Genomic DNA, 72,089 nt, shown 5'->3' on the forward strand with positions numbered 1-72,089 from the left:
TGATTGAATTCAAATGGATTTACCCTACAGCATCAGATAAGCTGCATGGTCTGCAATTGAACATTTTCCTTGTACAACACCATTGTATATACAGTACCAGTCAAACGTTTGGACACACCTACTCATTCCAGGGTTTTTCTTAATTTTTTTATATTTTCTACATTTGTAGAATAATAGTGAAGACATCAAAACTATGAAATAACACACATGGAATCCTGTAGTAACCAAAAAGGTGTTAAACAAATCAAAATATATTTGAGATTCTTCAAAGTAGCCACCCTTTGCCTTAATGACAGCTTTTCACACTCTTGGTATTCTCTCAACCAGCTTCATGAGATGCATTTCAATTAACAGGTGTGTCTTATTAAAAGTTATTTTGTGGCATTTATTTCCTTCTTAATGTGTTTGAGCCAATCAGTTATCTTGTGACAAGGTTGGAGCATGGAGTAGGAGGTGTCATGGTGTGTGGGTGTTTGCTGGTGACACTGTCAGTGATTTATTTAGAATTCAAGGCACACTTAACCAGCATGGCTACCACAACATTCTGCAGCAATACGCCATCCCACCTGGTTTGCGCTTAGTCCCACTATCATTTGTTTTTCAACAGGACAATAACCCAACACACTTCCAGGCTGTGTAAGTGCTATTTCACCAAGAAGGAGAGTGATGGAGTACTCCATCAGATATCCTGGCCTCCACAATCACCTAACCTCAACCCAATTGAGATGGTTTGGGATGAGTTGGACCGCAGAGTGAAGGAAAAGCAGCCAACAAGTGCTCAGCATATGTGGGAACTTCAAGACTGTTGGAAAAGCATTCCAGGTGAAGCTCGTTGAGAGAATTCCAAGACTGTGCAAAGCTGTCATCAAGGCGAAGGGTGGCTACTTTGAAGAATCTAAAATATATTTTGATTTGTTTAACACTTTTTTAGTTACTATATGATTTCATATGTGTTATTTCATAGTCTTGATGTCTTCACTATTAACCTACAGTATAGAAAATAGCAAAAAATTAAGAAAAACCCTTGAATGAGTAGGTGTGTCCAAACATTTGACTGGTACTGTAGAAATGGATCGATTTTCGATCTGCAAACCAAAACACTATCCTGTTGTCAAGTACATTTTATGTTAGCACCCCGACAGTCCTTCTAACCTAGTATCTCTATATTATTTACAGTACAAAATATGTATTCCGCAACACTCTTTTTAAGTCACAACATTTTGTACACATTATAAGAAGATGAGCCCCAAAAACGTTCTGGTTGTAAGAGTACATACGGTAATATTACTTATTATTCCACTTTGTACACATGATAATGGGTTTCATGTATGGTCCCAAAATTCCCAGAAATCCTGGTTGGAGGATTTTTATTTATTTATTTTTTACCTTTATTTAACTAGGCAAGTCAGTTAAGAACAAATTCTTATTTCCAATGACGGCCTAGTGGGTTAACTGCCTTGTTCAGGGGCAGAATGACAGATTTTTACCTTGTCAGCTCGGGGATTCGATCTGGCAACCTTTCAGTTACTAGTACAACACTCTAACCACTAGGCTACCTGCCGCCCTGGATTCTGGATTTCCTGTTTATGGGAATCTTCCAACTGGGATTTCTGAAAACCTGGGGAATTTTAGGAAAGTTTCTGGAATTTTGCAAGCCTAGTTCCATGTTACATATGACAAAGGGTTAAATGTTAACAGTCTGTGGTGGAGAAACATTATTCATGTTTCAGAATTTTCCTGTCACCTTCACTTTTTTTGAGCTGTATCCTATTTATTGTTGTATGGTCAGTAAACATAGCACTGGTAAACACTTATTTGTACACAATAATGTATCACAGTGAAGCCATCAGATATCTAAATTATCTTAACTTTTTTTTTATTGATGAGAGGTTGGTCAGTGAGCATTGGACTATTGAGTCGGTAATGTCAGTAATGTAATCATATTCACCATTATTGAAATCTAAAATTCTGGGGCTTCACTACCTGCTGTTTCCAAACTTCAAACGATCTCAGACATAATAGGAGTGGATCTAAAAAAAGAACTAATCAAAACTCTTAAAGACTGCTAATGAGAAAGATGACTTTCTGTGAGTGAGTGAACTCTGCCTCCCATGATGTGTGACTTCCATCTAGACTGCTATAGGAGCATCAGTATGGTTACAGTGTTAAACTGACCAAGACGCACCTCCAACAACACATAAAACCTCACATAATTCTGCCCAAAAACAATGACAATTTCTCTCAACCAGTGGCATATGGGATTTTTAGGTGAGTGCTGATGCTGCCCTGTGATAAGCAGTGCCCACTTTGTCGAAGGCAGGGGCGCAATATATTTCGTTAGTCCACTCCCAGTGCGCCTCTCCAGGGTGCTGTTGGAGAGACGCATCGCTGCGGTGTTCCACCAACATACTGTAAAAACAGTACCTAACATAAATCATGTAGCAGATTTTGTGTATCTGACATTCAGAACTGACATTCAGAACTTAAATAGCCAAATTGATTAGTCACAGGAATAAGGTAGGCCTACCACATGGATGGGCATTCATAAAATTCCATTGTGGGCTGACACTGTAAGCTACACCCCAGTAAGCACAAACAGACACTGAAGTCTTTGGTTCAGATTTGGTTTATCCTGAACCAGCCTTGATTTGGCCAAAACGTAGACCTCAATGTTTGGTTCAGATTTGGTCCAGTCTGGACTGGCCTTGATTTGGTACAAAAATAGACGTCTACTTTCATTCAGAACTGAAAATTAACCTGATATCAACCTCCAGAAAATACATATTTTAAACGTTAATTCAGAACCGAAAATGAACCTGATATCAACCTCCAGAAAATACATATTTTAAACGTCCGGAAAATACATATTTTCACCTTTCATTCAGAACCTAAAATGAACCTAACTTCAACGTCTGGAAAATACCTATTTTAGATGTCTTTTCAATGAAATGTTTCTTACTGGGACTATTCGAGATTTGCAGGGTATAGGAGGGCCAATTTTTATTTTGCCTCACCTAGGGCTGAAAAACAGCCAGGACCGGTCCTGTGCTTCTCCATATCCCATGATTTAAAAACCCATAAAGGGCTAAATTATTTTCAGCTGATACACATGTTCAAAGTCTCCAACTCAAGGAACTTCAGAGCACACCTAGAAGTGTATTCAAAAAGCTTCTCAGAGTAGGAGTGCTGATCTAGGATCAGGTCCCCCTTGACCATATAATCTTATTCATTATGATCTAAAAGGCTAAACTGATTCTAGATCAGCACTCCTACTCTGAGAAGCTTTATGAATACACGTCTAGGTGTGCTCTGAAGTTCCTTGAGTTGGAGACTTTGAACATGTGTATCAGCTGAAAATAATTTAGCCCTTTATGGGTTTTTAAATCATGGGATATGGAGAAGCACAGGACCGGTTCCGGCTGTTTTTCAGCCCTAAGCGAGCCCTTACTGCCTTCTATCTGGGAAACAATCAACTAGCGCTATCAAATCGATAGACAGGGATAATAATACAAGGTTAAGGGGTAGAATATATGACAAACTTAAGGTGGATATCCAGACTACAATCCTGAGTTATAAGGCTTGCATAGATGTGCTATAGATGAGGTGAGACCCCATTGTTTTGCATCTAGTTACAATTTCCAGTGGCAAGTTGCAACTAGCGTTATAAAGGTAATAGGTATAAGGAAGAAACACATCAAGAGAAAGAAACAATATTACACCTGCAAGAGATATAACAGTATATGGTTAATGCTATTTTTGTTATTGCTCATAAGATGATTACAATATACACAGGCAGTTAGGAAAGCTAAGGCTAGCTTTTTCAAACAGAAATTTGCATCCTGTAGAACAAACTCCAAAAAGTTCTGGGACACTGTAAAGTCCATGGAGAATAAGAGCACCTCCTCCCAGCTGCCCACTGCACTGAGGCTAGGAAACACTGTCACTACCGATAAATTCACAATAATTGAGAATTTCAATAAGCCTTTCTCTACGGCTGGCCATGCTTTCCACATGGCTACCCCTACCCCGGTCAACAGCCCTGCGCTCCCCACAGCAACTCGCCCAAACCTCCCCCACTTCTCCTTCACCCATATCCAGATAGCCGATGTTCTGAAAGAGCTGCAAAATCTGGACCCCTACAAATCAGCAGGGCTAGACAATCTGGACCCTCTCTTTCTAAAATTATTGCAACCTCTATTACTAGCCTGTTCAACCTCTCTTTCGTTTTGTCTGAGATTTCCATAGATTGGAAAGCTGCCGCGGTCATCCCCCTCTTTAAAGGGGGAGACTCTCTAGACCCAAACTGCTACAGACCTATATCTATTCTACCCTGCCTTTCTAAGGTCTTCGAAAGCCATGTTAACAGATTACCGACCATTTCGAATCTCACCGTACCTTCTCCGCTATGCAATCTGGTTTCAGAGCTGATCATGGGTGTACCTCAGCCACGCTCAAGGTCCTAAACGATATCATAACCGCCATCGATAAGAGACATCACTGTGCAGCCGTATTCATCGACCTGGCTAAGGTTTTCGACTCTGTCAATCACAACATTCTTATTGGCAGACTCAACAGACTTGGTTTCTCAAATGATTGCCTCGCTTGGTTCACCAACTACTTCTCCGATAGAGTTCAGTATGTCAAATCGGAGGGCATGTTGTCCGGACCTCTGGCCGTCTCTATGGGGGTGCCACAGGGTTCAATTCTCAGGCCGACTCTCTTCTCTGTAAACATCAATGATGTCGCTCTCGCTGCTGGTGATTCTTTGATCCACCTCTACGCAGATGACACCATTCTGTATACCTCTGGCCCTTCGTTGGACACTGTATTAACTAACCTCCAGATGAGCTTCAATGCCATACAACTCTCCTTCCGTGGCCTCCAACTGCTCTTAAATGCAAGTAAAACTAAATGCATGCTCTTCAACCGATCGCAGCCCGCACCTGCCCGCCCGTCCAGCATCACTACGCTGGACGGTTCTGACTTAGAATATGTGGACAACTACAAATACCTAGGTGTCTGGTTAGACTGTAAACTCTCCTTCCAGACTCACATTAAACATCTCCAATCCAAAATGAAATCTAGAATCGGCTTCCTATTTCGCAACAAAGCATCCTTCACTCATGCTGCCAAACATACCCTAGTAAAACTGACCATCCTACCAATCCTCGACTTCGGCGATGTCATTTACAAAATAGCCTCCAACACTCTACTCAACAAATTGGATGCAGTCTATCACAGTGTCATCCGTTTTGTCACCAAAGCCCCATATACTACCCACCACTGCGACCTGTGTGCTCTCGTTGGCGGGCCCTCGCTTCATACTCGTCACCAAACCCACTGGCTCCAGGTCATCTACAAGTCTCTGCTAGATAAAGCCCCACCTTATCTCAGGTCACTGGTCACCATAGCAGCACCCACCCGTAGCACACGCTCCAGCAGGTATATCTCAATGGTCACCCCCAAAGCCAATTCTTCCTTTGGCTGCCTCTCCTTCCAGTTCTCTGCTACCATTGACTGGAACAAACTGCAAAGATCTCTGAAGCTGGAGACTCTTACCTACCTCACTAGCTTTAAGCACCAGCTGTCAGAGCATCTCACAGATCACTGCACCTGTACATAGCTCATCTGTAATTAGCCCATCCAATCTACCTCATCCCCAAACTGTATTTATTTATTTATCTTGCTCCTTTGCACCCCAGTATCTAAACTTGCACATTCATCTTCTGCACATCCTACCGTTCCAGTGTTTAATTGCTATATTGTAATTAATTTGCCACCATAGCCTATTTATTGCCTTACCTCTCTTATCCTACCTCATTTGCACATGCTGTATATAGATTATTCTACTGTATTATTGATTGTATGTTTGTTTATTCCATGTGTAATTCTGTGTTGTTGTATGTGTCGATCTGCTTTGCTTTATCTTGGCCAGGTCGCAGTTGCAAATGAGAACTTGTTCTCAACTATCCTACCTGGTTAAATAAAGGTTAAATAAAATAAATAAATAAATGAATTACCAGATTTCACAAAATATGTCTAATTTTGTAGGTAAAGCTAATTAGCTGGAACTGGAATTGCTAGGGGGCTGTCCCACGTGGGAGAAAATGTAGGGTAAATAGCGCTGCACAGCTTCCAGTAAACAGTCGCTTTCAAAATAGGGATTATTTTGGCAAAGAGGTAAGCCAGTAATTCTGCCTGTAGATTATGCATGTTTGAACTACACATTGACACATTCAGTCCGAAGCGGGAGTTTAAAAAAAGACTTACTAGTCACCAAAGTTCTGGAGCATGTCTTTAAGTGATCAGTCCAGTCAATCCAATCACATAACAACACCAGCAGATAATGCTTGTCATTTCTGAGGTAAGAAATGAAATTGTCAGTAGGAGACCAAGAAGTGAGAATCTACCCTTGATGTATTGATCTAATAACGATTTATGAATTGTAAGCGTGACGCCCTGGGCATAGATTACTGAGCTCTGCCGGCACACCCCCCTGAATTCACCAGGGTTATGCCAAGGTTGACTGACTGGCTATCAGCTTAGCTCTTATCCTGGGCCTTATTGACTCCAGCTTCTTAGGTAAGCTTTATGTTGATCACAGCAACAAAACCCTTTGACTGCTACCTTCAAAACCATAATATTATATTGATGTTTTAGGGGACTGGGGGCAGTGGGTTTGTTGGATTTTCCAGTTTATGAGCTGAGCACCCTTTCTGTGTAGTTTATATATTGGTTCTGTACACGTTTATTGAACTTTTTTACAAATATTATTTACATGTCTTGCAAAAGGTCATGCAAATGTGGTTTATGCCTGGGCTTTCCTTGAAAAAAATTATAGTGGAAATTAGATATTCGTACATAGAAAATGAGATCAGTTGTGATTATGCTTATTCTCAGATCTTCAAAAATCCTCATGGTATATTATTAGAGCTGACATTATCCGTGTTTGAACACAGGCCATAATCTATTTTAGATCTCTGTGATGGCTGATAGGCATCAGCATGTGGTCCAGCTTGTTAGCCTGCTTTTTCTAACAATAGACAAAGCACATCTTGAATAATTGGTGCCAGCCTCACTTAGATGTCCTGTCTCATCAGAAGCCACTGAAAACTAGAAGTAAAATACAGTATACAGTATATTGCTATCAACAGTGAATGTTGAGTTGATCTGTTACTAAGTTTATTTCTGGTTGGTTGGTTGGTTTGTTGGATGTATGAATGGGTAGGAGAGATACAGTACCAGTCAAAAGTTTGGACACACCTACTCATTCAAGGGTTTTTCTTTATTTGTACTATTTTCTACATTGTAGAGTAATAGTGAAGACATCAAAACTATGAAATAACACATATGGAGTCACGTAGTAACCAAAAGTGTTAAACAAATCAAAATATATTTTATATTTGAGATTCTTCAAAGTAGCCACCCTTTGCCTTAATGACAGCTTTGCACACTCTTGGCATTCTCTCAACCAACATCATGAGGAATGCTTTTCCAACAATCTTGAAGGAGTTCCCACATATACTGAGCACTTGTTGGCTGCTTTTCCTTCACTCTGCGGTCTAACTCATCCCAAACCATCTCAATTCTTCTCTTACACAGCCTGGAGGTGTGTTTTGGGTCATTGTCCTGTTGAAAAACAAACGATAGTCCCACTAAGCGCAAACCAGATGGGATGGTGTATGGCCGCACCCCGACACGTCACAGCTCCTCCTCCATACTTCACGGTGGGAACCACACATGTGGAGATCATCCATTCACCTACTTTGCATCTCACAAAGACACGGCGGTTGGAACCAAAAATCTAAAATTTGGATTTATCAGACCAAAGGACAGATTTCCACCGGTCTAATGTCCATTGCTCGTGTTTCTTGGCCCAAGCAAGTCTCTTCTTATTATTTATATTTTTTTATTGAACCTTTATTGAACTTATTGTTGTCCTTTTAGTAGTGGTTTCTTTGCAGCAATTCAACCATGAAGGCCTGATTCACACAGTCTCCTCGGAACAGTTGATGTTGAGATGTGTCTGTTACTTGAACTCTGTGAAACATTTATTTGGGTTGCAATCTGAGGTGTAGCTAACTCTAATGAACTTATCCTCTACAGCAGAGGTAACTCTGGGTCTTCCTTTCCTGTGGCGGTCCTCATGAGAACCAGTTTCATCATAATGCTTGATGGTTTTTGCAACTGCACTTGAAGAAACTTAAAGTTCTTGCCATTTTCCAGATTGACTGGCCTTCATGTCTTAAAGTAATGATGGACTGTCGTTACTCTTTGCTTATTTGAGCTGTTCTTGCCATAATATGGATTTGGGGTGGTATATCTTCTGTATACCACCGCAACCATGTCACAACACAACTGGCTCAAACACATTAAGAAGGAAAGAAATTCCTCAAATTAACTTTTAACAAGGCACACCTGTTAATTGAAATGCATTCCAGGTGACTACCTCATGAAGCTGGTTGGGAGAAATCCAAGAGTGTGCAAAGCTGTCATCAAGGCAAAGGGTGGCTACTCAAACATAATATATATTTTGATTTGTTTAACACTTTTTTGGTTACCACATGATTCCGTATGTGTTATTTCATAGGTCTGATCTATTCACTATTCTAATAAAAGAAAGAAAGAAAAGCACTTGAATGAGTAGGTGTGTTCAAACTTTTGACTGGTACTGTATGTTGTTTAGGTGTTTTTTTAAGCCAAATTTAAGGTTTAAAGGACCCACAGTCAGGCACTTAAATCCCTAAACAAATAAGAGGTAGTTTGAAGCAAATTATTGTATGCATAATAAAAATTATTTTGAGAAAGAATAGTAATTGAAAATAGGGGACATGCTGAGGTTATTATTGACAGCTGATGTATTATTTAATCAGAAATATATTAAAATTAAGTGAAGAGTGACACAGTAATATTAAGAGTAAGGAACATGATGTGATGAAAGACTTCTCTCATGGATTCAGTTTGAAGTCCTTGTGTCCTTTAGTCCTTCTGTACTAAATTATTAATGGCTCTGACTATGTTGCTATATTTAGAGGGTCAGGAAGTGGGAATATCATTGCATCCTGTGATATTTTACTCCTGTTGCTAATTAAGTGAATGTTGTATCTACTGTATCTCCCATCATCATCATGAAAGAGCATTAATTCCAGAAAAACTTGTTGACCTCGAAACAAACAAATACACCATTCCATAGCCCCAAATGCGTTTAGATTTTAATGTTTGAATTGAGAACCATGAGCTCGAGGGAAAATGAATTATAGACTGTCTGAATTTACTTTGATACATGCAGCAACATTTTTAAAATGGCCAGAAATGCATTTACGGGGGAGGAAAGGTCTGATTGTTTTCAACTTTTCCTGCTTTCAATAATTTGTGTGGTGTGATGGTTTTCCTTGCCATCTCCAAATTGCTCTCTAAGGCTTGAATAAATATTGTTTATGTTCCTTAAGTTCACGCCCCACTTATGAGTCAACTCCAATGGAGGCCTCTACTGTTGAGCTGTGTCGGGATTTTCAGTCACAAGATATCCCTTCTAAGCCTCTCACAAAATAACCAATTTCATCAATTTAATCCAACATCACAAACAGATGTTCTCATTAAAGTTGCACAAAATGCACTATGATTTAAGTTGGAGTTTTTTCTTAGTCCAAATGTCTGTTAGTGTACCTTGCTTACACATATTCTCTATTTATAGGTAATGTGGAAGCTAGCATGAACTGATATGAACAGAGCATTGTGATTGGTCCAGAATGGTGGTGCTGTGCAACATCATTCTCAGAACACTAAGTCCATTTGTCTCAGACTGACTATGCTTGTGAATGTCGTTTTTTCAAACAATCTTTGAGATAGTTACATTGTCTATTACTTACTACGATGAACATATCATTGGAGGACATCATTTGAGATGGGCTGGGCTACAAGGGAAGGTATTGGAAAGGTGGAGTGAGCATCCAAAAGGTGCATTTAATCCAGTACTGTGTGGAGTTTGTCTTTGACAAACTGTGTTGAAAGAGGTCTGGAAGGGGTCCGGAATGCCTGTGGTGTGTCGTTCTGTGGTCTAATTGGGGGGGAAAATAGATCCATATAAGCCTTCCCTGGAAGGGAAAAGAAGATCTACTATTCAGTCATCAACCTCCAGCAGAAAGGACAGTGACATTACATTCCTTGTTCAGGTCTAGACTAGGTGGGAGTTAGGGTGGTCTCCACGCAGGATCCGTTCATGTGCAGCGAATGGTTCAGGCAGCCCTCGTTGCGGTGCACAATGAGCACGGGGAAGTAGAGTGCGTCCTGGTAGTCCGGTGGGTTCTCCTCACTAGTTGGCTGGTCCGACGATGTCAGGCAGCGCGTGCTCTCTGTGGGGCACGACGTCTCATTGAGGCTGCCGCTGCTCCGCCACAAGCAGCTGCGCCGCGAACCGTAGAGCCGCGACAATGAGAAACGGCTGGCGCTGAAGGGGATGTGTGGGCTAGTCCCGTTGCAGATGTTCAGAGCACTGCGCGAGAAGATGGATGAGCTGCTGATGGTGCGGGGGCAGCGCTCGCAGTTCTGCTGGTAGCTGCCATAGCTGCCGCACACCGAGTAGGTGTTGGCATTGCTGTCGCCACCTGAGGAGAGCTGAGCAAGGTCCATGAGAACAGCCTCAGAATAGCTGGGCACCAGCTGCTGGTTGGAGCGGATGTGCCACTCCAGCTCGGTGCAATCGATGGTGTTGACCCTAGGGATGTGGTGGCAGTATGGTCGCTCCTCGGACGGTGTGACAGGGACATAGTCGAAGCCGAACAGCTTCTCCACATGGTAGTGGAGGTAGGCTGTGCGGTACTCGGTCAGTACACGCAGCGGCCAGGAGAAGGTGAAGGCAGCGGCTGCCCAGAACACGTAGTTGGACACGTACCAGGGCAGGTGGTCCAGGTCCGAAAAGGCAATCATATACTCCTTAAAGTCTACATTCTTCAGGTGCATGCCCTCGCGGGCCTCCATGTAGTCGTCCAGGCCCTCGTTCTCGGTGAAGAAGCGGGCCCGCTGGGTTAGGTAGGAGTTCTCCGACTCCACATTGGCAAAGCTAAAGCACTTGGTGAACCTCAGCTTGGTGACGGGGAAGCTGTCCAGGCCCTGCAGCTGCTTGGAGATGTCCTTCACGCCGCAGTTGCCGTAGTTAAACTCCGCCTCGGCCACGTGCGTGTTGACACGCTGATGATACACTTGCGTGGTGGTGTAGGCATCGCCGTTACGGTAGCGCGTCACTTGCCGTGTGCGCCGCACGTAATGATAGCTGATGGCCTTCCACCAGATGCAGGGTGTGGCCTGCTGCATGCGCCCGATGCGCTCACCCACACTCTCCAAGTCCACCTTGTACAGCAGTGCGTTGTGGGTGCGGCAGTGCCAGCACTCCACCAGGTAGACCACGTATAGCATGACCATGAAGGCCACAGGAATGTAGATGTATCCGTTGGAGCAAGGGCTTTCGTGATACATCATTGACTTGACCTTGTAGGCACTGTCGAAGGAAAGCCGCGTCACCTTGGTCACGTGGCACCAGGTCATGGCCCCCACGCAGCCGTACATGAGTAGGGACAGGAGCAGGCATTTCCAGTGGCTATCCCTGCACAGGGACTTACTGAGGGACTGCTTCAGGGGCCACTGCTGCACAGGGGGAAAAGGAGAGAGAAAATACCAATGAGTCTGGGAAAACATACCTGTAAGCATTGTTGTGCTAACCATTATACATACAGTGAGAAAATACATATCAAATGCACAATGAGAATGATGAATTGATGGATATTTGAAGCAATAGCAGAAACAGTAAACTTTAAAGAATTTGAGCCAAAAACAACTACTCTTTGCAACACATGAAATATTCAGCTTTCTAAGTGCTTTGACATATCTTATGCATGAGCAAAGAGCTGCTTGCTCATGTCTTTGCTTGTTATGATCAAACAGCTCAGACTTTATCTGAACTTTCACATGATCAACCTCCCCACGAGAATCTTTTTGTTTCCATTTCTTTTTTAAATTTATACTATTCAATTTTTCATATTTTTTCCAACACTAGGTACAAACATACACATGCAAACATTGATTTACAGATGCACACAAACAACGACTACATCTCATCAGCCTGGATCCGCATGCTCACACTCCCTTCCCTAGTGCCTGCATTATTGTTTGCCACATGGCCTTAAATTGTACAGATTTGTTTTTCTCAGTCGCCTATGTATACATTTTTTTCAAGATGAGTGATGAGAAGAGAATCAGCCCATTGGGTATCTCACTATACCCCCATATGCCATGTCTTGAAATTTGCAGACAGATTAAAAGTACATTTACATTGTAATACTTATGACAGCCAACTTTATAGCTCTGCCCATTACTTTTGGACTTCATAGCATTCCTAGAAAGCATGGATTATTGAGTCTGTCACGTTCCTGACCTGTTTTCTCTTGTTTTGTATTTATTTAGTATGGTCAGGGCGTGATTTGAATGGGTTGTCTATGTGTTGTTTTCTATGTTGGGGTTTTGTGCGTTCGGCCTGGTATGATTCTCAATCAGAGGCAGCTGTCAATCGTTGTCCCTGATTGAGAATCATACTTAGGCAGCCGGGGTTCACGTGTGTGTTTGTGGGTGTTTGTATGTCGTGTCAGTGTTCGTGCCACACGGGACTGTTTTCGGTTTGGTCACGTTTGTTGTTTTTGTAAATGTTCAGTTTTCGTTCATTAAATAATGACCACTTTCCACTCTGCGTCTTGGTCCGATCCCTACACCTCCTCTTCTGACGAAGTGGAGGAAATCTGCCGTTACAGAGTCATTGTTAGTTTTACACTTAAGATATGACTCTGCCATTGTGCTGTAGAATTTTTATTTTGTCTCTTGTATAATAAATTCATTCTATACAATAGTTTATACTGGATTAAGTTTACATTTTCGTTAACTGTAATTTCATTAGTAATGCTCCAACATTCCCTCAATCTTGTGCCAACATCAGTTATTTTTAAGTCTTGGTTCCAATAGTTTATATTTTTTCTAATTAATTGGTTATGCTCTCTGTAAGATTTTGTATGTCTTACCTATCATGTGAACATCTCTTTCTGACTCAAATAAGATTCCCTCAAGGTTGCTCTGATGTCCAAAAGATTTAAAATAAAAAAAATTGTGATATGTAACTTTTAAGTTGCATCGATTTGAAAATATCTACATTGGTCAGACCAAAATAGATTTTTTATTCTATCATGGAAATAAATGTATTTCCTGTTACCAAGTCATTTACGGTATCTATGCCTTTAGTTTTCCATGTGGACCAATTTATTGGTGAATTCTGAAAAGCTATCCAAGGATTGTTCCGTAGGGGTTGTGTTTTTAGGGAGTGATATTTGTTCTTGTAGAATAAGTGTATTTTTCTTCCATATTGTTATAGTGTTCTTAACTATGAAGTTGTTAACGTTCTTAGCTTTATCCTTTGAAAATAAAAAGATTCTGGGGATGAGCATGAGCATCTTCAACATGTACCGATTGTTCCCCTTTAGTGCATTTAACTATATGTCACAAGTAAAAGCCTTGGGTAGTGAGCTGATACAATTCCAAGTCTGGAAGGTTAAAAACTCCCTCACACTTAGGAAGATGTAAAACTTTCTTTTTTATTCTATGACCGGGTATACTTTTTTAAAGAATATCTTCGGTGGGGTAATTGGTATTACCAAAAATAAATACATTCCATTACATTCTGAAGAGGCTTATACTTACCTGTAAGATTTATGGGAAGAGTGTACCATTTAATTAAATCTGCTTTCATATGTGACTCGTTTCAGGAAACTGGGGTAGGAGAGCCATTTGAACGTAAACATTTTTTAAATCAAAATGCGTATTTTTTGGGGCAGAAATGCCTTCTGGAACATATGAACTTTCATGTCCCTTAATTACAAACTTGTATGCTATCTGGAAATATGAATAAAAATAGTTAAATTATGAGCCTAGTTAGTTTAGCTACGGAAAAAGTGAGGAACATTCCCGCTAGCCATGATTGGCTGAGATAATGGGGGGCTGGACATGCCGAGAGATGAGTTCGGATTAGTCTTGCAGGTTGCACGCGTCTGTCTATAACATGAGCTGGTCAGTATATGTAGGTAATCCTTTCTAACGCTGCCTTTTTTAAAGGTATCACATAGTAGAACTGCAAAACTGTTGCTCTCCACTTTCTGGAGGACCGAGATTTGAAATCAGTGGAATACCGGATGGAATTAGAGAATGATAACTAAGGAGATGGAGATAATTCTGGCATTTGATTGCAAATGTGTAGAGGAAGTCAAAAAGAGAACACACAGAAGGCTGTTGTATAAAACACCTGTCTCCGGATTACTTCAAATTTAGGGCAACCATGGCATCCGTGACAGAGAGGGAGAAGCGTCCACCCATGCATACAGATGTCTAAGCTACATTTTCAGATATTACACGTTTCTAATTTTGTCAAAAAGTTGTTTTCATTTCAAGTTAAAGCATACTAGCTAGCTAACGTTATGTGTATGATCTGTGTAGTAATATTATTCGTATCTCAGAGCCATTTGCATTGCTAGCTATAGCCTAAAGTTAGCCAGCTAGCTACCATTGAACCTGGTTGGTTAGCTACCTGAAGATTCATGCATGGTAGTAATGTTAAGAGTTGAGATTATGGTTCATTGTTTAGCTAGCTAGCTACATGACTAAACAAAAGACTCCACTACTATGCAAGTAACCATTTCAATAGAATGTTCATGATGTCACTGCAACAACTGTCGATAGACATAGATGGTAAATTCGCTCTGGCAATTTACTCCGATTTCAGAGCACTCTCATCTGAGTGTGCCAGAGTGCAGAATAACTGACAAATTTACAAACGCTCAACACCCGTTGAATATGGCCGGTGTCAGTAAACGTCAACAAAAAAGCGTAATTAAATTGTTGCCAGCAGCACAGTTACAGTCACCAACGCTCTAGATAACATAAAAACAGCCTAACCAGCTCTGCCAGGGTGAGTAAAATGGTCAGAGTGAGCTGTTCTCTCATTTGTCTCTGGAAGTAGCTAGCCAACGTTAGCCAGTTAGTTTGTGTTCTTCACTGCTGTTGTTAGGTCAGAACGCTTGGAACAACCTTACTTCTCGGCCAGAGTGTCCAGTGTGCGCTCTGAACGCTCCGAGAGCGAAATGCTCTGAATTTATGAATGCACTCTGAGCACAGTCCAGATTGAATTTACGAACACACCCATAGTTTAAACCAGCCTTTAGTCTAGAAATCTTTGGTTTGTTAGTACGTGGCCTCACATGTGAATCCTTAAAGAGATGGGTGGGGCTAACGTTTAAGAGGGTGTGATCGATGCTGAATGGGTGTAGACAAAGAAGAGCTCTCCAGTAAGGTTTACCAAAACATTCAAGGGCCATTTTTCTCAAAAGTGAGGTTACAAGTTTATCAACTTTCAAAGCAGAATTACTTTCTCATTGTTCCTCAGCTGTAGTGTATGATATACAATTTTCTAGCTCTGAGTCTCTACTTTTATCCAATGTAAAAAAAATATATATATATTCAAATTTTGCTACATAAGACCGAATTGAGCCGGTCGGTCACATATTGTTAAGTAAGTTATATATTTGTTTGTTGTCACCTAAGTTTTTTATATTTTTTGTGGTACACTTAAAGGATTGCTGTAGATTGTGAGTTATTCTATTTCTTTTTCCTATGACTATTATTTTGTTTTTTTCCAGATTAGTTTTATATCCTGATATTTTTGAGTATTCTGAAAATATACCAAGGGGGCATTTAGTTTTCAATATTGGTCAGGTATATCAGGAGTTCATCTGCAAATATGTTTAGTTCATATTCATGTTTACAAACACTGATACCCGATATGTTTGTTCCATGTCTAATTCTTTCTGCAAGAGGTTCAAGTGCCAGTGCAAACAGGAGGGGGGAGAGGGTACATCCCTGTCTTGTGCCACTTTCTAAAGCAATTTCATCAGATAATATATAATTTGTGTATATTTTTGCTTTAGGACATTTTCTATAATATTTGTATTAAATGAATTATTTCAGCAGGAAAATTGAAAGCTTCCAAAGTTTTTAATAGAAAAGGCCATTCAAGACCGCCAAAAGTCTTTTGGCATCAACATCCATTATTGATAAACCTATATCTTGTTTTTTTGCATATTATATTAAATTGAAATATATTCTTGTATTTGTTTGTAAGTGTCTATTTTTAATAAACCCTGTTTGATTGATATGTATAAATTCTGGTAAGACTTTTGACAGTCTATTGCTTATAAGATTTGTGACCGACTGCCATGATCCGGTCTTATGTTGCAAAATTTGAAATTGTGCTTTTTACATTGGATAAAAGCAGAGACTCAGAGCTACAAAATGGTATATCATACACTGCATTTGAGGAACAATGGGAAAGTAATTCTGCTTTGAAAGTTGATAAACTTGTAACCTCACTTTTGAGAAAATGGTCTTTGAATATTTTGCTACTACTACTGGAGAGCTCTTCTTTGTCTACACACATTTAGAATCGTTCACACCCTCTTAACCTTTAGCTCCACCAATCTCTTTAAGGGTTGATCCGAGTGTTCTGACCAAACAATAGCAGTCAAGCACCCAAGCTAACAATTGTCGCAGTGTGTCACGCCCTGGCCATAGAGATTTTTATTCTCTATTTTGGTTAGGCCAGGGTGTGACTAGAGTGGGCATTCTAGTTTCTTTATTTCTATGTTTTCTATTTCTTTGTTTTTGGCCGAGTGTGGTTCCCAATCAGAGGCAGCTGTCTATCGTTGTCTCTGATTGGGAATCATACCTAGGCAGTCCCTTTTCCCTCTTTCATTTGTGGGTAGTTATTTTCTGTTTAGTGTCTGCACCTGACAGAACTGTTCGCTTTTTTGTTTTGTTACTTTGTTCGAGTGTTTTTGATATTAAATAAAATCATGAACACTTACCACGCTGCGCTTTGGTCCACTCTTTCTGACGACGAGCGTTACAGAACTACCCACCAAAAAAGGACCAAGCAGCGTGTTCAAGAGGAGCAGGGATCCTGGGCCCAGGAGAAAAGAGAGTGGAGGAAATCCTGGACCTGGGAGGAGGTTATGGCAGGGGACAAGACCCTGCCATGGAAATAGATGGAAACAGCGAAGGAAGGAACGGCGACGATACGAGGGGACACGGCTAGCATGGAAACCCGAGAGGCAGCTCCAAAAAAGTTGAACTTGGACAATTTTGAAATGAGAATCTCATGGTTAACAGTATCAAAAGCCTTCCTTAGGTCCAGAAACACAGCCCCAACAACGCCCCCATTGTCCATCTTGGACTTCACATTTTCCAGAAGAAAGCAGTTGGCCGTTTCTGTAGAGTGTTTCGCTCTGAAGCCAAACTGCATGGAGTGTAATGTGAAGGGGCTGTTGTTGAGGTGGGCAATCAGTTGTTCTGCTACACACTTTTCAACAACCTTTGATACCACAGGTAGTATACTAATGGGCCTGTAGTTACTCACGTCAGCAGGGTTGCACGATTTAAAGATGGCCTTTATTATGGCCGACTTCCATACCCTTGGAAACACCCAGAGACCAATAGATGTGTTGGTGACCTTAGTAATGGGGCCAATGAGTGACTCTTTGTATTTTTTAAGAAAGGTAGAGTCCAGCCCAAACACATCTTTGGCTTTAGAGTTCTTTAGTGAGCTAATCACCTTGTTCACCTTTGACTCAGAAACCTCCCTTATGATGAAGACAGGTTGAATGTCATTTACTAGCACTGATCCCAAGAAACCAGTGGAGGGGTTCTGTGTCCGTACCCTGACAGAGTCAATAAAGTAGGAATTGAAGGCTATTGCTATTTCGACTGCATCCTGTGTTAGATTGTTATTCACCATGATTTCTAGTATTTTTGTAGTGTTACTATGGTCTTTCCCTTTTTTAGATTCTCCCAGATCAATTTAGAATTTCCCTTTGCTTCACCAATTATGTTAATAAAAAAGTTTGCTTTGGCCTGTCTGATTTCTTTCATCACCTTATTTCTCAACATGGTAAACCTACGTCTGTCATGCTCTAATTTGGATCTTAGGGCTATTTTTAGAGCATAATCTCGTTCTTTCATCAATTTCCAGATTTCTCAATTTAGCCAAGGAAGAGTGCTCTTTGGCCAGGTTTGGATTTGATTTTCTTTAGGAAACCATTTATTGTAGTCTGGATTGTGGATAGAAAAACCTGACTATCAGCTTCCACGTCTGTATAGGACAAGAGATCATTCCAGTTAATTCCCTTAATTGTGTTTTCAAAATAGTTTAATTCACTCTTAGGTATTCTTAGTTGATTTGGCTTTCTAACAGTAGAGAGGTTAAACCTGCTCTAAGACAGCTTTCTGGCCATAAGTGTCAGATTATGATCAGATAGCCCAGTAACCATATTGAATGATTTAGTCACTCTCTCTGGTTTATTACTGAACACTGAATCAATCTGTGTTTTAGAGCAACAAGTCACCCTGGTTGGCCCTTTAACTAGCTGTGTAAGGTCAAAGGAATTAGTGATCCATTTGATGGTTTTCCTACAAGTTTAATGTCTGCACCTGACAGAACTGTTCACTTTTTCATTTTGTTACTTTGTTTGAGTGTTTTTGATATTAAATGAAATCATGAACACTTACCACGCTGTGCTTTGGTCCACTCCTTCTGACGACGAGCGTTACACATTCTATTAAAATTGACACTTGCATAGTAGAGTCTTTTGTTAAGACATGTAGCTAGCTAGCTAGCTAAACAATGAACCATAATCACAACTCATGATGTTACTACCTTGCATGAATCTGCAGGTAGCTAACCAACCAGGTTCAATGTTAGCTAGCTAACATTAGGCTATGACTAGCCAAGCGAATGGCTCTGAGATACAAATATTAAGATCATACACATAACATTAGCTAGCGAGCCAGCCAGCTAACATTAGCTAGCTAGCTAACAGTACACTTTAACTTGAAATGAAAACGACTGTCAAAATTAGAAACGTGTAATAATTGAAAATGTAGCTAGCTGGGCTAGCTAGCTAGCTACATTTTCAATTATTACACGTTTCTAATTTTGACAGTCGTTTTCATTTCAAGTTAAAGTGTACTGTTAGCTAGCTAGCTACCTGCAGATTCATTCAGGGTAGTAACGTCATGAGTTTGATTTATGGTTTAGCTGGGCTAGCTAGCTAAACCATAAATCCAACTCATGACGTTACTACCCTGAATGAATCTGCAGGTAGCTAACCAACCAGGTTCAATGTTAGCTAGCTAACATTAGGCTATAACTAGCCAAGCTAATGGCTCTGAGATATGAATAAGATCAAACACGTAACATTAGCTAGCCAGCCAGCTAGCATTAGTTAGTTAGCTAACAGTACACTTTAACTTGAGTGGCATGTCTAGCCCACTCATTATCTCAGCCAATCATGGCTAGCAGGAAGGTTGCTGACTTTTTCTGTGGCTAAACCAACTACGCTTGTAATTTAACTATTTTATTCGTATTTTCAGATGGCATACAAGTTTGTTATTAAGGTACATGAAAGTTCACATGTTCCAGAAGGTATTTTTGCCAAAAAACAACACATTTTAATTTAAAAAACAAGATATTATGGCTCTCGTGTGAAGTAGTGACCCACATATACACCTAGTTTATCACATTTGTTATTATTTTATTGTCCCAGTCCATTAAACTTATGGGTCTATAATCAGTAGGGAACTCCAGATTTTCCTGCTTTTAATATAACTGAAATAACTGTTTGATACATGGAACTAGGAAGTACTGAATACTGAATTGAGTGCCATGTTTGTTTTCATGTGTAAATAGGGGCGCTATTTTGTGTAAATAGGGGCGCTCATTTTGTCCGAAAATGCTAAATAGAATTATATGGGAAAGCCTTCCATTCCTGGTGCTTTTATCCACGTGAATGTTTTAACAGTATATACTATTTATTTTTGGGTGATCTCTGTTTTTAGCAGAGATAATCACTTCAGGGTTGTTGAGTCTAAGAAGTCTATAGGATCTGTCCAACTGTTGTTTAATTCTGATTTATATACATTTTCAGAGACGCTTTCTAAAATGTAATTAATCACGTTATTTCCAATTTATGCATTTGTATGTTTATCTTTTTAAATTATAACTGGTATTCTTTTTGCTTGAGCTGTGAGATATTTACCAGGTCTATTTGCCATTAAGTAATATGCTTTATTTGACTTTATCATGTAATTGTTGGCTCTCTTCGAAAGTAAAAGATCGTATTCCTGCTTAATTTCACGTTTTATTTTCTTCTCTACGCCATCATCCAAGATGGCGTAGCAGTGCAGACATGTTTTGTTCGTCCTCTCTTGTACTTTTGTATTTTTTCGTCTTTTTTGTATATATTTCAATTTTATTTTCAATCTCTTCTCCATTTTTGTTAAATTATACCTTCCGGTAACCTGCCTCACCCAATGTGATACGGAACCGCTATTATTTTATTTTTTTTAGACCTTATAGCAAGAACCACATAGCCATCAGAAGCTAACCAGCTAATTAGCTACAAGCTATTTAGTAATTGTTAGTCACTGCTAGCGACCTTTACCTTCTGCACAGGTACCAGCCCTTTTTATATATATATATATATATATTTTGCCTGGAAAATACTCGCCAGCCTACCAGTAACGGACTGTCTCTCCACTACAACGTCGGATTCCTGCCGTAATCCCTGGACCATTACTCCTGATCTTCACAGCTAGCTAGCACCCACCGAGTTACCCAGTACCGAAGCTATCCCTGAGGCCCACCTCCCAGCCTACTCAGTTGTTCACCCGGACTCCACCCAAACACGGCTAGAACACACTACTCCACCGGATCCTTGCCGTAAGCTCTGGACCTTGGCACCGGATCACCGCTGCTACCGAGTGGCTATAGTGGCTAACACCCCTGTCCCGAAGCTAGCACCAGTTAGCCGTGAGCTAGGCGCATCTCCCAGCTAGAAAACTAAATTACTACAAATACAACTTTACTACAACTATTCGCCATCTGGCTTGAATCCTTAGTCGACACGGCGCCGCGCCCCGCCGCACCACCACGACTGGTCTGCCGACTGGTCTGCCGACGAGTAGGAGCAGACGCTTCTACTAGCCCCGAGCTACTAACTTTACTACTAAAATTAAACGCTGTGTCGCCCGCGTGCTAGCGTAGTAGCGACTACTCCGCGGCTTCCCTGTTCCTTCTATTGCTGCCCCCTGGACCCTATGATCACTTGGCTACATAGCTGATGCCTGCTGGACTGTCCATTAATCACAGTACTCCATTCTGTTTATTTATTTTTGTTTATCTGTCGCCGAGCCGCGAACTCAGGCCCTGTGTGTAGTTAACCGACCATCTCTGCCCATTCATAGCCATTTTACCTGTTGTTGTTTTAGCTGATTAGCTGTTGTTGTCTTACCCGTTGTTGTCTTAGCTAGCTCTCCAAATCAACACCTGTGATTACTTTATGCCTCGCTGTATGTCTCTCTCATATGTCAATATGCCTGTTGTTTAGGTTAGTTATCATTGTTTTAGTTTACAATGGAGCCCCTAGTTCCACTCATTATACCTTTGATACCTCCTTTGTCCCACCTCCCACACATGCGGTGACCTCACCCATTATAACCAGCTTATCCAGAGATACAACCTCTCTTATCATCACTCAGTGCCTGGGCTTACCTCCGCTGTACCCGCACCCCACCATACCCCTGGCTGCACATTATGCCCTGAATCTATTCTACCACGCCCAGAAATCTGCTTCTTTTATTCTTTGTCCCCAACGCTCTAGGCGACCAGTTTTGATAGCCTTTAGCCGTACCCTCATCCTATTCCTCCTCTGTTCCTCGGGTGATGTGGAGGTAAACCCAGGCCCTGCGTGTCCTCAGGCACCCTCATTTGTTGACTTCTGTGATCAAAAAAGCCTTGGTTTCATGCATGTCAACATCAGAAGCCTCCTCCCTAAGTTTGTTTTACTCACTGCTTTAGCACACTCCGCCAACCCTGATTTCCTTGCCGTGTCTGAATCCTGGCTTAGGAAGGCCACCAACAATTCTGAGATTTCCATACCCAACTACAACATTTTCCGCCAAGATAGAACTGCCAAAGGGGGAGGAGTTGCAATATACTGCAGAGATAGCCTGCAAAGGTCTGTCATGCTTTCCAGGTCTATACCCAAACAGTTTGAACTTCTAATTTTAAAAATTAACCTCTCCAGAAATAAGTCTCTCACTGTTGCTATCGACCCTCCTCCGCTCCCAGCTGTGCCCTGGACACCATTTGTGAATTGATCGCCCCCCATCTAGCTTCAGAGTTCGTTCTGTTAGGTGACCTAAACTGGGATATGCTTAACACCCCGGCAGTCCTACAATCTAAGCTATATGCCCTCAATCTCACACAAATCATCAAAGAACCCACCAGGTACAACCCTAAATCCGTAAATATGGGCACCCTCATAGACATTATCCTGACCAACTTGCCCTCCAAATACACCTCCGCTGTTTTCAATCAGGATCTCAGCGATCACTGCCTCATTGCCTGTTTCCGCTATGGGTCCGCGGTCAAACGACCACCCCTCATCACTGTCAAACGCTCCCTAAAACACTTCTGCGAGCAGGCCTTTCTAATCGACCTGGCCCGGGTATCCTGGAAGGATATTGACCTCATCCCGTCAGTCGAGGATGCCTGGTCATTCTTTAAAAGTAATTTCCTCACCATCTTAGATAAGCATGCTCCGTTCAAAAAATGCAGAACTAAGAACAGCTTTAGCCCTTGGTTCACTCCAGACCTGACTGCCCTTGACCAGCACATTAACATCCTGTGGCGGACTGCAATAGCATCGAATAGTCCCCGCGATATGCAACTGTTCAGGGAAGTCAGGAACCAATACACACAGTCAGTCAGGAAAGCAAAGGATAGCTTTTTCAAGCAGAAATTCGCATCCTGTAGCTCTAACTCCAAAAGGTTTTGGGACACTGTAAAGTCCATGGAGAACAAGATCACCTCCTCCCAGCTGCCCAATGCACTGAGGCTAGGTAACACGGTCACCACTGATAAATCCATGATAATCGAACATTTCAATAAGCATTTCTCAACGGCTGGCCATGCCTTCCTCCTGGCTACTCCAACCCCGGCCAACAGCTACGCCCCCTCCGCAGCTACTCGCCCAAACCTCCCCAGCTTCTCCTTCACCCAAATCCAGATAGCAGATGTTCTGAAAGAGCTGCAAAACCTGGACCCGTACAAATCAGCTGGGCTAGACAATCTGGACCCTCTCTTTCTAAAACTATCCGCCGCCATTGTTGCAACCCCTATTACCAGCCTGTTCAACCTCTATTTCGTATCGCCTGAGATCCCTAAAGATTGGAAAGCTGCCGCGGTCATCCCCCTCTTCAAAGATTCACCCTAGACCCAAACTGCTACAGACCTATATCCATCCTGCCCTGCCTATCTAAGTTAATAAACAGATCACTGACCATTTCGAATCCCACCGTACCTTCTCCGCTGTGCAATCTGGCTTCCGAGCCGGTCACGGGTGCACCTCAGCCACGCTCAAGTTCTAAACGATATCATAACCGCCATCGATAAAAGACAGTACTGTGCAGCTGTCTTCATCGATCTGGCCAAGGCTTTCGACTCTGTCAATCACCGTATTCTTATCGGCAGACTCAATAGCCTTGGTTTTGGGGGTACCACAGGGTTCAATTCTCGGGCCGACTCTTTTCTCTGTATATATCAATGATATATATTCCCTGATCCACCTCTACGCAGACGGCACCATTCTGTATACTTTTGGCCCTTCCTTGGACACTGTGCTAACTAGCCCTCAAACGAGCTTCAATGCCATACAACACTCCTTCCGTGGCCTCCAACTGCTCTTAAACGCTAGTAAAACCAAATGCATGCTTTTCAACCGTTCGCTGCCCGCACCCGCCCGCCCGACTAGCATCACCACCCTTGACGGTTCCGACCTAGAATATGTGGACAACTATAAATACCTAGGTGTCTGGCTAGACTGTAAACTCTCCTTCCAGACTCATATTAAGCATCTCCAATCCAAAATCAAATCTAGAATCGGCTTTCTTTTTCGCAACAAAGCCTCCTTCACTCACGCCGCCAAACTTACCCTAGTAAAACTGACTATCATACCGATTCTCGACTTTGGCGATGTCATCTACAAAATTGCTTCCAATACTCTACTCAGCAAACTGGATGCAGTCTATCACAGTGCCATCCGTTTTGTTACCAAATCACCTCATACCACCCACCACTGCGACCTGTATGCTCTAGTCGGCTGGCCCTCGCTACATATTCATCGCCAGACCCACTGGCTCCAGGTCATCTATAAGTCTATGCTAGGTAAAGCTCCGCCTTATCTCAGCTCACTGGTCACGATAACAACACCCACCGTAGCACACGTTCCAGCAGGTATATCTCACTGATCATCCCCAAAGCCAACACCTAATTTGGCTGCCTTTCCTTCCAGTTCTCTGCTGCCAGTGACTGGAACGAATTGCAAAAATCGCTGAAGTTGGAGACTTTTATTTCCCTCACCAACTTTAAACATCAACTATCTGAGCAGCTAACCGATCGCTGCAGCTGTACATAGTCCATCTGTAAATAGCCCACCCAATCTACCTACCTCACCCCCATACTGTTTTTATTTTATTTACTTTTCAGCTCTTTTGCACACCAGTATCTCTACTTGCACATCATCATCTGCTCATTTATCACTCCAGTGTTAATCTGCTAAATTGTAATTATTTGCTCCTATGGCCTATTTATTGCCTACCTCCTCATGCCTTTTGCACACTTTCTTTTTTCTACTGTGTCATTGACTTGTTTATTGTGTTATTGGCTTGTTTATTGTTTACTCCATGTGTAACTCTGTGTTGTTGTCTGTGTCACACTGCTTTGCTTTATATTGGCCAGGTCGCAGTTGCAAATGAGAACTTGTTCTCAACTAGCCTACCTGGTTAAATGAAGGTAAAATAAAGATAAAATAAAAATTAAATGACCTTCTAATGATTTTTATAGAATTTTGTAAGAGATGTATTTTTAGTTGATGTTAATTTCTAAATCAGATGTATCTTTTGCTGAGTATGAGATTATCATTCCCCTAATGTACGCCTTAAAGACATCCCAGATTATATCAGGTGTCGGTTTTCTCTATCTTCTACGTCTACATTTGTAATGACAAAGGTTAAAAAAATGTAATTTACTTAGTTAATACAGACGCTCCGAATTCTGTTGCTAAGTGTATTTTCTATTGGTGTAAATAAGCACGATAACGGAAAATGATCCGATATCACTATATCATGAATTTTTGAATCCAGTAAATTGTTGAGGGCATTTTTTGGAAATAAAAATGTTGTACATTTTTTATAGCTTTTCTTACTTTGAGAAAAAAATGAATTGTTTTTTTTGTAGTTGGGAATAGTAATCTCCAGGTGTCCTGTTACATTACCTGTAGAGATGACATTTTTAAGCCTCTTTAGAGGCTCCCTAAACTTTTTTTATGTATGATTTAGGTCACCTGCTAAAATAATTATTCCTGTCTGGATTTGATCTAATATAGCTGGAATACTATCTAAAAAAAAGATTTTCTCTTGGTGGGATATACAATGAAATCAATGTATAGTTTTCACCATGTAAGGTACAATTCAACATTAGAAAACGGTCGTATTGTGTCCATGTGCTGGGAGATAAGGGTAAATGTTGGGGGTGCTGAGAATCTGTAGTGCGGGAGAAAAATAAAATCACGCACTATAGACGGCTACATCGGTCCGCTAGTACAGGACTACTAAAGAAGTTCCAGTGCACTACTTTTGTGAAAAAACTAAATGTAAAAAAAAATATAAAAAAAAATTGCCCGAGCATCAGACGGCTATATCACTCCCCTAATACAGGAATAAGTAAAGGCCCAGTGCACTACTTTTGTGAGAAAAAACGAAATTTATTAAGAAATATAGATATTTTTTTACAGATTTTTCCCAGATTTTTCACGGGGTGCTGCAGCACCCTCGGCACCCCTACTTCCCGCGGCTATACATAGAAGTGTCTGAAGCCCTCCTAGTCACTCCATCCTAATCCACCGGCTTCTCACCAATAACCACCATTGAATCTTAGTTATAATGACAAACAAGGAATACAAATTATTTGACATTCGCCAAAGAGCTGCTTGCTCATATCTTTAGTTTGTTATGATCAAACGGCTCACACACTTCATCTGAACTTTCACATGATTAACCTCTTCAAGAGAATCTTCCCATTTCCATTTCAGGTCATTGAGAAAACACTGAATGTCGCCATGACATACAAGAACCTCACATACTACCAGTAACTTCAAGTGAATGTGAAACCCTCCCGGTTAATGGCATATGTGGATATAGGGGTCTTCTGATCAAATATACAGTAAAGACTACCATAATAAAAGTGAAATGAGCTGTATTAGCTACATAATTATATTTCATAATATAAATGGTATGTATTCAAATGGATATCTAAAACACTTTAAGGATTGGAATAGTATTCCAAAATTGTGAACTGTTAAAAGAGCAAACCATCCCAATTACATCCTGCAGTAATTTCATCCAGACACCATGAAGCTGGTGGCATCTTTTCCACCCAAGGGCACTGCAAGCCTGAGTGCCTGCATCAGAAGCTGGTCACGCCTTATGGGATGGAAAAAGCCCCAGGATGGATGGATTATAGCGCAGTTCATTCATACATTTGCTTATCAGTCATCACACAAGGGGCAAAGATTGATTGACCTAATCGTGTATAGTACAGGAGGCTCACTGGACATCGTCGCCAACATGGTGGGGAAAGATGGTGGTACTTTTGGCAGAGGATGAATTCATTACAACTGAAAGGTCCTACTAATCACTGCAAACAAACCCAAACAACCCAGAGTCAGTTAGAGGGGACCTAAGCTAGACCAGGGCTACTAGCTATGTCATGGGCCAGAGCTAGTGTGGACCAGGAGACATCTGCAGCTGGATGCTTCTCGTTGTTTAGGGTACCTGTTTCGGGTTGTGTGTAGTTGTTTAGGGTACCTGTTTGAGGTACCTCTTTGGAGTTGTTTGTGGGTCTTTGGGGTACCTGTTTGTGGTTGTTTATGGTTGTTTGGGGTACCTGTTTGGGGTTGTTTGTGTTTGCGCTTTGAGGTTCACAGACCAGGCGGCATCAGCATGCATAATCTACAGCTGGATGCTTCTTGTTGTTTGGGTTTGTTTGGGATTGTTTGTGGTCGTGTTGGGTATCTGCTTTGGGTTGTTTGGGGTTGTTTAGGTTACTTGTTTGGGGTATCTGTTTGGGGTACCTGTTTGTGGTTGCGCTTTGAGGTTTGCAGACCAGGCGGCATCATCACGCATAATCTACAGCTGGATGCTTCTCGTTATTTGGGTTTGTTTGGGGTACCAGTTTGGGGTTGTTTGCGGTACCTGTTTTGGGGTACCTCTTTGGGGTACCTGTTTGGGGTTGTTCGTGGTTGTTTGGGGTACCTGTTTGGTTGTTTCGGGTACCTGTTTGGGGTTGCTTGTGGTTGTTTGTGGGTTATTTAAGTTTGTTTGAGGTACCTGTTTGGGGTACTTGCTTGGGTTTGTTTGGGGTTGTTTTTAGTTGTTTGGGGTACCTTTTGGGGGTTGTTTGTAGTTCTTTGGGGTTGTCTGGGGTACCTGTTTGGGGCACCTGTTTGGAGTTGTTTGTGGGGTTGTTTGGGGTATCTGTTTGGGGTTGTTTGTGGTTGCGTTCTGAGGTTCGCAGACCAGGGGGCTGAATGCTTCTTGTTGTTTAAGGTTGTTTGAGGTACCTGTTTGGGGTACTTGCTTGGGTTTGTTTGGGGTTGTTTTTAGTTGTTTGGGGTACCTTTTGGGGGTTGTTTGTAGTTCTTTGGGGTTGTCTGGGGTACCTGTTTGGGGCACCTGTTTGGAGTTGTTTGTGGGGTTGTTTGGGGTATCTGTTTGGGGTTGTTTGTGGTTGCGTTCTGAGGTTCGCAGACCAGGGGGCTGAATGCTTCTTGTTGTTTAAGGTTGTATGGGGTACCTGTTTGGGGTTGTTTGTAGTTGTTTGGGATACCTGTTTGGGGTTGTTTGTGGTTGTTTGGGGTACTTGTTTGGGGGTACCTGTTAGGAGTTGTTTGTGGTTGTTTGGGGTACCTGTTTAGGGTTGTTTGTGGGTCTTTGGGGTAACTGTTTGGGGTTATTTGTGGTTGTTTGGGGTAATTTGGGACACCTGTTTGTGGTTGTTTGGGGTGATTAGAAGGACCTGAACTGAACAGTACCGTACACAAGGAGGGCAGGACACTGCAAACAGCTAGGAAGAGGAGGCATTGTGTTCACTTTATATCATTATTTCCATGGTTCTATTGCATGTCAATAATACTGTATAGACAACCTTTTTGGGGATTTAAATACAGGTTTCACCAAACTGTATTTCAGGTTTTTACAACACCTGACAGCACTCCATAATTATCCTCCCCTTACCTTGTCACGTGACATGGTCCCCTGTCAACAAAACACCCCACAGGGCAGAGGGCTTAGCACTGATATCCCCCCTTCTGCTGATAACGCTACCACAATGGAATATTAGTTATTCACTGGCATCGGATAGCACCGTAATCAATCGAACATGACACACTTTCCAGCCCCTGTTGCATTCCAGCCCCTGTTGTGCCCTCATTCTGAATTGACAATAAAATAATATGCACTACAGCAGCATGGTGTCACGATCGTCTTGACTTGGAAGAGAGGACCAAAACGCAGCGTGTGAAAAATACATTCTCTTTTATTAGAGAGACGAACAACGAACGAAACAAAACAACAAACTGACGGCCGTGAAGCTATATAAACAAATGGTGCTGACACTGACCACTACACAATGACATAGACAATTACCCACAAACGCATAATGCCTATGGCTGCCTTAAATATGGCTCCCAATCAGAGACAAATGAAAGACAGCTGTCTCTGATTGAGAACCACTCAGGCAACCATAGACATACCTAGACACATTCACTAAACACAACCCCATACACTAAACCCAACACCCCCTTTACCATATAACCACCCAAGACTAGACAAAAACACAAACATTCCCCATGTCACACCCTGACCTAACTAAAATAAAGAAAACAAAGAATACTAAGGCCAGGGCGTGACAGTACCCCCCCCCCCCCAAAGGTGCGGACTCCGGCCGCAAAACCTAACACGGAAGGGGAGGGTCCGGGGTGGGCCTTCCTATGGCGGCGGCTCGGGTGCGGGACGTGACCCCCACTCCACCATTGTCAATACCAGCTTTGGTGTCTCTGGTAGATCCTGGCTGACTGACGGCTCTGGAAGATCCTGGCTGGCTGGCGGCTCTGGCAGATCCTGGCTGACTGGCGGTTCTGGCAGATCCTGGCTGACTGGCGGCTCATGGCTGGCTGGCGACTCTGGCTGCTCATGGCTGGCTGGCGGCTCTGGCTGCTCATGGCTGGCTGGCGACTCTGGCTGCTCATGGCTGGCTGGCGACTCTGGCTGCTCATGGCTGGCTGGCGACTCTGGCTGCTCATGGCTGGCTGGCTGCTCATGGCTGGCTGGCTGCTCATGGCTGGCTGGCGACTCTTGGCTGCTCATGGCTGGCTGGCGGCTCATGGCTGCTCATGGCTGGCTGGCTGCTCATGGCTGCTCATGGCTGGCTGGCTGCTCATGGCTGCTCATGGCTGGCTGGCTGCTCATGGCTGGCTGCGCTGGCTGCTCATGGCTGGCTGGCTGCTCATGGCTGGCTGGCTGGCTGCTCATGGCTGGCTGGCGACTCTGGCTGCTCATGGCTGGCTGGCGACTCTGGCTGCTCATGGCCGGCTGGCGACTCTGGCTGCTCATGGCCGGCTGGCGACTCTGGCTGCTCATGGCCGGCTGGCGACTCTGGCTGCTCATGGCCGGCTGGCGACTCTGGCTGCTCATGGCCGGCTGGCGACTCTGGCTGCTCATGGCCGGCTGGCGACTCTGGCTGCTCATGGCCGGCTGGCGGCTCTGGCTGCTCATGGCCGGCTGGCGGCTCTGGCTGCTCATGGCCGGCTGGCGGCTCTGGCTGCTCATGGCTGGCTGGCGGCTCTGGCTGCTCATGGCTGGCTGGCGGCTCTGGCTGCTCCTGTCTGACGGAAGGCTCTGGCTGCTCCTGTCTGGCGGATGGCTCTGGCTGCTCCTGTCTGGCGGATGGCTCTGGCTGCTCCTGTCTGGCGGATGGCTCTGGCTGCTCCTGTCTGGCGGACGGCTCTGGCTGCTCCTGTCTGGCGGATGGCTCTGGCTGCTCCTGTCTGGCGGCTCCTGTCTGGCGGAAGGCTCTGGCGGCTCCTGTCTGGCGGACGGCTCTAGCGGCTCCTGTCTGGCGGACGGCTCTGAAGGCTCAGGACAGACGGGCGGCTTTGAAGGCTCAGGACAGACGGGCGGCTTTGAAGGGTCAGTACAGACGGGCGGCTTTGAAGGCTCAGGACAGACGGGCGGCTTTGAAGGCTCAGGACAGACGGGCGGCTTTGAAGGCTCAGGACAGACGGGCAGTTCTGGCGGCGCTTGGCAGACGGACATCTCAGACAGCGTTGGGCAGACGGGCAGTTTTGAAGGCTCAGGACAGACGGGCGGCTTTGAAGGCTCAGGACAGACGGGCAGTTCAGGCGGCGTTTGGCAGACGGACAGCTCAGACGGCGTTGGGCAGACGGGCAGTTCAGGCGCCGCTGGGCAGACGGCAGAGGCGCACTGTAGGCCTGGTGCGTGGTGCCGGAACTGGTGGTACCGGGCTGGGGACACGCATCTCAGGGCTAGTGCGGGGAGAAGGAACAGGGCATACTGGACCCTGGAGACGCACATTAGGCCTAGTGCGTGGTGCCGGAACTGGTGGTACCGGGCTGGGGACACGCATCTCAGGGCTAGTGCGGGGAGAAGGAACAGGGCATACTGGACCCTGGAGACGCACATTAGGCCTAGTGCGTGGTGCCGGAACTGGTGGTACCGGGCTGGGGACACGCATCTCAGGGCTAGTGCGGGGAGGAGGAACAGGGCATACTGGAACCTGGAGACGCATATTAGGCCTAGTGCGTGGTGCCGGAACTGGTGGTACCGGGCTGGGGACACGCATCTCAGGGCTAGTGCGGGGAGGAGGAACAGGGCATACTGGACCCTGGAGACGCACATTAGGCCTAGTGCGTGGTGCCGGAACTGGTGGTACCGGGCTGGGGACACGCATCTCAGGGCTAGTGCGGGGAGGAGGAACAGGGCATACTGGAACCTGGAGACGCACATTAGGCCTAGTGCGTGGTGCCGGAACTGGTGGTACCGGGCTGGGGACACGCATCTCAGGGCTAGTGCGGGGAGGAGGAACAGGGCATACTGGACCCTGGAGACGCACATTAGGCCTAGTGCGTGGTGCCGGAACTGGTGGTACCGAGCTGGGGACACGCATCTCAGGGCTAGTGCGGGGAGGAGGAACAGGACGTACTGGACTCTGGAGACACACATTAGGCCTAGTGCGTGGTGCCGGAACTGGTGGTACCGGGCTGGGGACACGCACCTGAAGGCTAGTGCGGGGAGCAGGAACAGGGCGCACAGGGCTCTGGAGACGCACAGGAGGCTTGGTACGTGGTGCCGGAACTGGAGGACTGGTACGAGTGGCTGCCACAGGAGAGTTAGTACGTGGGGCTGCTACAGGAGGTGCAGGACTAGGGAGGCGTACAGGAGGCCTGGTTCGTGGGACTGTCATTCCCAGACGGTTAGCACGCACCTCAGGACGAGCATGGAGAGCTGACTCAGGTAACATCACTTCCCGCACACGCTCTGTCGGGTGGATTTTGTGCCTCACGCACCAACATAGCTTGGCAGACGTTTCACTCTCCTCCAAACTCCCCAATAAATCCTTAACAGTCTCTGTATCATTCCCATTGCTCACCTCCAAAATCAGCCCGACTGGCTCAGGTTCTTTCTTAGGGTCCTCACGGGTAGCACGGGAAGTTGACGCAGATCTCCTATCTGAACTCGCCACACTCCCCATGAGCCCCTCCCCAAGAAATGTTTGGCGTTTCCTCGAGGGCTTCCTACCGCGCCGTCGTGCTCCTTTCTCCAACTCCATAATCCTGTAACCCTCCTCGCACTGCTCCAGGGAATCCCAGGCAGGCTCCGGCACTTTCTCTGGATCGCACGCCCACCTGTCTATCTCTTCCCAGGTTGTTCTCCACTCATCCTTTTCCCGGGTCCATTCCTCCACAAATCGCTGTTCCCTCCTTTCACGCTGCTTGGTCCTGGTTTGGTGGGTAATTCTGTCACGATCGTCTTGACTTGGAAGAGAGGACCAAAACGCAGTGAAAAATACATTCTCTTTTATTAGAGAGACGAACAACGAACGAAACAAAACAACAAACTGACGACCGTGAAGCTATATAAACAAATGGTGCTGACACTGACCACTACACAATGACATAGACAATTACCCACAAACGCATAATGCCTATGGCTGCCTTAAATATGGCTCCCAATCAGAGACAAATGAAAGACAGCTGTCTCTGATTGAGAACCACTCAGGCAACCATAGACATACCTAGACACATTCACTAAACACAACCCCATACACTAAACCCAACACCCCCTTTACCATATAACCACCCAAGACTAGACAAAAACACAAACATTCCCCATGTCACACCCTGACCTAACTAAAATAATAAAGAAAACAAAGAATACTAAGGCCAGGGCGTGACACATGGCATGAGATAATAATTGATTGTAGTGGGTGTGGTGTCCCTAGGCCTACTCATCTAATAGTAGCATTTGAAGGGTCCTTGTTGTGTTATACATCTATTTGAACACAGTGGATATTACACTACATTTTCTTTTTAGTAAGACTTTTAATTTGCAACACTCACTACTGTGTTTCAAACTGCCTCTGGAAGCAACTTCAGCACAGGAACTGTTCGTCGGGAGCTTCATGAAATGGGTTTCCATGCGTCGGCTGGAGTGGTATAAAGCTTGCCGCCATTGGACTCTGGAGCGTTTCCGTTCTCTGGGGTGATGAATCACGCTTCACCATCTGGCAGTCCGACGTCCGAATCTGGGTTTGACGGATGCCAGGAGAATGCTACCTGCCTGAATGCATAGTGCCAGTTTGGTGGAGGAGGAATAATGGTCTGGGGCTGTTTTTTATGGTTTAGGCTCCTTGGTTCCAGTGAAGGGAAATCTTAACGCTGCAGCATACAATGACATTCTAGACGATTCTATGCTTCCAACTTTGTGGCAACAGTTTGGGGAAGGCCCTTTCCTGTTTCAGCATGACAATGCCCCTGTGCACAAAGAGAGGTCCATACAGAAATGGTTTGTTGAGATCGGTGTGGAAGAACTTGACTGCCCGCACAGAGCCCTGACCTCAACCACATCGAACACCTTTGGGATTAATTGGAATGCTTACTGCGAGCCAGGCCTAATTTCCCAACACCAGTGCCGAACCGCGTTTGATTATCTATTTTGGTCTGATGTATATCATGCATCGCAAAAATCAATATATTGTATATTCTCCATGACCACTTGCCTCAACAACACAGTTTTAAAAAGGGTTTGGGAAACAAGTACAGCCATTGTTGAGTCAATTCTAAAAGTAACTTGATTAATATTTTTTATTAAGAACGCATTTTGCAGTCACTGCTTCTGAAATTTTAAGATGAATTTGAGAAAAGCTGAATGAAAAAGCAGCGGGAATCTTAATATTTAAATGGTGAAACTAAGTTAAATACCAAGCAATTAAATATCATCAATGTGGAGGCAGCTGGAATCATGAATTAATGATATACATTTTTTAAAATTATTTTCTTTCACATGCAGTGTGGATGGTTTTAATGCCTTCTTGCTGGATATTAGGAGGTAATGTAATATCATTCTAAAAATTTAACAACGCATATTTGTAGCTGTTACAGCAATTAAGCATGACAGACAAAAACCTCCCTGATGAATTCTGCATAGGAGCTCCAAACAGCCACAATGATGATCCTCTCAGGTGATCTAATTCTCACCAGAGGTGTGTTCAACAAATGGTGTTGATGAAGCACAAAGTGAGGGTGTTAGATAAGTCAGCGATTATTTTAGGGTTTATTTGGGTTCACAGGCTTTCATTCACACTTCCTGTTACATGGCATTTCATTTAAATTACTTATTTTTATTGGCTACAATACCCTACATTGTATTTCAACGATTTCGAGCAATGGCTTATTAGTGTGTTCTATCTAGTGCCTCCAACTGAGTTCCTTTCAAGCTGACACTTCTATATTGTTAAGACTGGTTCTGCGTTACATTAAAAAAAACTATTGTGTAATAGAAGGGCTAATGGAAGAGATATTGCTTGCCCAACTTCCATGTTGATGGTTAGAAGTCATAATTGGGCCAATGTAGGCTAATGTAGAGTAAAAACAAAAGTTGGACTCAACATCAGCACCTCTCAAGACTTAAACCTTGATTGGAAATGTAAATTCTTCAGTCCTAGGTTTAATTCAGAAGTGTGATAATAGGAACTGTGAGTGTAAGGTAATGAATACGCACACATTAAAATGGTTAGTGACACATCCTATCTACTGATAATAAACCCTTCTACTAAATCATCATCCAGTCCTTGGCTATACAAAGCAGATCGGAATATAACCAGCCAGCAGTTAAACATTTGTATACAACTGAGTGTTTCCTGATGTAAACCTATTCAGAATGACAGTAAAAACAAGAGGGCCTGATTGTAACAATTATAAATAATACTTTTTTGTGAAATTCCCCTAAATGTTAAAATGGTTGTGTAAATGAACATTAAAAGGGCTTTCATAATCCCTTGCCTTGGAAGACCATGACAGGAATAGCATATAGCCTGTCATATCTCCTCAGACAGGGGGCTGTCAATCATTTTGATACGCACCAGAGAGGGACCATTTCATGGGGACATGACCATTTCGTTGACTGGAAGGGAGAGAAAAACAAGCACACACTCACGTAGTTTACCTACGCTCACGCGCAAACACACACGCACAGAAACTTGCACAGTCAAACTACACCACATATTTAATAATATGGTCAAAACCATATACGATTTACAGTGATAAACGGTAGCCTAAGAAACGTATTCAAAACAAGATTGGTGCAGATGTGCTGATGCAGCGCATAATGCGTTCATTTTAAGTGGGTAATTGAACCGATATCTCAGAATCGGAATAGGGCTCAGGTTACGTGGGATTTAGCTATGATATGAATATGAACCATTTTCCAAATGGACGATTCGCTTAGCAGCTCTCGTACAGCCGCAAGCTAAACAAAGCTTTTCTCTTCTCTCACCTCCTCGCGGGGGCTCTCTTCTGTGTCCTCCTCTGGAACGGTAGCGGTGCTGCTCTCACTGGCCGTTGCAGCCGATGCTGGGGACATGTTGACAATAGCAAAAACACAGGGGCATGGATCACCTTAGTAAAAACGAGGTCCAAATCACAGTGCAACATAAACTAGCCAGCAAGCCTACCCCAGGCTACATAATCCAACCAATATAGCGGGAGGAAACCCCTACATCATGCTCCCATTGTAAAGCAGCATCTTCTCCCCCACAGCATGAGGTGCCACTGCATGGCTACAGCAGCCTATATCCAAAGCGAAATGTATTGGGTTCATATGTCCACGGTAGAAAAAATGGGCTCCTTTGCGCCTTGATGCAGGTGCTTCCGGAATACTCTTGCGATAGATTAAGGCACTGTTTCCCAACAAGAGGTACTAGGACAAAAAAACTACTAGGCTGTAGGACAAAGGCAAGTAGGCTTGTCTGTAGACTAGGCAATAAGGGCTTCCCCCTGAGACAGGCACAGGCAGAATGTATAAGAGCACACCTGGTGATGTGTGGTGATTGCAATCCTCTCCAGGTACTTGTGATGAGAAGGCATTTGCATTCTCATTTCAACGCCAACCCCACCACTGATGCGCATGGCCAAAGAGCTCTATGTTCAGGTCATTTTACCAAAGCACCGGTTCCAATCCCGTTTATCAAACTCCAGGCGTTTACATTTGTTGGATGACATGAAAATAGAGCTCCAGTGGTAGGTTTGGTGTCGAAATGACAATGCATGAGCAGAAAAGAACCTCAAACCTACTGTAAAATATGGTGGTTGATCTTTGATGTTATGGGGCTATTTTGCTACCACTGGTCCTCAGGCCCTTGTTAAGGTCAAAGGCATCATGAACTTTATCTAGTACCAGGACATTTTTTGCCAAAATCCTGGATGCCTCTGGATCTTCCAGCAAGACAATAACCTCAAGCACACATCAAAATCCACAAGAAAATGGTTATTTGGCCACAAAATAAACATTTTAAAATTGCCATCTCAGTCTCTAGACTTGTAACCAATTGAAAACCTGTGGTTTGAATTGAAGAGTGCAATCCATAAGCACAAACAAAGGATATCAAGGATCTGGAAGGATCTAAGAGCCCTATCAATATGTTCTCCAACTCATAAAACATTTTAGAAAAATGCTCAGTGACGTTATCCTCACAAGGTAAGGTATTGAAAACAGGGGTGTCAATAATTTTAACTCCTACCTTTTTGAGAAGAAAAAGTATTACTTGTTGTTAAACAAGTAATACAAACAAAATATCTTCCTCTGAGCAATTGTATTATTATAAAATAAGGGCCACAGTTTTTAGAGCATACAACATAGCTCAGTATTTGAATTATTTATTTTATACAGTAATTTTTGCTCCATATATAGCCTACTCAATGAAAACCATCCTTGGTTCCGTGAAAATCCAAGCCTTTACCATTAGTTTCCAATAGACAAGGTTTGTCACCTTGTCCAGTTTTATGGCTCACCCCAGAATGAAGTTATTAGATGGCACAGTGACTACATGAGCATGATGTAATCAGCTTACAGCATCTAATCATTCAAAAGGTATGGCCAGGTAGGATTGGACTTGGAACATTAATGACATTAGCTGCAGGAACAAATATGCAACAGCTAGCCTACTCTTGACAGCAAGTTGAAATGTCAGAAAATCTGCTCAAAAGTTTTTCATGCTATGGGAAAGACTACTTTACTGCTTCTGTTCTGCGAATCTAGTATCATAAATATGAATAGTATTAAAGTAATCCTTGGTAACACTAACACTTTATGTTGCTGTAGTTAGTTACAACATATTAACATGTTTTACCTAATAATTTTGTATTATCACCTGTAGCCTGCTGTAGGCTGATTTTGCCCTCTCATGGCCACAATGTTGAGGCCCTTGCTTTAAACATTTTGATGTGATATGAAAGTAGAGGGCTTTATGTTTCTAGAACTGTACTGCAATTGAGAATCGATTCACGTTTAGATGGAGTATTTGGCTGTCAGTGCCAATTTGCCTCTAAACAGAACATGTAAGGTCCTTGGACTATAAGGAGTAACGTTGGGCTCCTTTAGTCCATTGGGATGAATTAGAGAGCACCCACCAGAGAAGAATAATACAGTATTGAACATCATAGGCTAACATGCTGACTACACTGCTCTCGTCACAAAATAAAAGTACACATACATGCTACATGCTGACGAAGCGTTGCAAAATAAATGTACTAAATCATTGCACCAACACTGCTGGTGTGTGTCAACGAGCATCATCTGCGTAGCCAGGTGCTAAAAAAGAACTTGGTTCTATTTGTAATGCCTGACGTGCAAGTCCCGCCTCTCCCATCTCCTCATTGGTTTTAAGGACCATATACCCACGTGGGTGATTGAAAGATGAACTGAGGTCTACACTCCAGTTGGTAGTGGTAATGCACCTTAAAGTTGGGTGCCAAACGCCATATAAAATCAATAGAAGAGGCCTGAAGGAGTAGAGATTACTATAAACAAACTTGTTTTACCCTTTTATTTTTGGATTAATTGTCGGATTAGAGGACCTTGGTTATTTCAGGTAAAATAACAACCCAATGTTAATATCCCAGGACAAATTAGCTAGCAACAGCAAGCTAAATTGCCATAAATGTTTAATGCTTTTCGACCTGTCCCCGAATTAATATAGTTGGTTCAGAGTTCGTTTTGATATTTCAATTTGCATGTCCTGATTGCATCTGGTGTTGGTGGACAAAATCATCATGCGCATGCGCGTGTGGTCTGGTCAGCATCTTAGTAGGCTATATTAATAGGCCACTGAAGTTTTACTTCCATGTTTGTAATAGGCCTATTCTAAATGCTTACTTATAGGTCAACTCATAGGCTACACTTTTTGTATTCTGTCTCCATATTGCAACATTAGATTAGGCTGTCTGTTTTTAGGCCTAAGAAATGGCCTCTTGCCTACTCACTGAAAAATGAACTCCCTATTTACTTAACTTGTGAATCTCCCGGTTGTGACATACTCGTTTATAAATAGACACATATGAAAGCACCGTACGGGGAACTATGGTCAAACATATCCTGTAAAACCAGGGTGACTCCACGGCGTTGGTGGGTGGTTGTAATGTAAACGCATACCACGCCCTTCGGGGATTCCCCAATGTCAGTGCTGAGCGCTTACCCTCTCGCCTTTCATTGCTCACGTGCTCACAACTATGTAGGCTGACCTCAGTTTATGAGCGTACCAAATGTATTTTAAATCCTGTTGCTGATTTTGAAGTATTTTTATGGTTTGAACTAAATGGCCCATTTTGCATGTATACGGTGTCGCAAGAAGACTTCACTTATTTTCATTTAACTGCAGTTGTGCGGGGAAAGAAAAGCGCTCGACCCGGTGGCATGAAAAGCAACAAAGGAACAGTGATTTCCTACTCTGGTGTGATCGACTTTTCCACCGAGGACTGCTCCCACCATCAAGCAACAGGTAGTTCTTTTAGGGTTTAAACCAGCAAAGCCTACCTGGAGTGACTGCGGGCCGGGGTCCACCATGGCAAGCGCTGAAGATGCGAATGGGAAAGTGAATTTATTGGAGGATAACCGAATAGACTCTGGTGTTGAATCATTACAATATTTTACGAAATATGATCCCTATAACAAAACGGTACGGGATTCGACTTCTGAATCCAGTGAAGCCATGGACAAATGTAGCAGCAACACAGAGGAGCGGTTGGATTCTGCTTATGGCTCGTCGTCACTAACTGTTGAGAATTTCAGTGAGATAATAGAGGGCTGCAACATTTCGGAGTCTGGAGATGACAGTGCGAAGAATACAGAATTTGAACAGAAAGAGAACCTTCTCACCAACATCACTGAAGATGGAGACACGTAGGCCTAAGTTTTTTTATTTACATCTTTAAAGTAATACATATTTAAATGTATCCTATGCCTATGTTCTTGAATAAGTAAAATGTGTCCATGTCGACGACCTTAAGGTGAAACGATGTATCAAGAAATACGCGCATATGTGGATGTGTGCAAGCATTAACGTGTTTATTATGCATTTAATTGACACATTTTTCAGTATAGATAAAAGTAGGGCCAACCGTAATTGATATGACTTTTCACAGTCTAAAATGCATAGCATAGGCGATCGAGTTACAAATTGGGCCATGATTACAATTATCAACCAACTTAATCCTAATGCACAATGTGATGTCTGTTCTATCCCATACATTTGTGTCCAATCTAAAACCCAACCCTTTGCCCCTAGAGACGCTCCCAGATACACCCTGTACAACTGACAGAATTGGATTGGTGTTGCTCTTTGGTTGTCCTTTTAGGGGGGTTCAACTGGCCAGTAGAGCATAGACTAAAATTACCACTGTCAACAAACCAGTGATGTTTTCTTTGACATCGTCATGTCTGATGGGATGACTGGATGTCTGTGTGTTAACCACCATAACAATTTGAAGATGGATGCATTTTTGTAGGCTAGGCCTAATGTATGAATTTGCAGCTGAACAATCAAACAACCCACAGTGTTGTTGCTGTCTGAATGAATAAAAGGCTTGGGGGATGGGCTGTAGTTTTGGCCTGCGCTGGAGAAATTCACCTCTTTGCGTATGTCATGTTAATCCTATTCCCAGTCATTATGGCATGTGATGTCGATTTAGAGAGTTTAAGTTTAGAGTGATACACTCAGGCCTGTGAAAGCTGTCATGATCGTGGATGGACTCATGTGGGGTGTCTCGACTTGGAAAGCAGAAGTGTAAGAGACATGGCTGTGGAAATTCCCCATGATAGACAAGGCAGGGCACATGTTCACATAGTACTTCTCTCACTAGGTCCAAGAATAGGCTGATCAATGAAATTCATACAATTTCTACACACGCAGTCACAGACATGCAAACTTTTGGCCTTATCGGCCTTCTACATGTGAGTTTGCATTCCACTCAGTCCTGGCTTTGTCATTGGAGTCAGTATACTCAGAAATATATTATGTTGATCGCTATCAATGCTTCAAAGTCGAAGTGAGTCTGTGTAACCATTCCATTGATAGAGTAACAGCATATTTTTGTCTCTCTGACATCCTTTCATATCCTTGCTGTCGTTGTCTGACTAGGTCACAAGGAAGCATTCTCTGACCTGTACTATATTTACCTAACAACAGAAAGAACCCACAATATGTTACATCAATCCTGTGACTTGAGAAAGTATCACGGTGCAGGCATTTAATTTCCCCCATGGGATTTTTTCTTTGTTTTATCTTACCCAACTGTTATTCAAACTAGGAAGTCCCATTTGAGATTTTTTTTTTTAAGTATTTTTTCCAAGGAAGATCTTGCTATGCGATGCATTTGACCTTGTACCTTTCAAAAGTTGAAAGAATGCCGGCAAGTTCTGTGGTCTGGTCCCATATGTTTGTCACACCGAACATTGACCATAGGAGTTGGCAAGACAGCACAAACCGATATGGGACCAGGCTACCGGCTCTGCTTTGAAGAGGAGTTATTAAATCATAATCTACGGTCTTACTTGTGCAAGTAAATGTTATTTTTATTTTTTTAAGTTTAGCTTTTTTATTGTCAAATGGATTGTCTTAAAATGAAGTTACAAGATAAATTAATTTGCCTGAAGACATTTAGCATGGAACAAGGATAGGCTAAACGAGTTACTACTTTCACATTAGTTAGTTAGGTAGACAATGAGTGCCCTGGTCAAAAGTAGTGCACTATGTAGGGAGAAGTGTGTGAACAATGTGTTCTGGAAAGCCTTGTTGTAGGGTTAAATAAAGCACAGCAGTGGCCTTGTTCCATTTCCTGCATTTGGCTCTTTTGTCTGCTAGAACTTCCCCTTTAGCTTTTGGGGTAAGGGTTTCTTGTTTTCCACTTTGATTGAATGTATCAAATGTCATGACTTTGTATATGGGCTGCAGTAAAGAACACAATGCATTGCATTTTCTATTTTAACTGAGTAGTTCATGTTCATAGGCCTGAGGCTTGTGTTTGCTAAACATTCAGTAATAACCCGATGGTTCTGTTTGTTCGATCTTAGGATATTATCCAAATAACTTGAGTTCAATTACAATGAATGATAACTGAGAAGATAAATATTTAAAGTGCTTTGTGGAATCAAACATCCTCTTGACATGACTATTCTTTGCATAAAAGTTCCATTATTGCGCAACATTCGCCACAACTGAACACTGTGGCCTACTAAGCAGTTTTCATTCATGGGATGCTATGTGTTACATTTCCAGGTAGATCTAGATGACATTCTAAGAATTCTCCAGCAGGTCATTCTTTCCATCACATGATAAAATCAATTTATTATATCCTGTGGCTGCTCACATTTTAAATATTTAATTTAAAGTAACTAGGAATGTCATGAGAAATGTTTCCACTCCCCAGACTGCTCACTTTTCAGTTGAACGCAATGTTTAAGTAACCGCAACTCAAAACTGCTTTTGTTTGCTGTGCGGCCTAGGCGGGGTTACTGCAGAAGCATTTTGTGACAACTGCAATGTAAAATGCAAGAAATGTCATTGATTTATGATTGACATTTTATAAGAAATGGTTTGTTTTTGTCGCCCCTCCAGACTCCTGCATTTAGCCATCATCCATGAAGATGAACACTTCGCTCACCAATTGATACAGCTGTTCCCCAAAGATGTCTTAGACATTCAGAACAACTTGTACCAGGTACAGAAGACACAGCCACACCCCCTTCTCTTTACACCCTCAACACGGGTACTGGTGTACTGAAACTACTTAACCTTCATGATACTTCCTCTTGATGATTGCAACTGCCAATGTTTATGACAACAACAGAGATGATCATGTTATTTCTGCATCCTGTAATTGAAGAGCATTCTCTTCCCCTTTCTCCAGTAGTACATCCTCTCACTGGAACGGTTCTGTGGTTGAGAGGAGTTCTAGGGTTATTTCATGAGGGAGTCTAAATGGAAATTGGAAACTCCCCTGCTTTCCCGTGTTCAAAAACAAGAAATCTTATCTGGAATATTTTTGTCTCTAAGGCTGAGATTACAAAACAAAAAAAATTCACAAATTGGTCTTTTGACCAATCACATCTGATCTTTTCACATCAGATTTTCTTCATTGGTGGAAGAACTATCAGAATTGGGCTGCCTGAGAACGTAGTCATAGATGAGAAATGTGCAACTGGACAGTGCATATTTAAGAGCCGTTTAACTGAACATTAAGGGGGTGGGGAGTGTAACCTGTCACTTACAGGGACAAAGGAGGTATGAGGGGTGGTGAGGCAAGCTGACGGGGCGTTTGAGACATCCTGATGGGTCGCAGAGGAAAATGTCTGGGAGGTCAGAAATGACAGTCAGCATTTTGCACCATGACTCACACACATCTAGCCTTGTTCTCTCTCTGTTCTGTTAGCGTTTACCAAAAGCCACACAGGCAATGGTGGCCCTACTGGTTATATTAGTCAGCCCTACCCAGTTCAGTCAGGAGTTTCACATTGAGATGTCTCAGACCTACCAATGCATTTTTGCTAATCACCTCACTTGGCATTAAAGTTCTATAGTAAAGCTCAGTTATAGATACTAGCTACTGTACTTAGGATCAGCTCCTATATCAGGTCTTAGTAATCCTGATTGTACTCAAATCACTTTGAAAGAGGGTACATATTGACTCCAAGTCAGATATCACACCCTCCTCACATACTAACCCTTTGTTGGTTTGTTCGGGTTGGTACGTGGTCCCATAGAATTACAAAAAAGGGGATCCCCATCCCAGTTAATGTTCAGTGGTGGGTGGGCTGGCGTCCATATTGAGTCTACCCATGGGAGTTATTATTTTGTATGCATGTTCCCAGACGCCGCTACACCTAGCCACCTACCTGAACCTTTCGTCGGTGGTGCGGGTCCTGGTGGAGAGCGGGGCCAGCCTGGATCTGCAGGACCAGGAGGGGAACACGCCGCTCCACATGGCCTGCGAACAGGGCTGGGCCGAGTGCGCTACTGAGATGATCCGGAATGTCTCCTCCAGCAAGCTGGCCCCTGTGCTCGAGTCCCAGAACTGGAGAGGTGAGAAAGCAGGGCCCATAAGCTACAGACAACATGGAAAGCGGCAATACACAGCTAGGGATTATGTTCACAAATCTGATTGACCTTCAGCTATGTCTTCATGTTTTTTGTGAAAGTGTGATAGGTGGTGCAGTTATGTGTGTCTGATGGCAGTGTATTCCAGACATGGGAAGCTCTCACAGAGAAAGCAGATTGACTAAAGGTGCTTTTCCTTAAGGGAACTATACAGTCACCTCTCATGGCAGACCTTGTGGATCTGCTGCCATATGTTTGGGTTTTCTGTTTAACAAAAGTACTCAGTGGAGGGGGAGCCAGGCCATTTAGGATCTTGAATACAAGACATGCGTCGGTGTATTGCACAAGATTTTCCCAACTCAGGAGCGCCTGCTTTTTGAGGATGGAACCGTGATGATGGCTATTGGGCTTCATATCAAGCACTTTGAGAGCCTGTTTGTAGACAGACTGAATGAGTTTTAATGTTAAGTGGGGGAGTATCATAGTTCTGTTTTAATGTATTTCTATTTGAACATTCCATAACTTTTGCCTACTGACCAGGGCCCAGGATGATCAGCTTGTAGGCTGTGTACGAGGCTATAATGATACCATGATGTGATGGCTCTTTATTTAGTGTCAATTCCTGTTAATGTGTTGGCGTCTATCCGAGGATGTACCCACGTCGTGTGTTGTGTTTTATTGCACAGTGCGAGACAAAACTGGTGTAAATGAATCGTTGTTGCTGTCTAGCTAGTTTTCGATGTTCCCAGCTTAGTAGGCTTTGCAGATGTGAATCATGTTTATAGATGTAAACAATTGTATATTTTGTTCGGTATGTAGCCTATGTAGGTTATTGTGTGTCACGTGGTATGACCTTACCGATGATACTAGCTATAACATCTACTCAAATTCATCATATCACACATTCAGAAAGGTGGTTTTTGAAAGGAATGTCTTCTTTTTCAGGTCTCACCTCTCTCCACCTAGCCACTGTGAACAGGCAACATCGTCTGATGAAGCTACTGATGACAAAAGGGGCAGACCTCAACATCCAGGTTAGTCCAGTTACTCTCCCGGGTGTACTCTTTTACAATAACCTCGCTATAAGCACTATATGAACACTAGATGTTGAAAAGATGTTGAGAAAAGTATTTTTGATAAATACATTGAAAAAACCTCTTTCAGACAATTTTGCTCACTGGGCTTGTATTACTCATGTAGTGCATTACATTGTGCTATAATACTGTAGTTAGTACTTCAATGTGTCATAGCTAAATCCTCAGAAAAATATACCTCGACATAGATGATCAAACTACACTATACTGTCCTAAATAAATACCATGCACTCATTATGACATGATGCATTCACTTAGAAATACAGTGTCTCCTTCAAGCTATGTACTTTACTACTTTACTGTACTCCCGTCTGCTGCACTTGTGCACTGCTGTAGTGAGACTGATAGTGATATGGCCTTGAGCTCAGCAGGTTCTGATAGATTCATGACAAGGTAATTAGAGTTTGGTCATGAGGCTGCTGGGCTAGAAAGCCTGATGTAATGGGGGCTTTTTCTGGAGCAGCTAGACTCATCAGAGAAGAGGCCCAGGCCAGCAAGTCTGAGTCAGACACAGATAGATATAGAACACAACATAGTAGACTGACCTAACCCTACCTTAGATATCTTTCTGTGTGAAATAAACATGCTATACAGTAGATATCAAGCTGCCTCATTGAATGTTTTCAGTATTTGAATTAATAGATATTAGTAAAATGTCCTTACTAAGATTTGTTGACCCTTTGCTCCCTACATTTGCGCCCTTCCCATCCTATTTTTAGGGCACATTTTATTTATTGAGTCCCTAACCCACGTCTGTCTTCTCTCTCTCCCCCAGGAAGGTACGAGCGGTAAAACACCTCTCCATCTGGCAGTGGAGCTCCATGACATTGTCTCTATGACGCTGCTATTGAACAAGGGAGCCGATGTGGACGTGCCGATGTTTAACGGCTGCACGCCACTTCACCTCGCCGTTGCCCGGCAGGACGCAGCCATCGCCAACCTGCTCTGCCAATCCGGGGCTGATAAGATGCTGAGGAACATAGAGGATGAGACGGCACTGGATCTAGCTGGCGGCAATGATGATGTGAGATATAGAGGAAGGGCCAGAGTCCTACACACAATCCTTGTAGTGGACTAAAAAGCACTTTCAATGCAGATTCTCCATTGAACATGCTTTTTAGTCCAGGACTATAGTTATAGCCTTAATCTACACTATATTTACAAAAGTATATGGACTCCCCTTCAAGTTAGTGCATTTGGCTCTTTCAGCCACACCCATTGCAGACGGGTGTATAAAATCGAGCACACAGCCACACAGCCATTCTGCATTCTCCAGACTTTTTGGCAGAAGAATGGCCTTACTGAAGAGCTCAGTGACTTTCAACATGGCACTGTCATAGGATGCCACCTTTCCAACAAGTCAGTTCTTCACATTTCTGCCCTGCTAGAGCTGCCCCGGTCAACTGTAAGTGGTGTTATTGTGAAGTGGAAAAGTCTAGGCGCAACAACGGCTCAGTCGGGAAGTGGTAGGCCACACAGGCTTACAGAACAGAACGTGACCGCCGAGTGCTGAAGCGCGTAGCGTGTCTGTCCTCGGTTGCAACACTCAACGTCAGCACAATAACTGTTCGTCGGGATCTTCATGAAATGGGTTTCCATGGCTGAGCAGCCGCACACAAGCCTAAGATCACCATGCGCAATGCCAAGCGTCGGCTGGGGTGGTGTATAGCTCGCTCGCCATTGGACTCTGGAGCAATGGAAACGCGTTCTCTGGAGTGATGAATCACACTTCACCATCGGGTAGTCCGACGGACAAATCTGGGTTTGGAGGATGCCAGTAAAACGCTACCTGCCCCAATGCATAGTGCCAACTGTAAAGTTTGGTGGAGGAGGGCTAATGGTCTGGGGCTGTTTTTCATGATTCTAGTGAAGGGAAATCTTAATGCTACAAAATACAATGACATTCTAGACGATTCTGTGCTTCCAACTTTGTGGCAACAGTTTGGGGAAGGCCCTTCCTTTTACAGCATGAGAATGCCCCCGTGCAAAAAGTGAAGTCCATATAGAAAAATGGTTTGTTGAGATCGGTGTGGAAGAACTTGACTGGCCTGCACAGAGCCCTGACCTCAACCACATCGAACACCTTTGGGATGAATTGGAACACCGACTGCGAGCCAGGCCTAATTGCCCAACATCAGTGCCCGGTCTCACTAATGCTCTTGTGGCTGATTGGAAGTCCGCGTAGCAATATTCCAACATCTAGTGGAGGCTTCTTGGTCGTGTAGTGAATGTCTGGGAAACCAGCTCAAAGTGTTTCATGTGACTCAGTCTGATATTCACTGAGAATGCTTGAAATATATTTTTTTAATGCTTTGGGGGGGTGAAACATCTCCAGATTATTTCCTGTTGTGAAGGAGACTGACTGGACTGTTGTCTGGCCAAAGGTAGAACATATAATGTGACATGTAACCCCCACCATGTGCTTTTATTTCAGATCCTTGCTCTTTTCCCTTTTGATGACATCCAAATCCAGGGCAGGTCAGTGGTTAGAGTACCATTCTGACCGTGTACTTCTCTCACCACCTGAATACTCTACAACAGGTGACATTTGACCTCTTGAACATCATCATGGAGCCTCGTCAGAAAAGTGTAGCTTTACATCAATCATGTTTGTAATTTTCTGTTTTAAAGGTGGTTTTTCATTTACATAAATCTTCGCTGTAGGGTTATTTATCGTTGTTGTGCGGTGTGTGTGTATATGTGAATGTGTGAACTCTTTAGACACTCACATTGAAAAGTTGCTTATTCTCTGCTAGCGAAGTGGTACAAAGTTGTCTGTCATATAATTTGATGGTTGATACCTGTTTTCAAATACAGAAAAATCAGCAGGAAAATCTAATCTAGACTTAAATGAAACATTTTCTCATACAAGGTAACTGATTTACTTCCAAAAACAAGTGTATGAATATGAGCAGAAATAATTAAATGACATTTTTTAATTTCCCTATGAAGTACACAGGGAATCTACCTCTTTATCACGTGTGTGTGTATAATAACTGATTATAGTGGGAAATGTAGCTTCAACACAGAAAATACATTGCTGTCATGCTATAAATGAACATTGTTTCAGCTTGAAAATGTTTTTGAATTATACTTTAGTCACTAAATCTGTTATGGAGAGAAGTTCTTCATCATAATTTAATATCTTTCATTGTATGTTTCAGTTCTCGGTTTCTGCTTTGAATGCACTGCCTTTCCACTCTTGGTAAGACACAATCATAACAGCTGTATTTTCAATACAGTAAAATCTTCCCTATTTTACCATCGTTCTCCTCCATCTCTGATAAATCAGGTATGATCCTTGTTATGGTGTACTGAATCAGACTGGCTTGTTTAGATGTTTTGCCTTCTCTTAACAGTTTCAAACTCTTATATTTTGTAATAAAATAAATAAGATTATAGCTTCACTCTTTTTTTGGGGGGGGGTCATTGTCAAACCTATCTTTGGAGTTTTTAATTGAAGTGTGTCATTAATTGTTTATAGTACTGTATATGTACATATATCTGAGCAGGGAGGATAATACAAAAAGGATGGCATCAAGAATTAAGGATTTAATCAATTATGTAGATTATATACTGTAGACTAGATGTTTCGTGGCAAAGAATCTGGTTGGACAACACTCACATTTTAATCCAAGTTGTTAGCAGGCAATTGCTGACTCAACATGTACAGCAAATCCATCCAATAAATTGTTCTAAACATTGTAGGATGCTGACTTGGGAGAACAAAGCCTCATTGATAACTACAAAACTCCTTATTTCTCATTTTCCTGTCAGCTGCTTTTGGTGAAACATTATTTGCCGGTTGCTTGATTCTTCCTGATAACCCTCTTAGGTACAATAAGTCTGGAAATTCCACTCACCCAGATCACTTGTCTGTTCTCTTTATACTCTGTCTGCCCATGATGAATATTCAGACACAGGCTCAAGGTGAGACTGGGACCAGAGAATAAAGAAGCCTTTCAATGAGGCAGAGGGATTAATTTCTTCTTTGTTTGTGGGGAATGTTTTACCTTTTATTTGTATGTTGGCCTATTTTCTTTCACAAGCATTTGAGTGACTTAAGTCATTATTTGGGCATAAACTAGACTTGACAAAATTGGTAAATTCCCCAGAATAAGCCAGATAAGCAAGGCTAGTTTGTTTGTCCGAATGATTAGGAAACCACTGTTTTGGCAGGGGTTGTGGAAATGATCTCAATGTTGATGAAGAGGAGTCAGGTTAAAGCAAGATTTTTAAGCATTGAGACATGGATTGTGTATGTGTGCCATTCAGAGAGTGGGCAAGACAAAATATGTTAGCGCTTTGAACGGGGAATTGTAGTACGTGCCAGGCGCATAGGTTTGAGTGTGTCAAGAACTTCAGCGCTAATGGGTTTTTCACGCTCAACAGTTTCCTGTGTGTATCAAGAATGGTCCACCACCCAAAGGACATCTAGCCAACTTGACACAACTGTGGTAAGCATTAGAGTCAACATGGGCCAGCATCCCTGTGGAACGCTTTCAAGACCTTGTAGAGTCCATGCACCGACAAACTCTATATTAGGAAGGTGTTTATAATGTTTCGTATACTCGGTGTATATTGCTTGTAGAAAGTCTGTTTTTGGACAGAAAAATGTCCTCATTGTCAGGATAACTGCTAGCTAAGGTGATGCTCAACTACGTTCTCATATATCAAGGAGTTGAGCGTTCCTCAGCTAGATAACTGCATGTGTTTGCTGGTATGTTGGCTGACCTGGCTTCCTCTTTTGAGGGGCATGTATCTTTCCAAACATGTGCTTTTTGGTGTGGATAAATGAAAACTCACCAATATAAATGGTTCAATACTTTAATTGCAATATGTTTTGGAAAAATATGTTGATAATATTGTTTTTATTACATTGTTGGGAGATAGACATGCATTCTACTTTATAAATTGGCAATTTGGTTGATATGAAGGTTTTTTTATTGATACAATAATATTACACATCAATACAGGGACATTCCTGTGAATACAATGAAAAAATTAAATATTGGAACATATTGTAGCCAGTCTGTCAGAGTTTCTAAATCCGGAGGCGCAATATCGCGAGACTTCTCGGGAACTCTTGCGAAACAATCAGGCCGGGGTTCGGGGTTTGTGAAGTCAATGAGAGGAAGTGAACAATTCCTCCTTAGATCTAAAGGCACAAACTAGATGATTCGAGACAATGTCTCAAGCAGTTGATGTTATGACTCCAACCTCATGAAAGTGATAAACTGACACGTTTTCAATTTCGCCAAAAACAAATGTATATCGAAGGAGTGCCTTTGAGTTGATGGCTTGCACATGCGCAGTTCGGTGCGAGACAACCGTTAGACCCAAGCTCGTTTCTACGCATGAGTTTAGCTAGCCAACGTCGCCATGAAATCGTCTTCAAATGTGATCAGGAATTTTTATTTGAGAAGCCGTTTTACTCGTTTTAGCCCACTTTACTAGCTGCCTATCTTGGTACTGCTCGTAAAGTGTGCATGTGCATTTATTCTTCCAGCCCTACAGGTGGCAATGTGCGACGGAGGTCTACAATCTCAGCTATGTAATGAAATCCGGCTTCGCATTTTCCAGGTTTCCACTGAAGGGGATTCTTTATGGAAGTGAACACATAGGCAATTGATAAGCTGTGAAGGCACCGGGAAAGGAAACAGCCAGCCCGAAAGAAATTAGCTTTTACATTAAGGATATCCTCAGTTAATTTGCGTAAACGCTTCATTGTAGCTAAAGTGGTTGAGTTCGGGGTGTTCGCAACGCCAGGTGTTAGACCAGAATAAGTGTTGGTGGGTGGAAAATGCCATCTTTTTTATGGAGGTAGGAACACATTGTGTGGATGCCTCAAACCATTCATTTGGAATTGCATTCACTTTAAACCCAAAGTAAAGCAAGAAAAATTATATTTAGCACAGCTAACTGCCAGTTGTCAATGTGAGCGTGCCCATGTAAACAGCTGTCAGACTGTACTCGACGATATGGTTTGGCTAGTTAGCTAACTTGCCTTGAAATGTAGAGAATGTGTGTTGTGTATTGAAATTTGACACAGCCCAGATTGAAATTCCCAAATCATAGTCATTACAAGTTATCAAAGTTATGTATGTGTCTGTAAATAGTATTGTTTTCCTTGTCACAGATTGTAGACTAGTTACACTGAACAGGTTAGCTTAGGTCCATATGAATAAATGCAGAAAGAACCTAGCCATTGCTAAATGTATCTGACATGTTGTCGTGAATTGTTCATACGTTTCAGCTTTTAGTCCATCAGTGCTTGCTGTATTACTACAATTTGATGAATGTAGACAGTTCAGATTTTCTAGGTTAATATTGTGTCATGTGAACCAGCCCTGTCAGGTATGTGAAGAAGAAAATAACATGTACAGTTTAGTCATTTATGGGTCCAGGCCAACATACTAGTCTCAAGTCCTATAAGTGTGTAAGGGATGCAATGTCACTGTTTGATGTTAAATAAGCCATCCGCTACAACTATACTAACCAAAAATATAAATGCAACATAACAATTAACGGTTTTACTGAGTTAGTTCATAAGGAAATCAGTCAAATTAAATAAATTCATTAGGCCCTAATCTATGGATTTACAACTGGGAAGGGGCGCAGTTATGGGTGGGCCTGGGAAATCAGAATGAGTTTTTCCCCCCCAAAATTGATTTACTACAGACGGAAATACTCCTACATTTTATCAGCTGTTCGGGTGCTGGTCTCAGACGATCCTGCAGGTGAAGAAGCCAGATGTGGAGGGCTGGCGTGGGTACACAGGGTCTGCAGTTGGGCATACTACCAAATTCTCTAAAACTTAATTGAAGGCGGCTTATAGTAGAGAAATCAACATTAAATGATCTGGCTCTGGTGGACATTCCTGCAGTCAGCATGCCAATTGCTCACTCCCTCAACTTGAGACATATATGGCGTTGTGTGACAAAGCTGCAAATGTTAGTGGCCTTTTATTGTCCCCAGCACAAGGTGCACCTGTGTAATGATCATGCTGTTTAATCAGCTTCTAGATATGCCACACCTGTCAGGTGGATGGATTATCTTGGCAAAGGAGAAAATGTTCACTAACAGGGATGTGAAAAAAATTCTGCACCAAATTTGAGAGAAATATGCTTTTTGTGCAAATTTAAAATTTATGGGATCTTTTATTTCAGGTCATGAAACATGGAACCAACACTTTACATGTTGTGTTTATATTTTTTTATTAAGAATACAATAGGTTTCCTACAACTTGGGCAACTTTTTCCATACCATCTTTATCATGGCAACATGCATAAGACCTAGTAAGCTTCAAAGGAAAACCTCAACCCAGCAGTTCTATTTTAGCTCTTGAACCAGCTATTTTTCCCTCCACATCTGAGAATCAATTATGCAATGTATATTTAGTAACAATGCATTTTTCTATCCTTTTTTGAAGTCATCTGATGTTATCCGAAGATAAGTCTTGTCCCATAAGTCTTTATTTATAGAAGGAAGGTGTCCCTTCAAGAAATTCCCCCACTGCATTTTTGAGCATCCTGGAACAAAGTGAATCACAGGTTCTTTAATGGCTAGATTTTCTCAGATTAAGCTTTTTCAATCAATCCATTCCTAATCATTCCAACAATTAGGCCTAGGCTAACTGTTGCAGTGTACCTACAGTACCAGTCAAAAGTTTGGACACACCTACTCATTCCAGGGTTTTTCTTTATTTTGACTATTTTCTACATTGTAAAAAAACTAGTGAAGACATCAAAACTATGAAATAACACATGGAATCATGTATTAACCAAAAAGGTGTTTAACAAATCAAAATATATATTTGAATTTCTTCAAAGTATCCACCCTTTGCTTTGATGTCAGCTTTGCACACTCTTGGCATTCTCTCAACCAGCTGCATGATGTAGTCACCTGGAATACATTTAAATTAACAGGTGTGCCTTATTAAAATTTAAGTTGTGGAATTTCTTTCCTTAATGCGTTTGAGCCAATCAGTTGTGTTGTGAGAAGGTAGGGGCGTTATACAGAAGATAGCCCTATTTGGTAAAATACTAAGTCCATGTTATGGCAAGAACAGCTCAAATTAGCAAAGAGAAATAACAGTCCATCATTACTTTAAGACATGAAGGTCAAGAACTTTTAAGTTTCTTAAAGTGCAGTCGCAAAAACCAAGCATTATGATGAAACTGGCTCTCATGAGGACCATCAGCGAAAGACCCAGAGTTACCTCTGCTGCAGAGGATACGTTCATTATAGTTAACTGCACCTCAGATTGCAGCCCAAGTAAATGCTTCACAGAGTTCATGTAACAGACACATCTCAACATCAACTGTGAATCCAGCCTCCATGATCGAATTGCTGCAAAGAAACCACTACTAAAGGACACCAATAAGAAGAGACTTGTTTGGGCCAAGAAACACGAGCAATGGACATTAGACTGGTGGAAATCTGTCCTTTGGTCTGATGGTTCCCACTGTGAAGCATGGAGTAGGTGGTGTGAGGGTGCTTTGCTGGTGACGCTGTGATTTATTTAGAATTGAAGGCACACTTTTAACCAGCATGGCTACCACAGCATTCTGCAGCGATACACCATCCCATCTGGTTTGTGCTTAGTGGGGCTATCATTTGTTTTTCAACAGGACAATGACCCAAAACACACCTCCTGGCTGTGTACGTGCTATTTGACCAAGAAGGAGAGTGATGGTGCTGCATCAGATGACCTGGCCTCCACAATCACCCAACCTCAACCCAATTGAGATGGTTTGGGATGAATGAGTTGGACCGCAGAGTGAAGGAAAAGCAGCCAACAAGTGCTCAGCATGTATGGGAATTCAAGACGGTTGGAAAAGCATTCCTCATGAAGCTGGTTGAGAGAATGCCAAGAGTGTGCAAAGCTGTCATAAAGGCAATATATTTTGATTTAACACGTTTGGTTACTACATGATTTCAAATGTGTTATTTCATAGTTTTGAAGTCTTCACTATTATTCTACAGCATAGAACATAGTAAAAATATAGAAAAACCCTTGAATGAGTAGGTTTGTCCAAACGTTTGACTGGTACTGTAAAAGCAACACGGCCCTCTTTCCAATTGTGTAACTTTCAAAGATGACCCATGCGATAAGTAGATGGAATCCCAGCAACTGCGGCACAAAGCCTAAATACAGAAATTTTTCCAGCTGCGGCTGGAGTGTTGGTAGCAGTGCCATGTAATGAGCTGCTTGTTCAAAGCCCAGGTTGCACTGGGCGATGCTACAGTGGCGGCTTCTCCTCCTGTTGCTGCTTCTGTGGCCTGACTGGCTGGTCTGGCCGGGGGGTAGAGGCTCACACAAAGAGCCTCTGTTTGTGTGAGCCAGTCAGGCATGCAGGCAGAGGTAGGCAGGCCTCTGGGGTGAAGGAGGAGGTGGGGGCCCTCCCTCCCAGTGAAAGTGATCCACTACTGTGCCACAGCAGCCAGGGAGGGAGCACACCTTTCACACGGCCTGATTAGGTCATCCCCTCCCTCCCCAGATGGGTAACGGAGAGGAGAGCTATTGGTGTGTGCAGGTAAATTAGTGGCATCTGGAAAAGGATGCTAGTGTAAAGGATCAGTGTGAACATGACAGGTGGAAATAGGTTGTGTTACCTGGACTAATACGGGGCTGTTGTGTAGAAATGGATCATCTCTTCTCTTTACTCTGCTTTCAGGCCAATGGGTGTTATGTGTTAATTATGCTTTAAATTACACTGTCCCCCATCTTCCAATATGTCCCACCCAAGTCACATAATCTACTAAAGTCTAAAGTTGTAAATAAATACTAGAATCTAAGTTTTAGTATCTCATCAGAGAAGCGTCTGCAGTATTTCAATCCATCACTCTAAAACCATGTGGGGAAAAACATGCTTCTGAGAGTTTATTATAGTTAACCAGTCTATTACAGAACTTACCTGCCATGCCTCCGGTACTAATACTAGTACTTTTATCCTGTATGTGCTGAAGGCTTTGGCCTGGCCTGGTGCTGATCCTCCCGTCTACGCTGGCGGCTGACAAAGAGTCTTCGTTGCTACAGGACTGGCACGACGTGTGGTTGTTCCGCTTCTTCCTCAACGTGCTGGGCTACGCCACCATCATCATACCTGGCTACTTTCTCATTGGCTACTTCAAGAGGATCAACTACCTCGAAACAGGTGTGGATGTTCTACAGACTGGTGATAATGCACACTCTGCACGCATATACCTGGCTGGCACACACGCAGAATGATACGCACACAAATAGACCTACAATTTTTCTCCACATTAATTCTGAATTCTGTCCGTTAAAGCTCGGTGTATCCTTCAAGTTGCAATTCACAGTTTCTCTATGTTAACATGATCATTGTGTTTTGTTTTGATGAATCAGTGAATGGTTGATGTGTTCTGGACCTTAAAATATCTTCCTGACCAGTGTTTTCCCCTCCCAGGTCGTGGCATTTGCTATCCTGTCATAAAGGCCTGTGTGTTTGGTAGTGAATCGAAGACTGGTCTCCTGGACGACGTGTCCATAGCTCCGAGAAATGACGCTGACTCGGGCTCGTCGGCCAGACAAGCCTTCAAGTTAGTCTTCTGCGCTGCGGGACTTCAGGTAAAGTAGTTAAAGGGGCTATATAAATAAAATGTATTACATTTTGATTGGGTAGATTTTCTAGTTGTAGCTCTTTGCACTCAATACTGTATATGGGTTGAAAATTGCAGATTTGGGCACTGATAAGCACATAAATTGGAATGCAGTGGCTGTACAGTAACGGGAAATAAATGGTGAGATGTTGATGATTATAATAAATACTGCTTTGATCTCATACAAGCGAGTCCAAATGTGCACTTCACATTTCCATTTCATAAAACTCATGTCATATACTGTCAACGTTTATGATCACTATGTTTGATGAACAGTTAAAAGATGACATGGCAGCATACCCTGGGTTGTTCTGAACAGAATGAGCATATGTTTGTATATTATGAAGAATATTCACTGCGGAACATGCACCTGAATGCACGCATGACTAGGGCTGTTACTGTGACTGTATTACCACCAAACCGGCAGTCACAATTTAGGAAGGCAGTCAAATTCCACGTGACCGTTTAGTCACAGTAATTGGGCTTCTCCAAGCTCTGATGCTGCTGATGGTCATTAGTAGCCTACCAAACTTGATAACTGCCTGGTACTCAGCACTCTGGTGTCCCGAGTGGCGCAGCGGTCTAAGGCACTGCATCTCAGTGCAAGACGCGTCACTGCAGTCCCTGGTTAAGGCTGCATCACATCCGGCCGTGATTGGGAGTCCCATGGGGCGGCGCACAATTGGCCCAGCATCGTCCGGGTTTGGCCGGGGTAGGCCGTCATTGTAAATAATAATTTGTTCTTAACTGACTTGCCTAGTTAAATAAAGGTTAAATAATCACTGACATCAATGCAAATCAAACACTTCAAGAGAGCCCATGAGCTCATGTTGCGCAACATTTCTATAGGCTATGCAATTGTGTGAGAACAAAGTTTTGATGGCCTCTATTAAGCTTTCTATAGGCTAGGCCTACTATATTTATTTCTCAACTTTCCTAATATTAAGCACATTGCTTCTCTTAACGACAGGAGTATAACCTACCAGGCTGGCATGTAAATGAACAACAGGAAAAGCATTCGCAATTTAAGTGCATAGATGACATGTATTTTTGGGGAAATGATAATAGTCCATTCTAAAGCAAAACAAATTTCCCACATATATTATTTAGTATATGTAAAGACAAGATTTCATCAAGAATAGTCTGGTGGCTGACAATATTAGCCTATCACTTGTGAATTATATATTATCACTTGTGAATGACGCCCAGGGTAAGACAATGTCTTTTTTTTTGTGACTTTCTAATCATAGTCGCACACCTCGTAGCCTAGCCCATTGACCTATATGTTTTGATAAGGTTTGTATCACAACTAAAGTGTACAAATAACTTCTTCAAATTAAGCACATTAATCCGCTTTACAATGGGTGAGAGCCTAACTGGCATACATAAGCAGCGGTGAGTTTCAAGTTTGGGGAAGATCATTTTCACCATTAAAAATGCATCTTTATAATAAAAGCATTACATGCATAATCGCATTTGCGGCCACTTTTGATAATGGTGTTTTCCTGTTAATGGAACATTAGCACTTATAACCTACTGCTTTGTGCGCATTGGTGCGCTTATAATGTGAAGAAACATTTTAAGCTAAACGTTCTGATCTGTGTCAGCCTCATTGCGTAAAAAGGTTTTTTGATGGTAGTGGTTGTATTCATTTGTTTGGAATATTTATTTTTCACACAGAATAGAATAGTTCCACTTTTGTAATATGGGGGACAGTAGATTGACATAGACTAGTGCTTTTGCTGTTTGTTAGGCCTACTCATCTTGTTGGCTGACAAAAAGTAAATGTGGACAGTTCTTCCAATATCTTCAATATGCACCTCGGAATTGGATAAGGACGAACGCAGTTGCGTCTTCACTTGTAGCCTGTGAGAGAGACCCGATCACGTGATGGAGAGTCATGTGAGTGAGAGGTGCTTCGGAGCACGTAGCACTCAGGGAGAAGTGAATTTTAATTATTATATTCAGCCTAAGGGCACAACGGCCACTGGCTGCAAAAGGCATTGATTTTTTTAGGGGGCATTACGGCCACACAAAGGGGATGCCGCCGGGAAATTCGAGGCATTATCAAGTGCTTGTCAAATTATGAATGAGAGACTGAGGAAGAGTGTACACCCTGAACAAAAAAAGAAAGCAGGGCTCATGCCTTTCATGCTACTTTTTTCAAATCATCATTAGTCATATCATGCAGCCTTACAATGTATTAAAAATCAAAACATGTAGGCCAACGTTTGTAGAACATCTAAAGTTACATTAATAACTCTAAATTAACCCTATAGGAGTACCTACATTTAAAGTCGGAAGTTTACATACACCTTAGCCAAATACATTTAAACTCAGTTTTTCACAATTCCTGACATTTTAATCCTCGTAAAAAATTCCCTGTTTTAGGTCAGTTAGGATCACCACTTTATTTTAAGAATGTGAAATGTCTGAATAATAGTAGAGAGAATGATTTATTTCAGTTTTATTTCTTTCATCACATTCCCAGTGGGTCAGAAGTTTACATACACTCAATTAGTATTTGGTAGCATTGCCTTTAAATTGTTGAACTTGGGTCAAACGTTTCGGGTAGCCTTCCACAAGCTTCCCACAATAAGTTGGGTGAATTTTGGCCCATTCCTCCTGACAGAGCTGGTGTAACTGGAGTCAGGTTTGTAAGGCCTCCTTGCTCGCACACGCTTTTTCAGTTCTGCCCACAAATTTTATATGGGATTGAGGTCAGGGCTTTGTGATGGCCACTCCAATACCTTGACTTTGTTGTCCTTAAGCCATTTTGCCACAACTTTGGAAGTATGCTTGGGGTCATTGTCCATTTGGAAGACTCATTTGCGACCAAGGTTTAACTTCCTGACTGATGTCTTGAGATGTTGCTTCAAGATATCCACATAATTTTCCTCCCTCATGATGCCATCAATTTTGTGAAGTGCACCTAGACCCTCCTGCATCAAAGCACCCCCACAACATGATGCTGCCACCCCCGTGCTTCACGGTTGGGATGGTGTTCTTTGGCTTGCAAGCCTCCCCCTTTTTCCTCCAAATATAACGATGGTCATTATGGCCAAACAGTTCTATTTTTGTTTCATCAGACCAGAAGACATTTCTCCAAAAAGTACGATCTTTGTCCCCATGTGCAGTTGCTAACCATATTCTGGATTTTTTCATGGCGGTTTTTGGAGCAGTGGCTTGCTTCTTCCTTGCTGAGCGGCCTTTCAGGTTATGGTGATATAGGACTCGTTTTACTGTGGATATAGATACCTTTGTACCTGTTTCCTCCAGCATCTTCACAAGGTCCTTTGCTGTTGTCCTGGGATTGATTTGCATTTTTTCGCACCAAAGTATGTTCATCTCTAGGAGACAGAACGTGTCTCCTTCCTGAACGGTAGTCCCATGGTGTTTATACTTGCGTACTATTGTTTGTACAGATGAACGTGGTACCTTCAGGCGTTTGGAAATTGCTCCCAAGGATGAACCAGACTTGTGGAAGTCTACAACATTTCTTTTAAGGTCTTGGCTGATTTCTTTTGTTTTTTCCCATGATGTCAGGCAAAGAGGCACTGAATTTGAAGGTAGGCCAGGAAATACATCCACAGGTACACCTCCAATTGACTCAAATGATATCAATTAGCCTATCAGAAGCTTCTAAAGCCATGACATAATTTTCTGGAATTTTCCACGCTGTTTAATTTAGTGTATGTAAACTTCTGCCCCACTGTAATTGTGATACAGTGAATTATAGGTGAAATAATCTGTCTGTAAACAATTGTTTGGAAAATTACTTGTCATGCACAAAGTAGATGTCCTAACCGACTTGCCAAAGCTATCGTTTGTTAACAAGAAATTTGTGGAGTGGTTAAAAAACAAGTTTTAATGACTCCAACCTAAGTGTATGTAAACTTCCGACTTCAACTATACTTGCATAATGATCTCCATGTCATTGTAGCAGTAAGGGAAAACACTGCATGAAACCTTCTTTACTCTTCAGTTAACACAGACACACACTCCCTCCCTTCCTGTCTCCCTCTATCCCACAAACACACACACACTGCTTCCAACTTTTAAAACGTTAGTCTTTCAGTTTTAAATATTTTTTTTGTTTATCCTCTTGTGTTTCTTGTGAGGTAAATATTTCATTGTTTATTCGTTTTTTTCTGTGAGGCACATTGTTTTGCATTCATATCTGAAATGTGCTATATAAATAAAGCTTTATTTGATTAGGCACCTAACCAAATTTAAGGAGCACCAGAAAGAGAGATGTATTGATATAGTTTAGGCTTGCATTAGGCCTATATGAATCTTACCTTTGAAACACATCTCATGAGTAGCAGACCCTTTTCCTTTCTTCCTGTGTCAATCAAATTTGCCTAGACCTACCAGGTTACCAAGTTGTTCGCTAGCTAGGTAACATGACTGAACAACGTTGTTTATCAAACCAATAATTAGCGAGAAGCAGGTGAGTGAGGGCAGGTAGGGTATGTGGCTGGCTGGTTATAGCTGCCACACGTGATATGCGCATGAAAGTGAAGTAGATATTATGGGACCTGCGCATACAAGAGACTAGTGGCTGTTGCTTAAATGTAGCTGACTTTATAAACATTTTATTACAGGCGCCAGCAGGTTCTTTAGATTAGTAGGGCACGAAAATTTGGTTGTATCATATGAAACGATACTACGGTATTCTAAAATGTTGTTATTATGATGTTTTGGTACCATGATATTACCATGGTACCGGTGTACCGTGCAACACTACTGTCCATATAGGCCATTTCCCACAAGTGTAAAAGGCTAAACAGCGATACCAACATATTCACAATTATATCTCATGTACGTCATACAGTTTAGTCTCCTTATCTATGTTATCTTGTTTTCTCTCCAGACATCCTACCTGACATGGGGTGTCCTACAGGAGAGGGTGATGACACGCTCGTATGGGGCCTCCACCCCCGAGGAGGAGGGCGAGCGCTTCAAGGACTCCCAGTTCCTGGTGTTCATGAACCGCATCCTGGCGCTGACTGTGTCTGGCCTGTGGTGTCTCCTGTTCAAGCAGCCTCGCCACGGTGCGCCCATGTATAAATACTCGTTCGCCTCGCTCTCCAACGTCCTCAGCAGCTGGTGCCAGTACGAGGCCCTCAAGTACATCAGCTTCCCCACCCAGGTGCTGGCTAAGGCCTCTAAAGTGATCCCTGTCATGCTAATGGGTAAGATTGTGTCGCACAAGAGCTACGAGTACTGGGAGTACCTGACGGCGGCTCTAATCTCTCTGGGCGTCAGCATGTTCTTGTTGACGAGTACGACCGGTAAGCACCCGTCTACGGTCACAACGTTCAGCGGCGTGGTCATCTTGGTCGGCTACATCGTCTTCGACAGCTTCACGTCCAACTGGCAGGACAACCTGTTCAAGTGCAAGATGTCGTCGGTACAGATGATGTTCGGCGTCAACCTCTTCTCCTGCCTCTTCACCGTTGGCTCGCTGCTGGAACAGGGCGCCTTCTTCGACTCGCTGGCCTTCATGACGCGACATTCGGAGTTTGCATTCCATGCCGTGCTGTTGTCGGTGTGCTCAGCATGCGGCCAGCTCTTCATCTTCTACACCATCGCACAGTTCGGCGCCGCCATCTTCACCATCATCATGACCCTTCGGCAGGCCATCGCCATCCTGCTATCCTGTTTCCTGTATGGCCACGCCGTCACAATGGTGGGGGGCTTCGGCATGGCCGTGGTCTTCCTCGCCCTCTTCCTGCGCGTCTACGCCCGCATCCGCATGAAGGCAGGACGCAGGGCGCCGCAGCCACAGGTGCAGAAGGTATAGGAGGAGGAGTCTGAGGAGGGAACTGGAAAAACAAAAACTAAAGCCACGTTTCCGTTGTTTTTTTTTTCTGTCTCTGTGTGTCCCGTTTGACTTTTTGTGTTCATTTAATGGGTTTCTACTTTGTATAGGAAAGGTACAGAAAGGGATTCTAGTGTCTTTTTAAAGGTGTTTGACTTGACACGCACCGAGCCGTCGTCACACAGGTCAATTAGTCTCGAAAACCCAACCCTAGGCAACACAGTGACTAGGGTGGTTTCAATGATGGACTCTTGTCATAGAGGAACTATGTTACTGCCTAAGTCACTACTTTATCTGCTTGAATAAAATGCAAAATGATCACGGAGGTTATTTTTAATGAGTGAATTACGCAAGTGGATAATTTGCATCAACTACCTTAACTAAAACCACTGCAAAGTTATTGCCTGCAAAATCACGGCGTTCTGTCATATCTGCTTCTTGATTTGTTGGGAGAGTCCCCAGAATGTATATTTTACCCTTATCGACGTAGGCAGTGATGTAGTTTCTCTATGCCAAAAGAGTCGGTCATTAAATTCAGACCTTAGTCACTGTTGCCTAGGGTCAGGTTTCAAGGATACAGGTCAATGGGAGTGATTCGGCTGGACCAATCAGCAGTCGCCCGTTTAAGTGTCTATGACCCCGAAATTACACAGCAATCGTCGCCTGTACGTTTTGTCTGTCAAACCCAGCTCAAACGCATGCAACATTGGCATGTGAAATGTAAACAAGTAATAAAATGGCTATTGATTTCAGCCTTTGCGATATGCTTCTGGAGCTGCAGTCAAAGAACAAAAATCTGATGTTTGCGGTGTAGTTTTGGGGTAATCACGAGTACATGAGCTGTATACTGCAAGCCTTCAGCTATGGGTAATGTAATATTGTGAATGGAACCATATTAAGCTTATAAGGCCTCTATGAAAAGAGGACATGAGATACTATGGTGAGCAGGCCCCAAGTAAGGTCCCATTTTGGATAATCTCTGTGTAGATACTGCATCAATTTTGTTTAAAACTAATAATTGCATTGTTGTACATTTTGGACATGGCATGAGAGAAATGTTTAATCATTACCAGTTCATGATCAGGTAATGCTGCTTGAGAATATTTTATTTGTTTCATATAAAGAAGCAGGTATGGTAGAGGTCTCACTTTTGGCATTATTCTGACTTGAGATCTATGTGCTTAACTAAAAAAAAAAATAGAAGTCTACCATTGAGATCAAGGAAGGATTTACACGAACGTCCAGGTTGTGTCAGATGGATCTCAAGTCAAATTACCGCCCTTTCAGATCATACGAAAAGCATAGTTCATACATCTTTAGTTGACTGATGTTGTTCCTCATGGCTTACCATAGTGTATGATGAGGAAAGTTACGGAGTGACCCGACAGAAAATGTTTTACTATTTTCCTAACAACATCACAAGAATAAATGCACAGCTTACCAGCAGACCATCAAAAAGAACTTTGCAGAAGTTACTATGTTCTATTTTATATGGAGTGAGAGGGGAGGGAGTGAGAGATTTCAAGCAGCATTCAAGATGCCCATCTTATTTTTGAATAGGACGCACTTACGTTAGGTCAGGTAAAAGACAATTAACTGTCAAATGCCAGCAAGAGTTGCAACCAGGCGGAATGACTCGAACTTCAGCTCTTGGAACAAACAGCCTGCACAATTATTTGTTCTCTTGTTTTGTTGGTGTAGGATTCAACTAGGCAAACCATATTATTGAAGTATTTGATTTGGATAAATGCCATACATTTTCATACTGAATGTTAGTTTAAGTATGGTGGCATTCATTTAGTGGCCTGGCTGACCCAGACAACGTGAAGGATTTCCAGGCAACTCATTGCCAGGCAATTAATTTAGCCCTACGTGTACAGCTTTACAATCAAACCAAATACTTAAATTATTTGTTACACTAACAGGACATACACTACCAGTCAAATGTTTGGACACACCTACTCATTCCAGGGTTTTTCTACATTGTAGAATAATAGTGAAGACATCAAAACTATGAAATAACATATATTGAATCATGTAGTAACCAAAAAAGTGTTAAATCAAAATATATTTCATATTTGAGATTCTTCAAAGTAGCCACCCTTTGCCTTGATGATAGCTTTGCACACTCTTGACTTTCTCTCAAGGTTTGATGTCTTCGCTATTATTCTACAATGTAGAAAATAGTAAAAAAAATAAGGAAACCCTTGAATGAGTAGGTGTGTACAAACTTTTGACTGGTACTGTAGACCAGTTGTTCTGGTATTATTAAATTGCAAATGTGAATTTGTATTCAAACAAGCCATAAAGTCAATAATCATCCATAGAGACAACTAAAATATTTGACAAACTGCATTCACCTTTTGTAAAGTTGTACATTCAAATTTACAGCACTCGTTGTCTGTAACTTTGGTTCAGCACATCTGCTTTTGCTGTAACACTTGAGATAAATGAATGACTCACAGCAATATGTCAGCAATGTCCTATGTATAGGCTGTACACATGTCTTATAGGCTATACAGTGCCTTGCAAAAGTATCCAGACCCCCTTGATTATATCACATTTTGTTACAAAGTGGGATGAAAATGGATTTAATTGTAATTTTGTCAACAATATGCACAAAATACTCTGTCAAAGTGGATTTCTTTTAATTAATAAAACATATCCGAAATAAAGTCTTTGCATAAGTCTTCAGCCCTTAAATTAGTTAAGGAGTAAAATTTTGCTTATCAAATCACATAAAAAGTTACATGGACTTACTGTGTGAAATAATATGGATTGACATTATTTTAAATGACTAACCCTTGCTTTGTCCCCCTTACATACAGTGTATTCGGAAAGGATTCAGACCCCTTGACTCCACATTTTGCTACGTTACAGCCTCAATCTAAAATGGATTAAATATATTTTTGTTCTTCGTCAATCTACACACAATACCCCATAATGACAAAGCAAAAACAGGTTTAGAATTTTTGGGAAATTTATTACAAACAAAAAAAAACATTTTACGTAAGTATTTAGACCCTTTACTCAGTACTTTGTTGAAGCACCTTTGGCAGCGATAACAGCCTAGTCTTCTTGCGTATAGTCTTGTAGTCTACAAGTTTGGCACACCTGTATTTGGGGATTTTCTCACATTCTTCTCTGCAGATCCTCTCAAGCTCTGTCAGGTTGGATGCACAGCTATTTCGAGGGCTGCAGAGATGTTAGATCGGATTCAAGTCCGGGCTCTGGCTTTGCCACTCAAAGACTTGTCACAAAACCACTCCCAGTTGTCTTATCTGTGTGCTTAGGGTTGTTGTTCTGTTGGAAGGGGAACCTGCGCCCCAGTCTGAGGTCCTGAGCACTCTGGAGCAGGTTTTCATCAAGGATCTCTCTGTACATTACTCCGTTCCTTTCCCTCGATCCTGACTAGTCTACCAGTCCCTGCCGCTGAAAAACATCCCCACAGCATAATGCTGCCACCACCATGCTTCACCGTAGGGATGGTGCCAGGTTTCCTCCAGACGTGACGCTTGGCATTCAGGCCAAAGTGTTAATTCTGGCTTTCATCAGACCAGAGAATCTTGTTTCCAAACTTCTTCCATTTAAGAATAATGGAGGCCACTGTGTTCTTGGGGACCTTCAATGCTGCAGAAATGTTTTGGGAGCCTTCCCCAGATCTGTGCCTCGCCACAATCTTGTCTCGGTGCTCTACGGACAATTCCTTCGACCTCGTGGCTTGGTTTTTGCTCTGACATGCACTGTCAACTGTGTGACCTTATATACAGGTCAGCTTATATATATATACATATATATATACATTATATACAGCTTATATATATGTCCAATCAATTGAATTTACCACAGGTGGACTCCAATGAAGTTGTAGAAACATCTCAAGGATGATTAATGGAAACAGGATGCACCTGAGCTCCATTTTGAGTCTCATAGCAAAGGGTCTGAATACTTATGTAAATTAGGTATTTCTGTAGTTTTGTTTTATACATTTGCTAAAATTTCAAAAAACCGCTTTGACTTTGTTGTATTGTGTGTAGATTGATGAGGAGAAATAGAAATGTAATACATTTTACAACAAGGCTGTAAGGTAACAAAATGTGGAAAAGGGTAAGGGGTCTGAATACTTTCCGAATGCACTGTACATCTGTGAGGTCCCTCAGTCAAGTATTGAATTTCAATCACAGATTCAACTACAAAGACCAGGGAGCTTTTCGAAGGCCTCTTAAAAAGGGCAGTGGTTGGTAGATGGGCAACAATAACAAGTCAGACATTGAATATCTTTTAGCATGGTCTAGTTAATAATGATGCAGTGTATTAAACCACCCAGACTCTTCAAAGATGGTCGTCCTTCTGAACTGAGCTGCAGGACCGGAATTAAACTGCTCAGGGATGTCACCATGAGGTCATTTGGTTATTTTAAAACGGTTACAGAGTACAATGGCTGTGATGGGAGAGAACTGAGGACGGATCAACAACATTGTAGTGACTCTACAATAATGACCTAAATGACAGTGAGAAGAACACAAATATACTAAATAAAACTATTCCAAAACATGTGTCTTGTATGCAACAAGGCACTAAAGTAATACTGCAAAAAAACATGGCAAAGGAATACACTTTTTGGGCCTAAATTCTAATCCCTATGTTTGGGGCAAATACAACACATCACTGAGTAACTGCCTCCTTATTTTCAAGCATGGTGGAAATATTATGGCAAGACTTGAAAATTGCTGTCCAGCCTTGATCCCCAACATCTTGACAGAGCTTGAAGAATTTTGAAAAGATTAATAGGCAAATATTGCACAATTCAGGTGTGCAAACCCCTTAAGCCGTGTTCACATTGGCAGTTTGAAGTGACTCAATCATATTTATTTCCATATCCAATTTTAATCTTTTTCCTGCAGTCTGAACAGCCAAAAAGCACATGGAATCGGCAATTTCAAGTCACATTTCAAACCACCTTCGTAGGTAGTTTGAAGTCCGATACAAATCTGATTCTTGGCCATGTCTGTACAGTCCAATCTGATTTATTTACCCTCAAGTGGTTTTTAGACTGTTATTCGGCTTATCTTGTTGCTTGCTACTCTGTTGACAGTTTGACAAGCACATGTGGTAGCTAACTAGCTTGGTAATTGTTTACAAACAAATTAGTGAATGTGCTAGAAAGCTAAATAGCTACTTTGCTAGCTATTTGACTGCTGTGGCTAGCTAAAAAAGTGTAGCCTTGTCAGCAAATGTCTGCTGTCTGAACCTACACATCTGACTTGGTCACTTGTAACTTGCTGTTTGGACAGTCAGTACAGTAGTCCAAAACTGATTTGAGCATTAAGGCCTACAGTGTGAACAAGGCTTTAGACTTACACAAGCAGACTCACAGCTGTAATTGCTGCCAAAGGTGTTTCTAACATGTATGGACTCAGGGAACTGAATACTTATGCAACAACTATATGTTTTAAAATGTTTATTAATAAAAAATATATTATTTTTTTCTTTCGCTTTGACAGAGTATTTTGTGTAGATTGTTGACAAAAAATGACAATTCAATCAATTATAATACTTTGTAACACAATCAAATGTGAAGAATTTCAAGAGGTCTGAATACTTTTGCAAGGCACTCTTTCTTATGATGTTCTGTTTGCATTAGCTTGACACTTTTGTTTCAATGTCAGTTGGTGTTTTAACCTAACGTAGTGGGGTCGGATGAAACCGGAAGTATTTGGTTTTCAGCCTTCGGCTCTTCTCTGCTTTTCCCCTGAAAACAGGATGCTTCTGGTTTCTGACGACAAGGCTAAGGGTGGTGATGTTTGAATGGATGGTTAGCCCCAGCTCTATCAGCCTTAGATAAGGACTACAGTTAAACAACTGTACTGTACTTCTGGCAAAGCAAATGTCATAGCATGGGTCGTGGGACGTGGCATATTCATGATAGGTCAATGGTTTTCACATAGTCTTCAACATTGCCTGGGGGAATAACCTGGGGAAGAAAGCAATGCAAACCTTTGTAAACATTGTCTTGGGATCTTTTGCTTCAATTGAAACAAACCTTTTTGGACACATGGAGCGTAGTCACATACAGTACATGTTCCTTATGATGGATTCATAGCATTTTTTATCTGTCCATAATGACATGCTTATTTTGAGGAGAGCTGTGCACTGTTGTCTGTTCTTTCATGTGTGAATGTTTTAATGTGGCCTGAATGGATGGTGATGGTTGACACTCTCTCTAGAATGTGAAGGATCGATTGGACAGGCTTAGGGTTTGGCGTGGATGAGGACCTCTGCATACAAGGGAAATGCAATGTAACCGGTACTTTCTGTTTTTTATCATTGTAGTATTTCAACTAGTAGGCTAGATTGATAGATTATTTTTTTTTATCATTAAATTAATTTAAATACATGAACTTAAGACTTCAAATGTTTTTTTGTTTTTATAAGAATTTATGATTTCCATCTTGAATTTTTGGGGGGTTGTTATTGAAAAGGCCAGGGTGCTATGAGATGTAGCTGTGACCTAGGGTGGCTTACTCTAAACTACTGATTAATTATTTCCTGAACACATTTTGATGATTGACCATAAAAGCTTATGACCTCTTGGTATTGTAACCTGAGGAAAAGATCGTGTTATCTTAATCCAGTAGGAAGTATTGGTTTACCTCAAGGAGTCAGTAAGAAGTGAGGTCTGTTACAGTAAATGTGTAAAATAGAACAATGTTTCAACATCTTCTCCATAAGTGGTCTCTTAGCCTATGTTGTTCAATTGAAGCTAGTATGGTAATGTGTTATATTGATGTGATGTGATATATTTTCATTCCCGTGTGAAACACACACAGCCACGTGGGGGAACTCCCCCCTGAGCTCTCATTACAACACTTCCTACTCCCAAGCCGTCCAGATCAGTGTGTGTGTGTGATAACGTGGGCATCTCCATGCCTCTTTTCAGTAATGTAACTGAGCAGAGAAAAAGGTGTAGCAGGCTACATGCGCAACCCTCAGTCAACCTTCCCACTGCTGGGGAAACTAACCAGTCACTACAGGCTTTCATTGTGAATGGCAGGAAAGGGTTAATTGATGAAACGGCTTACTGTAGTAGTGGAACAGATCAGACGTATTAATGTGATGTTACATCCCACTTGATCTAATCCTAAAGGTTATAAATTGGTGGGTCGAGTTATTTTGTCCTTTATTTGAGGTCGCATCTCAGGTTCTCAAAATCTGAATTCCTCCCTCTTCTTTAAAGTTCAACTAAAAATAATTTTTTCATTTCAGATATTGAAGATATAGTAGCTTAATGATTTATTACATATCACAGATTACTATTCAGATTCTCTATCCTGTCACCCTGTTGCTCTACTCATTCTCAGGCCTTAAGCGTAATGGAAATGAAATATGACACTAGTATTGTGCAAGAGACCACAATAGAAAGATACAGTGACATATTCAGTGTACAATTGAAATCACATTGTGCAAGCTGTGCTCATCCATATTTGTCTATTTTGTTTCACTGTATCTTGTGGCTTCAATTTACCATGAAAGCAAATATGGCACACACATCCTTGTGACGTTGTAAAAAATATATATATTATATCACACCATTCAGAATCAACCACAGTAAATCCATTAATTGCCCAAAACAACTGACATTGTTCACTCCCATGATAACATTTCTATAATCGGATTTAGATGATTTATCATTTATAATTTTTGTAAGGAGGTTGTACAGTGTTCAAGAATGAACATATCACCTCCTACTTGTGGCAAGGGTTTCCTAATAACTCAACACTACTACAATTTATTTTGTCACCACCGTGGGTGTCAAGAATGAAGACGACAACCACAGATTTTTTTTTAAAGAAAAAAGTGTTCCACAGGAAGTCATTTGTTGAACCTGAAGTCACACAAGTTAAATCTTTACTACATGTGAAACCTCTAGTTCCAGTAGTAAAACAGAATTGTCAGGGGAAATTGAATGTTTAAAAGTCCAGTCTAAAAATGCATCCCCATTTTTTTTTTTACAAATCTACTACTGCATTCTGATTGTTTCACTCCACTGAATAGGCCACTGATATTTATAGTACCCTAGCAAGGGGTCTCCATCAATCATGTTTCTAAATGACACATGACTGTGCAAGGCCATAGCTTGGTCAGACCTCTCAGTATCAAAATGACTTAACCCATGTTTGAGAAGTGGGCAAGACACCCACAACTAATTTCCATACCTGAAAACTAAAATGCTTCAAGTGCAAATCCACCCATTATCTCCACCCCCTCAGCAGGCCTCTGTGTTATACTACAAACCATGTGATTTCAAAGAATTTGTGGCAACTTTTTTTATGCACCTCACTGATTGCATGATTAACTCATAACCTCAGAACATATCTTTCTGGGTCAACTCCTTGAGAGTAGAAACAGACATTCTCAGGGGTAGTGGAACCAGACTGTAGTTAGTACTACCATGACTGTTGTGGTTCAAGTTGAAAAACATTCTACATCAGGGATGGGCAACTGGCCCTAGGCTCAGCCGCAAATTGGTAGGCCACACAAGCTCACAGAACGGGACTGCCGAGTGCTGTCCTTGGTTGCAACACGCACTATTGAGTTCCAAACTGCCTCTGGAAGCAAGTTCAGAGCAATAACTGATCCTTCGGAGCTTCATGAAATGGGTTTCCATGGCCAAGCAGCTGTACACAAGCCTAAGATCACCATGTGCAATGCCAAGCGTCGGCTGGAGTGGTGTAAAGCTCTCCGCCATTGGACTCTGGAGTAGTGGAAACGCGTTCTCTGGAGTGATGAATAACGCTGCACCATCTGGCAGTCCGACAGACGAATCTGGGTTTGACGCACGCCAGGAGAACGCTACCTGCCCCAATGCATAGTGCCAACTGTAAAGTTTGGTGGAGGAGGAATAATGGTCTGGGGCAATTTTTCATTATTCGGGCTAGGCCCCTTCCAGTGAAGGGGCATCTTAATGCTACAGCATACAATGACATTCTAGATGAAGGCCCTTTACTGTTTCCGCATGACAATGCCCCCGTGCACAAAGCGAGGTCCGTACAGCAATGGTTTGTCGAGATCGGTGTGGAAGAACTTCACTGGCCTGCACAGAGCCCTGACCTCAACCCCATCGAACACCTTTGGGATGAATTAGAACGCAACCCCTCGAGCCAGGCCTAATCGCCCAACATCAGTGCCTGACCTGCAAACTGCAAACAAACTGCAATTATTTCTCTCCACCCTATGGCAAAATGTGTAGAATTGCAGGAAATTACCTGTAAACAGCACATTTTCCTCTCCGCCCCATGGCAAAATGAGTAGAATTGGAGCAAACTTGCTTTAAAACTGCAACATTTTCTCTACGCCCCATGGTAAAATGTGTAGAATTGCACAAAATTAACTCTGAAAAATGTCTCATTGCACGCAATGTTGGGGGTGTATGGATGTGGGCACGCTGCAGCGAGCAAATGCGTCCCCTCACACTTGCACACAGTCACAAACACAGCCACTTACTGCCTCTACCTCTGGTGAACAAACGCAAACAAATGTAGCATCCAACTCCAGCAGTGCATTCGGAAAGTATTCAGTCCCCTTGACTTTTTTCAAATTTTGTTACATTATAGTGTTTTTTCCCTCATCAATCTACACGTGCCATAATGACAAAACAAAAACAGGGTTTTAAAAATGTTTGCAAATAAAAAATGTAATAAAATAAAACTGATAACATTTACATAAGTAATCAGACCCTTTACTCAGTACTTTGTTGAAGCATCTTTGGCAGTGATTACAGCCTTGAGTCTTCTTGGGTATGATGCTACAAGCTTGGCACTCCTGTGTTTGGGGAGTTTCTCCCAGTCTTCTCTGCAGATCCTTTCGAGCTCTGTCATGTTTGATGGGGAGCGTTGCTGCACAGCTATATTCAGTTTTCTCCAGAGATGTTTGATCAGGTTCAAGTCCGGGCTCTGGCTGGGACACTCAACAACATTCAGAGACTTTTCCCGAAGCCAATCCTGCGTTGTCTTGGTGTGTGTTGGCTGTGTGCTTAGGGTTGTTGTCCTGTTGGAAGGTGAACCTTTGAGGTCCTGAGCGTTCTGGAGCAGGTTATCATCAAAGATCTCTCTGTACTTTACTCCGTTCATCTTTTCTTCAAGCCTGACTAGTCTCCCAGTCCCTGCCGCTGAAAAACCTCCCCACAGCATGATGATGCCACCACCATGCTTCAACGTAGGGATGGTGCCAGGTTTCCTCCAGACGTGACACTTGGCATTCAGGCCAAAGAGTTCAATCTTGGTTTCATCAGACCAGAGAATCTTGTTTCTCAGGGTCTGAGAGTCCTTTAGGTGCGTTGTGGCAAACCCGAAGCGGGCTGTCATGTGCCTTTTACTGAGGAGTGGCTTACGTCTGGCCATTCTACCATAAAAGCCTGATTGGTGGAGTGCTGCAGAGATGGTTGTCCTTCTGGAAGGTTCTCCTATCTCCACAGAGGAACTTCGTCAGAGTGACCATGGACCTTGGGGCAGCAGGTAGCCCAGTGGTTAGCAGGTAGCTGTAACGGCTCTCTTTCGGTGAGTGAGTAGACCAAGGCGCAGCGGGTGATGAATACATAATGACTTTATTGTAAGACGAAGACAGACACGAAATACACTTGACTAAATATACAAAATAACAAAACGAACTAGACAGACCTAAACTACGAACTTACATGAAACGAAGAACACATGAACAGGAACGACCGAATGAACGAGACGAGACGAGACAGTACCGTGTGATGCAACAAACACAGACACAGCGACAATCACCCACAAACAAACAGTGAGAACAACCTACCTTAATATGACTCTCAATTAGAGGAAAACGCAAAACACCTGCCTCTAATTAAGAGCCATACCAGGCAACCCAAAACCAACATAGAAACAGCAAACATAGACTGCCCACCCAAAACTCACGCCCTGACCATCACACACATACAAAACAACAGAAAACAGGTCAGGAACGTGACAGAACCCCCCCCTCAAGGTGCGAACGCCGGGCGCACCAGCACAAAGTCCAGGGGAGGGTCTGGGTGGGCATCTGACCACGGTGGTGGCTCAGGCTCCGGACGCTGTCCCCACACCACCATAGTCACTCCCCG

At 42.4% G+C, this 72,089-nt stretch overlaps 3 protein-coding genes across 3 annotated transcripts; 2 read left to right on the forward strand and 1 right to left on the reverse strand.

Moving 5' to 3' along the window:
* Positions 1 to 3,415: 3,415 nt before the first annotated feature.
* LOC139583210 (transmembrane protein 151B-like) lies at positions 3,416 to 35,876 on the reverse strand. Its single transcript, XM_071414043.1, has 2 exons — positions 35,329 to 35,876; positions 3,416 to 11,640 (listed from the first exon to the last, which is right to left on the reverse strand). The coding sequence occupies exons 1-2, from the start codon at positions 35,413 to 35,415 to the stop codon at positions 10,180 to 10,182; spliced, it is 1,548 nt and encodes a 515-aa protein (XP_071270144.1). The 5' UTR covers positions 35,416 to 35,876; the 3' UTR covers positions 3,416 to 10,179.
* A 2,623-nt stretch (positions 35,877 to 38,499) lies between these two features.
* Positions 38,500 to 47,915, forward strand: LOC139583211 (NF-kappa-B inhibitor epsilon-like). Its single transcript, XM_071414044.1, has 6 exons — positions 38,500 to 39,228; positions 41,942 to 42,044; positions 43,195 to 43,405; positions 44,366 to 44,454; positions 45,290 to 45,538; positions 46,949 to 47,915. The coding sequence occupies exons 1-6, from the start codon at positions 38,891 to 38,893 to the stop codon at positions 47,015 to 47,017; spliced, it is 1,059 nt and encodes a 352-aa protein (XP_071270145.1). The 5' UTR covers positions 38,500 to 38,890; the 3' UTR covers positions 47,018 to 47,915.
* Positions 47,916 to 50,103: 2,188 nt separating this feature from the next.
* LOC139583212 (adenosine 3'-phospho 5'-phosphosulfate transporter 1-like) lies at positions 50,104 to 62,425 on the forward strand. Its single transcript, XM_071414045.1, has 4 exons — positions 50,104 to 50,337; positions 54,487 to 54,674; positions 54,948 to 55,108; positions 60,017 to 62,425. The coding sequence occupies exons 1-4, from the start codon at positions 50,318 to 50,320 to the stop codon at positions 60,947 to 60,949; spliced, it is 1,302 nt and encodes a 433-aa protein (XP_071270146.1). The 5' UTR covers positions 50,104 to 50,317; the 3' UTR covers positions 60,950 to 62,425.
* Positions 62,426 to 72,089: the final 9,664 nt, after the last annotated feature.

Source organism: Salvelinus alpinus, chromosome 8 (genome assembly GCF_045679555.1).
Source record: "Salvelinus alpinus chromosome 8, SLU_Salpinus.1, whole genome shotgun sequence".
Taxonomy (NCBI): domain Eukaryota; kingdom Metazoa; phylum Chordata; class Actinopteri; order Salmoniformes; family Salmonidae; genus Salvelinus; species Salvelinus alpinus.

Bases quoted from the DNA above. Each gene is read 5' to 3' on its own strand.
- LOC139583211 (XM_071414044.1), top strand. From the start codon at position 38,891: ATGGCAAGCGCTGAAGATGCGAATGGGAAAGTGAATTTATTGGAGGAT. The intron at 42,045-43,194 runs GTACAGAAGACA...GCATGTTCCCAG, and splicing joins TTCAGAACAACTTGTACCAG to ACGCCGCTACACCTAGCCAC. The intron at 45,539-46,948 runs GTGAGATATAGA...CTTTTATTTCAG, and splicing joins TAGCTGGCGGCAATGATGAT to ATCCTTGCTCTTTTCCCTTT.
- LOC139583212 (XM_071414045.1), top strand. From the start codon at position 50,318: ATGCCATCTTTTTTATGGAG. The intron at 50,338-54,486 runs GTAGGAACACAT...TATGTGCTGAAG, and splicing joins ATGCCATCTTTTTTATGGAG to GCTTTGGCCTGGCCTGGTGC. The intron at 54,675-54,947 runs GTGTGGATGTTC...TTCCCCTCCCAG, and splicing joins GATCAACTACCTCGAAACAG to GTCGTGGCATTTGCTATCCT.
- LOC139583210 (XM_071414043.1), bottom strand. From the start codon at position 35,415: ATGTCCCCAGCATCGGCTGCAACGGCCAGTGAGAGCAGCACCGCTACC. The intron at 11,641-35,328 runs GTGAGAGAAGAG...CCCCCTGTGCAG, and splicing joins AAGAGAGCCCCCGCGAGGAG to CAGTGGCCCCTGAAGCAGTC.